Source organism: Petromyzon marinus, chromosome 21 (genome assembly GCF_048934315.1).
Source record: "Petromyzon marinus isolate PM22_M1 ecotype Great Lakes invasive population chromosome 21, UKy_Petmar_22M1.pri1.0, whole genome shotgun sequence".
Classification (NCBI taxonomy): domain Eukaryota; kingdom Metazoa; phylum Chordata; class Hyperoartia; order Petromyzontiformes; family Petromyzontidae; genus Petromyzon; species Petromyzon marinus.
The window spans coordinates 2681439-2753527 of record NC_133687.1 but is presented as its reverse complement, the minus strand read 5'-3'; the positions used below and the strand labels follow the sequence as shown (position 1 = coordinate 2753527).

Genomic DNA, 72089 nt, shown 5'->3' with positions numbered 1-72089 from the left:
GCCTTCATCAGGTGAAGGGACGAGACTGTCTGGTAGGACAGCGCTGGAGTGAAAAAGCCACGTTCAGATCACGACCTTTAAGCTGTGTGAGAAGAAACAAAGCGCCTTGACAAAGAAATTAGCATATAATTTAGCATTGAAATGGATGAGTGATTAGCTTGTGACTGGTCACAGAAATGGCTATGTTAAAAGTTAAAGCATACACATCCGCAGAGGCACCCCTTGACAAAGGAATTAGCATAGAATTTAGCATTGAAATAGCTAAGTTAAAGCATACACATCCGCAGAGGCACCCCTTGACAAAGGAATTAGCATAGAAATTAGCATTGAAATAGCTGAGTGATTAGCTTGTAACTGGTCACAGAAATAGCTATGTTAAAGTCAGAGCATACACATTCACCGAGGCACTTAGTACAAATCAAACAGAAGAATTTAGCATTGAAATAACTAGGCGAATTTAGCATTGAAATAACTGAGTGATTAGCTAGTGACTGGTCACAGAAATGGCTATGTTGAAGTCAAGGCCTACACATCTGAGCTATTCACAGTACAATATAGTGTACACTGTGACCGCCACTTTGTAGGGCATGGTCATGACTGCCACCAGGTCGAACACGGCCAGGGACAAAGCCAGGAAGTTGGTCCACGTCTGAAGCTGACTGAAGAGGGCTATGGAGGGGATGACCAGAAGGTTGCCTGCTATGGCCCATGCGATGGAGGGACATCCCGCTACCAATATGACGAGCTGACTCATTGGGCTAAAGATAGGCGGAGGGCAATGGGAATCTCCGAAGACAATGCACGCTTCACTGGTCTACAATTCATCTTCTTTGGTTCTTTCGGTAAAGTCACGTAGAATGAGAATAAAATAATAAATTGCTAAAATAAAATAACACAATATTTTCACGACGTTTCGGCCACAACACAAGGCTGCTTGTGTTGTGGCCAAAACGTCGTGAGAATATTATTGTGTTATTTTATTTTATCAATTTATTATTTTATTCTCATTCTACGTGACTTTACCGAAAGAACCAAAGAAGATGAATCCTTGCAGTCACGAAAGCTTTAAATCGAAATGGTCTACAATTATTTAGACATCTTCTGTTTCAGAGATGAAATGTGCTGTTCATTATGGATTTGGTGTGCTGAATTCAAATATATAAATTAAAACAACTGATTGGCTGTTCCCAAGATATTTAAGTTTTTACATTTTACGTATATGTATATTGTGTAGATAGTAGAGTTTCACTCATAAATTGTAAACCTAGGTCTTTTCATTGGTTTATGGTTGCTTTACATGATAACATGTCACCTGTCATGTTCATGTAACACTTGAACATCAGCAAAGGGGTTATATAATTAACATTTACAATGAAACAAAAGGCAAAAACTATTATGTATAAGTACATAGTTTAGTCCTTATTTAGTGTCTACTCGGCGCTTCTTGGCTTATCTCTTGCAGTCATTAAATGGAGTTTCTCTCTTGTCACTGTCCAGCAATAGTCTGCAAGCATTGATGGTCTCCATTTGCCCTGATAGCGTTTCTCCATTGTTGCAATGTCCTGGTAAAATCGCTCGCCATGCTCATCGCTCACTGCTCCGCAGTTCGGTGGGAAAAAATCTAGATGAGAGTGCAAAAAAATTATCTTTAGTGACATGTTGCAACCAAGGTTTTTGTATGCCTTGAGGAGGTTTTCCACCAACTCCCTGTAGTTAGTTTAACACGTAGGCTTTCGCGACCAATATTATTCATAATAAAGGTTTTTGGGTTAGATCACGTTTATTTATAAATGTGTTGTAACCCTCCACCACCCGACACGGCCAATCAGCAAAAAAAAGTGTCACGTTGACAAAAGACAAATAATTCACTACTTCAGCCCACCGGTGTGTTGAAGAGTTAATCCACATTTACAGTTTGAGTACGACGTTTCGCTGGTAAATACATCCAGCATCATCGGGCAATTCGCCAGAATGGTAAAGCCCTCGCTTGCTCCCGGTTTTTATATAGAGCAGCAGGGTGACGTCATCACTTAACTCATATCAGGTGCAGTGATTAGAGGCGGAGGGGGGGGGTATTGTAATTATATAATCGATTAGTAATCAGTCATTGGTTATGATTAGTAATGAGTTGTAGATTAGTAATTCTTTAAATGTAATGTGTATTATTTAATAATACGCTTCCAGGCCGCACTAAGCCGGTAGCTGTCAGAGCGATTAAAGTTATTCTTGTTCCTCTCAATTTCAATGGATTCTCTAATTAGTCTTTGCTAGTAATAATTAGTTTTACACACCACTGCAACATTGTCAAAATCAATTGAGTGTCCTTGTTGACAAGCATGTTCTGCCACTGCCGACAGTTGTGTTTGAGATAATTTAATATTTCTCTGATGTTCTTTTAGTCTTACGCTGATGTTACGTCCTGTCTGCCCAATGTAGCAGCTGCCACATGAACAATTACTCCGATATACACCTTCTGTTGATAGTTTAGGTAATGCATCTTTAGTGCAAGATACTAGTTTTTGAATTTTGTGTACTGTACCAAATCTTACTGTAATGTTTTGCTTTTGCAGAACACGGGCTAATTTGTCAGTTACTCCTGAGATATATGGAATTTTTATTGTTTTAACAATCTGGTCGCTTTCAGTAGTATTGCTTGCGATCGTGATTTGGCATTCAGTGCTCTGTTAATTTGAGCATTATTGTAGCCATTCTGTCGTAGTGCGTCTTTAACGTGTTCAATCTCTCTCACTAGACTCTCACCATCTGACACTGTTTTGGCCCGATGTGCGAGCGTCTTGATAAGAGAGGATTTCTGAGCTGGATGATGATGTGATTCTGCATTCAGATAGGCATCAGTGTGCGTTTGCTTTCTGTAAACGCTGTGTGTTATTTTACCGTTTAGGCCATGTCCAAGCAAAATATCTAGGAATGGGAGTGTGTTATTCACCTCCCTTTCCATGGTGAACTGGATGGCCGGGTTTTGTGCATTGAGATGATTTAGAAAATCATTAAGTGTATCTTTACCATGTGACCAGACAACCAAAGTGTCATCCACATACCTAAACCAAAAGGATGGTTTTAATGTGCTCGAGGCAAGTGCTCTTATTTCAAAGTTTTCCATGTACAAATGTGCTATAGCAGGGGATAAAGGAGAACCCATTGCTGCTCCTTCCTTTAGTTTAAAGAAATCCCCTCTCCATAAGAAGTAAGTGTTATTTAAACAATGGCCAGCAAGTTTCGGAATATCTTTTTGTAAACCGGTATTCTTTACTAGTGTATCAAGTAATTTAAGCGATTCGTCCACTGGAACCTTAGTGAATAGAGAAATCACATCAAAACTTACCAGAATATCATCAGGAGTAAGTTTAATATCTTTAATCACATTCACAAGATGTTCTGAATTTTTTATGAATGAAGATGTCTTACCGATGTAGGGCTGTATTTGTTTGGTTATATATTTTGCTAATTGATATGTGGCAGAGCCAATTGTACTGACTATGGGTCGTAATGGAATGCCGATTTTATGAATCTTTGGTAGCCCATAGAGTCTAGGTGGTTTTGAGGCCCTTGGCTTAATTAGGTATTGCTCATTTTTAGGGATTAATGAATTTGCAATTATTGCAGTGGTCTTACGTTCTAAAGTATTAGTTGGATCTCGTTTAATTTTAATGTAGGTACTTTCCTCTAGTAAATTTCTAATTTTATTATCATAATCGGCTCGTGACATCACTACAGTAGTGCGGCCTTTATCAGCTGCTAGGATTTGGATATCCTTATTTACACGCAGCTCTCTTAAGGCTTTTGCCTCGTTAGAGCTAATATTTACTTTTGGAACTTTGCTATTCTCAATTATTTTAGCAACCTCATGTCTAGTCATCTCTGCATCATTATGTGGAAGGAGTCTAACTGCTGATTCTACCTCAGCAATTATCTCATCCACTGGAATTGTGCGTGGGGTAACGGCAAAGTTAAGGCCTTTAGAAAGGATAGAGACCATGTCACCGGTTAATACAGTGTTGGTCAAGTTCAGTACAGTTTTGTTTTTACATTTTTGGTTTTCAGTAGGGATTTGTTTAACCTAACCCAAAAACCTTTATTATGGACTCCCTGTAGTTGTCTGCCCTGTTGTTTCCCAGATAATGTTGCCACTAACTGGAAGGCGTTCCATGCCGTCTTCTCATTGCCACGCAGCGCACTGTTAAATGCATATCCAGAATAACTCCCTCATCAAGACTCTATACCATAGAGCCCAATGCATTTCCGACCAGGAACACATTACCAGTGAACTCAAGCACGTACACCAGGCTCTCAGGGCTAATGGCTACTCCGACTACACAATCCGCAAAGCCATCACTCCAGTCATGAAGAAGGATCCTCTTGTGGAGCCACTCAAAACCATCACCTTAGCCTACATTGCAGGGGTCACTAAAAAGATCTCCAAAATCCTGAACAAACACAAGATCCAGGTCCGATTCAACACAGTACATAAAATCCGTGATTTAGTTCCATCTGTAAAAGATGCTGTTCCAGACATACAGTACCCGGGCGTTTACAAACTAAAGTGCCTCTGTGGAAGTAGCTACATTGGAGAAACCAAAAGACATATCTCGGACCGCATCTGCGAACACAAAGCAGACTTGAAACACGGTAGGACGAACTCCTCTGCCGTGGCAGATCACTGTTATAATTCAGTGGGCTCACATGACATTGACTTCTCCAAGACGGAGGTTCTTTGCAAACCAACCGGCTACCATGAGAGATTCGTTCATGAGGCCATTCACATATACAAGCACAGAGACAATTTCAACCGAGAAGATGGATTCAGGCTTAGTAACCACTGGAAAGATGTTTTAAATCATTTCTGTTCTTAATTAATTGTATTTTTACGATGACCTTCAGACCGCAGCTCTTTCGCCAGCATTGCCTCTTAATACCTCTCACACCACGGTTAATGGTATAGTTTTACAACATGGAGTATACTAGGGCCTCGCAGCTGTCTCTCTCCCCCTCCTCTGTTCCGACCATGGACGAACTCGTCCGTCTGAACGGGGCCCGTAGCTATCCGTGGTGCTGAAATTTGAGGGTAAGAATCCACCCATTTTTTCGCCATATAGCATTGTGATATATAACGACTTATTGTTGGTAGCTTAGCTGATTGGAGAATATAGAGTTTATTGATAACATGAAGGTAATTTATATTTTAGTTTTTATTGGTTCACTATATAGTACTGTGAATAGCTCAGATGTGTAGTCATTTCTGTGACCAGTCACTAGCTAATCACTCAGTTGTTTCAATGCTGGATTCGCCTAGTTATTTCAATGCTAAATTCTCCTGTTTGATTTGTACTAAGGGCCTCGGTGAATGTGTATGCTCTGACTTTAACGTAGCTATTTCTGCAGCAGGTACAAGCTCTATTTCTGCAGCAGGTACAAGCTAATCACTCAGCTATCTCAATGCTAAATTCTATGCTAATTCCATTGTCAAGGGGTGCCTCTGCGGATGTGTATGCTTTAACTTAGCTATTTCAATGCTAAATTCTATGCTAATTCCTTTAACAATGGGTGCCTCTGCGGGTGTGTATGCTTTAACTTTTAACATAGCTATTTCTGTGACCAGTCACAAGCTAATCATTCTGCCATTTCAATGCTAAATTATATGCTAATTCCTTTGTCAAGACGCTTTGTTCCTCTCACACAGCTTAAAGGCCGTGATCTGAACGTGGCTCTCTCACTCCAGCGCTGTCCTACCAGACAGTCTCGCCCCTTCACCTGATGAAGGCCGCTTGTGTTGTGGCCGAAACGTCGTGAGAATATTATTGTGTTATTTTATTTTATCAATTTATTATTTTATTATCATTCTTCGTGACTTTACCGAAAGAACCAAAGAAGATGAATCATTGCAGTCACGAAAGCTTTAAATCGAAAAATTTCGAAGAGGTTTACGAATCTGAGGACCAACAAATACACCTTCCTTTATCTTAGCTTCACCTAACCTTGGACATTTTTCACCGAAGTACTTGAAAGCTGCTTGTGTTTTGTCCATGGCTTTGACAAAGTTCTTCATCAGACCCAGGTTGATGTGTAAAGGTGTTAACAAAATCTTCCTTGATTCAACAAGTGGTGGATGCTGACCACTTTTCCTCCCAGGCTACAATGACTGTCGAAGTGGCCAATCTGCCTTGATGTAGTGGGAATCTCGCGCACGACTATCCCATTCGCAGAGAGAACAGCAGTAATTTGTGTATACAGTCTGCAGACCAAGCAAGAGAGCAACAAACTTCAAATCGCCAAAAAGCTGCCACTGATGTTGGTCATAGTTTATGCACCTCAAAAGTTGTTTTTTCATGTTGTCATATTTTTCCTTCATATGGATTGCATGACCAACTGGAATTGATGGCAAAACAGCTTTAAGACTCATCTTCGATGAATCAATGAACAGTCTCCACTCATCTGGATCATGAACGATGTTGAGGGCTGCCATCACACCATTGATGTTGTTGCAGGCTACAAGATCACCTTCCATGAAGAAGAATTGGACAATATCCTTTTAACGGTCATGGAACATGGAAACCCAACATCACCTGCCTGGAGATTCCACTGCTGCAGTCTGGAGCCCAACAGCTCCGCCTTACTCTTGGGTAGTTCTAATTCCCTGACAAGGGTTTTCAGTTCACCTTGTGTTATGAGGTGTGGTTCAGAGGAGGAGGATGGGAGGAAATCTGGGTCATGTGACCTTGATGGTTCAGGACCTGAAGTTTCATCCTCTTCCTCGTCTGACTCAAGTAAGAATGATTCTGGTGCATCAGGAACCGGCAGTCCTTCTCCATGGGGTACTAGGCGTATAGCTGATGGAATTTTTGGATAATGCAGAGTCCACTTTTTATTTTTTGAGACACCTTTCCCAACTGGAGGTGCAATGCAGAAGTAACAATAGCTGATATTCTAGATTTAAAGCTTTCGTGACTGCTAGGATCCATACTCTTTGGTTCTATTGGGTAAAGTCACGTAGGTGAAAATAAAATAAATGATGAATAAAATAAATGATGAGTACTAGGTGCCTCGGTGAATGTATATGCTCTGACTTTAACATAGCTATTTCTGTGACCAGTTACAAGCTAATCACTCAGCTATTTCAATGCTAAATTATATGCTAATTCCTTTGTCAAGGCGCTTTGTGTTTTTCTTCTCACACAGCTTAAAGGTCGTGATCTAAGCGTGGCTTCTCTCACTCCAGCGCTGTCCTCCAGACAGTCTCATCCCTTCACCTGATGAAGGCTGCTTGTGTTGTGGCCGAAACGTCGTGATTTTTTGTTATTTTATTTTCACCTATGTGACTTTACCCAAAAGAACCAAAGAGTAATTGCTGATATGGTCTGTTGGCTCTCTCCAAATCAGTGGCACTGTAAAAGGCATATATTTTATTTTCCTGTTTAACCACTGGAGAAGGTTTGTTGCACAAGTGCTGCAGCATATGTGTGGGGCGCACATCTTGTCCTGATCTCCAATTTTGCAGCAAAAATAAAGGTGATGGGCTTTCTTACCCATAGTGGTTATACTGTGCTTTTGTGATGCAACCGTCACTTCACCACAAAATAGCAGAAGTTATCTGCTTTGTTCACACAAGTACGAGGCATCTCTGCTTACTTTGGCTAAAGAGAAACGTGTCCCTTTGCAAAATCAAACAGACAAATAAGAGAGCACGACACTGTATGATTTCTACAGCTGATATAGGGCGATTTGTTCAGCAGAGGGATGTAAGCCTAGTTATAATAGCATCATCCATGACTTATAGGAATAACATGACGCAGTCATAGATTTATTCATAGATCCAGTCAAATATGTATTTTAGTAATTTCTGGTTTAAAATTGAGATCCATTCCATTAATAACTCACTTATCCGCTGCCATTCCCAAGTCAAGGGTCATATATACTGACCCGGTAGCCTACCTTGAAAACTAGAGCCAATCAACAATTTTAAGCATCGTTTCCATTCTTAGTGACCAAGGATTAGTAAAATTGGACAACATTCATTTTGGAACAATTTTGGCTGTAGACCAGTGAGCTAGCAGGCCGATGTTGCTTGCATTCTATATTTTTGGGGTTTGTTGAGAGAGCGACCTCTCATCGGAGGTGCCCGCCACAGAAACGAGGAATTATCCACCCCGCTGGCTGAGGACCAATCAACGGGGCTGAGCGCTCCAAGCTCTCGTACAATCAGCTGAGAGACACTTTTTGGGTTGACTCCTATTACTTTAAACACCCGAACACGGTCCTCTGGATGGCGCTCGCAAGGGAAATTCTCGGTCAAATATTTCATTAATAAATATACGCATATAGTTACTGTACGGCGTTATGAGATGCAGTAAGCATGAATGACGCTATATGAAACTGAAATTATAACAATAAAAGTATGACATACTCGGCTACAGATGTAGACAGACCATATTTTTTCATTAATATAAATACATAATCCTTACAACTAATCGGCTGTATTATTATTGTACGCTCAAGCCACCGGTAGTGCAGTACAGGCAGACCTCGATTAGCGCTGCCCCTGAGAACGCCGATTCCATTAGCGCTTACGTCTCCAGTGACGCATCTTGAGCGCTAAGGAGACACGTGGTCACCACATTGGCGAAAAGCACTAACTAACCTACTGATAAATAAACACACAAGTATAAGATCTCATTGAGACGAAAGATCAGACCCGCATTGCAATTGGTAAACCAAACTCCAACTCTGTAAACCAACGCAATGGGCCGACCCCTGCGAGAGTTACAACGCCAGCCGAGAGTCGGGATTTAGCGGCATTGGCGGCATCGCAGACGTTCACCAGGCCCGCAACCCGGGAGCTGACCACCAACCCCGTCATGAGCACCGCATTCAAGCTGCTCACGCATTCCCCCGCTGATAGCAGCAGAGGAAGCGAACTGCGCGGTTCCGCGAGGATCGATGGAGAGGGATACCGTGAATCCTTTGAGCAATCGGCGTGAGACCTAAAGTGATGCAACACTTTTGAATGACCCTGCCCCAATGGTGTCAAATCAATCAATACGTCCTTCGACCGTAATTATGGAGGTCCAACTTGAATATATGCTCTAGTTATAAGCAAGGATACGAGCGGTATCATATTTCATCAGCCTGTGTCACGCATGAGCCTGCTTGCTCTTTTGGGAAAAAAACATGTATTTCAGTGCCTCCGCCATGATCGATATATACACTGTAGATGTACGCGCCTACCACTATGTCGGACGAGTCAACAGTAGTCGTCCCACGGAGAGACCGGCAACTGGCCGTTGAATGGCTCGCACACCACTGGCTCTGGTTCGCTAAGGGGCACAGACTCTGCCCTCCTCCCCACAGTGCCCACGTTCGAGTATGTAGCCAACGGCTCCACGTGCCTTGAAGCTTATCTCGGGCGAGCAGTTGCTCGTCTCTGCGACTACTGCTCGTGATCATGATGATGACGACCGTGCGGGCTGCGTCCTCACCGCATTGAGTCCGGCAGCTCAGGGACTCGGGGAGACGGGGCATTGATGACCGCTGTCTTGTCTTGAGACCCCCCACCCCACCCCCACTGACTAACGATGGACGTCAGGTTCTGGGCACGCTATGTAGGCGAGCGGATGTCTCTGTTGACAACATCGTAACTCCGAAGCGTTGAGACGGCGTCTGGTTGGCATAAGGAGTACAGCATCGCCTCTTACATAACACGTGTAGAGGGCGAACACTTGATCGCTGTTCTACAGTCAATTTCAGGCCTGGGAGGCACTTTTGAAAAAAGGGTTGGTGGATTACGAAGTGATTTATGAGATGCACTGCACAATCGCTGGGCTGCAAGGTTGCCAAGAAGATGGCAATGCATCAATGTGTTCAGCTCATCTGAGATCATGAGCAGGGCAGTGCCCGGTGACACCATGGCGGGAGACTGCCCAGGAGTACAATGTGTTGTCGACATGGGATATGCAGTGGGCAGGAGACGGCTGTACGGTAATGGATCCTTGAATCTATCTGTGAGGACCACGGAGTGCTATCTACACGTATGCATCGCGGGTAAATTTAATTAAACAATGTTTTACTTTCCTAGATAAGGCCCACTGAGCTATATAGCTCTTTTTCAACAGCGACTTTACCACACATTATGGTCCAACGAAGTGGTTTATCATGTGGAAATGTACGGCAGCCGAAAACTCTCAACGCACGTAACTAAATGTGGAGGGAAAAACTGGAGGACCCGGAGAAAACTCCACTCGACCACGGAGACAACATGCAAACTCTAAATATACAGAGTTTCAGAATTAAACCCACGACCTCCTGTATACCATGCGACGGAGTAAACATCATCCGCAATATCAAGCTCCCCCCCCAAAAAAAGTAACCCTTACATATCTAATTTGCATATAAAAAAAGATATATCAAACTTTAACATTATAATAAAAACACAGATGTTTCTATGTATTTCTTTACATCGAATGCATAACGTGTTATCAAGTCTCAAGACCGTGTATATTCACTGCCTGGTCCGCACAGATTGATTCACGGATCCATTCCTGTACTGCCGTCTCCTGGGCACCTCGCAGCCCAGGTCTAAAAACACATTTTTATTTCCCGGCAGTCTCTCGTCCATGTGTAATGGGCTCAGATCGGTGCACGCAACTTCTTGGGAGGCAACACCACTTATTAACGCCAACACGTTACACTTAACATAGGGTGGGTAACCACCGACCTGCTCTCGCTAACACACACCCTCACTCGCTAGCACGGACTCTCGGATACACTAGCGTGACCCAGCCAGGTGGGCTACTGGCGGGTCCGCTGACTGGAGGCTCGACTCTTCTTAGGAGGCGTCTTCACGATGCGTCTTCATTCTTGACACGGGCAGCCTCGAGCTCGGTGAGGAGGCTGCTTATATGGGCCTCGGCGTGTCACGCCTCCCTTCGATAACTCTCTCGAAGCTCCTCGGCTGTCCACGTGGCCCCCCCAAGGTGCCCCCCGGGCCCACGGCCCCCACCTTGATCCGGTCACGTGTCCAGCCGGGTTCCCTCAGAGTGCCACGGCCTTACACAACCTCCGTGGCTTCACCCACGACCTCCAAATCCCTCAACCGGCCTGACGTCATTCCTGTCTCCAGACCGTATGACGTCATGTGTGTGTTTAGACCCGCATGGTAGTGACTTTCCTCTGCATAGTGACGTCACACATATGCGTGTGTACCCAGTAGTGATAGATCCTTTATTGTCATTGTCACCAGTACAACGAAATTTAAAGTGCTCACCAGTCAGTACATCATTCATAAATTTAAATAAATGAAACAAGAAATAAAAATAAAATAAAAGATAATAAATTTTATATATAAAAACTGCCCAAGTATATCCACATACCCACTTAAAGGTACATTTTGTCATTGCACATCCCTATTTTACAGTCAATTGTAAACAGTATTACTTAATAATTAATTAGCAGTATTGAGTGTGGTAATTGCTATAGGATAAAAGCTGTGTTTGAATCTGTTTGTCCTTGTTTTGACTGCTCTGAATCGTCTGCCTGATGGCAACAGCTCAAACAGAGAGTGTCCAGGGTGAGAAGAGTCATTTATAATGTTCTGCGCTTTTTTGATGCAACGGGAGCTGTGTAGTTCTTCCAGTGTGGGGAGAGGGCATCCGGCGATTTTTTGGGCCGTGTTGATGACTCTCTGCAGCGCTTTCCTCTGAGCCACTGTGCAGCTGGTGTACCATACACAGAGGACGCTGCAAGTCACTACAATGTAATAATTGGGCACAGCCTAGCTTAGAATCTTAGATCAGTGGTTCTCAACCTTATTTGGCTACTGTAGTCCCCCCCCCACAACTAGTTGAATTGTTTCAACCAAATGCACCCCCCTGCCTGACGCAGCTTGGTTTTGCGGAATAAATTTCTAAATAATTAGCTAATTGCCATTTTGGGAGGTATCCTCATTAGCTAATAAATGCAAACGAATAAAAACAATTAAACGGAGGCTCTGCATGCACGACGCACTGTGTTCGCGCTCACTGGCTACTCTTGGAGACCGCATTGTGTACGCTCCTTGAGTTCATATCGCTCTTGGTTACCATGTGGATTAAAATGTTATTGGAGTTATTTTATTTTGGCAGAATCACGCGTGATTATTCACCAATGTATTATGTAATTTTCCATGCTTATAAATCACCTCCCTTTCCCCCTCGGACATTACCACGTAGCCCCAGGGGTCCGAGCACCCCCGGTTGAGAACCACTGTCTTTGATGATCCCACTTCATTGATATGCGCTGCCACCTTCTGGCAACCTTTACAGCCCAGCGAGTTTGATATCCACCTCGCAAATCGCCACGTTATTCACCAGCCCTTGCATCCAGAGTGTCACTACCACCGCTCTGAGCTTCACAGCGCTAGCATTTCGTGCTACGCAATGCCGGCTGTCGTGATTGCACAACACAGAGGTCTCCATGCGAGGGAGCTACGAGTCTCTCATCGGAGGTGTTCACTCGGTCGAGCGATATCCAGGGGTCTCGAGGCAATGGGCACCATCGCCCCCGCCCCCCCCGCCCCCCGTCTGCACGAGTCTCTCACCCACTGGACTCAAAGTCTTGAGGATGAGCCATCATTATCATCAGCAACATCACCATAGGCTGTCTGTTGGCATATATATGGTTCGCCACACGCGGTACTATAGCTACACGCCTCCATGTGTGCTTAGCGTCGAATTCGACACCAACACTAAAATCCGATTACTTATAAACCTCTTTTTCAGTTGTCCAGGAAGTGCGGATCAGAAGCTATGCGCATATACACGGTGGACACAAAGACACGGATAGAGTTTTACCCATATCTTCTTCTTCGGCTGTGCATCGCGAACGATAATGATGTTGGGGAGGCTGACCCCCGTCCCCTCGCTCATGTGAGATCCACTGCTCTCCTCTTCCGTGTCGTGGGGAGGGTTACTGCTCACCGACTCCCCCCCCCCCTTCGCTGCGGCCCCTCGGGGCACGATGCGGGCTGGCGCGTAGCCACCAAAATTCGACGCGGCTACCTGCCCGGCGCCGCGCCAGCAGGGCAGGTCTAACCTATCTCCCGGTGGTCTAGGACTCAATCTGTCCCATCTCTCCCTAATCACTCTCCCTAAGGATATTCCCCTTAATCTAACCTCTCTCCTGCGTACTCACGAATCGACTCTGAGGTGTAGGAAGCCGTGGGAAGGCGAGGCTGCACGTAGTCCTTGCTGGGAACGGGGCCTGGCTGCGCTGCGACTCGTCTCACGGACGATCCAGTGGCAGGCACGATGACTTCTCCGATTCTTGACCCCAGAAGAACACGACTGCCTTGCCTCTACCTTCCCTGCCCTTTTCATGGTCCCTATATCAAAGATAACGTGCCGCTAATCCGCTGGCCTCTCGTCCAATCAGGAGCCTCGGATTTCCCGCTCCTCGCTAATCCGACGTCCGCTTTTTACACACGTTGTACACACGTTGTGCAAGGAGAGGGCCCTCTGCCTTCCCGCCGCTCGCTACTCCGCCCCACCCCCTACCTGCCTGCTGACCCGTGTGTGTTTTGGGTGTCTCCTATCCGCGGTGGCTCAGCAGCCCCGTCGTGACCACGTGATTACAACCCAAGTCACGGCGCCGCGGTGCGAGTTAGCCTCGGGGGAGGTCGCCCAATTCCTTGGTCGCAGGAAACCGTGAAGCTTGGTCCCATGAGAGGGCGTCTGGGTGAAAACCTGTCGGCCAGGTAACCTCCCCTCGGGGCTCTATGTGGAGGTGCGTGTGTGTTCATGTGGGGGCTCTATGTGGGTGTGTGTGTGTTCATGTGGTGGCTGGTGAGGGAAGAGCAGCGTCAGCCCCGTCGCTCGTAGGTAGCGGCGTTGCGGCCACGGAGTCGACAGGACGGCTTCGTTGCTGCGGCATCGCAGTGGCAGGCACAGCTCCGACGGAGCGGCTTCGTTGCTGTGGCACCGCAATGACCGCAGAGAACAGCGAGCACCATTTTCCTGCGCGCTGGTGGGATGAGAGGCCAGCCCTTGGGTGAAAGCATCGGCCGCACTGTGTGTCAAGAGATGTTCGTCTGTCGGATGGAATTTGTGTTGTTCTGCCGCTGGTGTTGATGCTGATAGGGTCCCCGCCCTCCCCTCCCCTTGTCTATTATAGTCTTCAACAGACTGTTGGGGCAAGTGCTGTTCGCACGTATCAATCTGCATCTACGCCTAAATGCTTCACCAACGGAAATGTGAGATCTGGGACGGTATATCGGTTCCGGGATGGCATTTGTGATCTAGGATGGGTATATGTGATTTGGAACGGTATATGGGACCTAGGATGAACAAAATGCTTTAAATAACATTGATAACGATGGCAGCAGCAATGAGTTCAGGAGCTAAATGACAATATGGAGACCTTGATGCTCGCCACGACGAGAGGGCTTCAGCAGGGAGAGAGACTTTCTGTAGTTTTGCTGCTCTTCCGTTGAAAGAGAACGGCCTACTATAAGTCTCTATGAGTCTCTACGTATCTATGTGTCTCTATGGGTTTACTGTATGGTCCATCGTGTGGCTTGCCTTTAATATATATGGGTCTCTATGAGTCTATATGGATATGTATATATATTTGAGTGCCTATGTATCTCTATGGGTCTCTGTATATATATAGATCTCTAAATAGCGATATGTGTTTCTATGGGTTAATTATGTGGTTCCTAGTTTAAATTCCACACACACCGAGGACACATCCCAACGTTTTAAACCGCAACATTTCAACTTTATACACATTTAACTTTAACTTTATTGTGCGACTTAGCATTTGGTCAGGGGGTCACTTCGGACCTCGGTTGTCAGTGCCGTGCCTCTGCTGGCCGTGGCTCGGCTCCAGCTCCAGACTGACTCCGGCTCCAGGCTGACTCCGGCTCCCGCTCTAGGCTGATTCTGGCTCCCGTTCTAGGCTGACTCTGGCACCAGGCTCACTGCGGCTCTCGCTCTAGGCTGACTCTGGCTCCGGCTCCAGACTGACTCTAAGAGGCGTGGTAAGGATGTCTGGTAAATTGGTATACAAATAATAAACCATGTATACATGAATCTGCGGTTGACGAGGGATTGCTATTAAGTGTAATAGTCAATTTTTTTATGTTATGGCTCCCTGGAGACAAATATGGGTCCCCTGTATGCCTAAAGTCGAGAAAACCAGATGACGAACCCAAAACAGCACTAGAATGAGAAGCGGGTAAACAGAATACAAGAGACATCGATCAGATTGCGCGTGATGAGAATAACCAGAGCTGAGGAGGGCCTTGAAGCCGTAGTATATTTGCTTCCCAGGAATTTACCTAACTCATGTCGCAAAGGAGGAATAACTCTTGCATGGGCGAGGAGTGACCCAGGGAAATTTCTGAGAGAGAAATGTACGCAAGGGAGGGCCCATGGCAAAAGACCATACACTCTCTGCCCACCCGAGAGCAAAGAGACAGGGATGTCCCTTGCCGTTTCATGCTCTGAATTAACAAACACTGGTGCCTGGAAAGTTTAAACATTCAAATGCCAACCACTGCATTTGAATGTTCTTCAACATCATAATAATAAACGTTAACTTTCGTGATAGGATATATTGCTCCATGACAATACAGCACTTAGTCAGGGGGTTTTGAATACGACTAGTTGCATGTTTTATTAAGATCCGCTTATATATACATGAGTGCCATGAGATCTGGGTTAAGCATGACAACTTGATAACGAACTATGGAAGTTTTGTATTGAAGTATTGAACTAAAGGATAATTCAGAAAATATACATGATACGAATTACGTTAATTCTCCACGACCAAAATAATATGTATTCCAGGGGTATAACCAGAGCCTGCCCGACCGCCTTTGTCTCCCCATTGGCTGTCATTGCATGCTGCTGAAGGAATCAATATTAAGGATAAGTCGACCAAAATAGGGGGGAAGGACGTTTCACAATAAACAAGGCTACAGTCACACACACACACCACACGTAGGGGCAATTAAGTGGGTCTGTGCCGACACAAATGGTGGGATGACCTCCAGAGGGAGGGAGTTTTTAGGGGCGATGACATCAGGTGCCAGGATGTCTGTGGCACCAGAACCAGGGATGAACTCAGGCTGACCCTATATGGATGCACCACGTGTGCAAAGATGGGAGAACATCGGCCCTTAATGTGTCTTCGGTAATCACGTGAGCTAAAAATCTGAAGGAAAAAAAACCCAGCAAGTCAGTTCTGCTCTGGCAGGCTCCGGGACATTTTCCCCGTGACCGGCAATGGAGTTGAGTCTCTGCTAAGGCAGACTCCAAGTGTCGCTCGAAGGTTCCTCCTACGTTTGTGTTCCTTTGTTTTTGGGTTGCTTGCGGAGCCAAGGACTGCACCGGTAGTTTTGGCGATAAGTTACGTGGTAGCAGGAAATTGTTAGAGTGCCCTAGTGGTGAGGTTGTCTTATACAAGGGGCCGTCCATAAATGACGTCACGCAATTTTTGACGATTTTTGACCCCCCCCCCATCGTCACACGGCGTCACAAAACGTCAGATCCCCCCTCAAATATGATGTCACAGAGTTCTGCCCCGCCCCCCCCCAAAAAAAATATATAAAACATGCTATAAAAATCTCTTTAAACTATTGTCATTTTAGTGCATATTTAATGTGGCACTGCACTCTGATGTTTTAGGAGAAAACATTTGTTAAAACATCTATTTAATTAAGTAGAACGTGTTGTCTATATTTATTTAAAGTTGCGCATTTTGATGTGACGTCACATTTCTCAACTCTCCCCCCTCGTCACACATCGTCACAAATGTCTTAACCCCCCCCCCCGCTCGGTGCGACGGCCTCCAACCCTTTTCATGCCATTGTGGTGTGAAGGAATGTTCTCTTTAATACTGTACCCAGCTAAAAGGGTCAGGGAATTGCTGACAAACGCCGTGGTGGCATTAAGTAGCTTCACAAGTAGATGTGGTGCCACCGCAGCAAAGCAGCTCAGCCGGCGCTACCCGCTCCTAGCACCCCCCCCCCCCTACGGACGCACGCATGCCCCACTAAACATGCACCCCCATAGGGTCTCGAGGAGGGATCACGTGGTACGATGGGTTTTCACCCGAGGATCCCACTAGCAGGGACGTTCCACGGTTTCCCCGGACCAGGGAATTGGCTGAGCCCCCCAGACCGGATTACATGGCGCCCCCCCCCCAAAAAAAAGGGGGCATATAGCTTTACAGGCCGGCCGCGATGAAGCATACACAACACGGGGGGGGGGGGGGGGGGGGAGGACCTTCAGCCAGTACCCAGCGGCAGAGTAAACAGTGGGGTGGGAGGGAAAAGCCCCTAGGCCGAGAAGAGTTGACTTAAGTGGGAGGGGGTGAGGGGATTATCGATGAATCACGGGCAAGGAATATAGCTACGGAGACAATGGGAAGGGGGGGGGATGACACGACCCCCCCTCCCCCCCCCCAACGGCCAGAGCGCTCAAAACTGCCGGAAAGAGGATTCGATTGGATGAGCAGGATGACGTCATATGACCCGGGGGTTAAGGGGCTTTGGACACATAAGGGGGGGAGGAGGGAGATTTGGATCAGAGTCCTTCTGGAGCGGCGGGAGAAGCCAGCCGTCCTCAGCGTCCGTCGACGCCTGCAGGGTGGAGCTGAAAGCGATCGGTCAGAAAAAGTCCCCAAGGCGAGCATCTTCCCCAGCCCCATCGGGCAACTGAAGAGGTGAGTGGGCACGGAAAAGGGAGGCCAATTTAGTCAGCTCGAGCTTAGGGGATCGACGCACTCTGCGACGGGCAGGTGAGAGGAGGCAGGGTGCTGGCTGGAGGGGGTCATACACGGGGGTCCCTTCTTCGCTCCGGGAAATAAATATTAGCACAGACTGACATTGTGACGCGTGGTGCGTGCGTGTGAAGAGCGGTGTGTGGATGACTGTAAATCAGTGTGGCTGTGACGCGCACGCATATTAAAGTAACAACGCTTGACCACGCCTGCGAGCGTAGCGCGCCGCGAGATTAATTAATTGATTCCGAGCGCCGCTGGCTTGTTGACACAACGGCTTAGTAGAAATCATTAATTAACTCTAAACAGCCGCGAGCGGCGAGTGGGGGTGGAGGGGTGGGCCGAGCGAGCGCCGATTAATTTATTATTATCCGGACTGCAGCGGGAGCGTTCGCCTTGTTGACACAACGGCTTAGGGGAAATTACTAACTAGCCCCACACAGCGGCGAGTCAAACCATTACGTAACCCACGCGGTTAGGACGCGCGAGTGGGGCTAGGCACGCGCGTAATCCACCCCTAGACGGGCTCGGCTAGCCGCTAGCTATGTCGGTCCGAGAGGAGCCTGGTACGGGGGGGAGGGGGGGCGGTCACCCGCTCGGGGGCGCGGGGGACCCCGACAGACGCCAACGCGGAGGGGACGGGGGGGGGGGAATATCGCACCCCCCCCACCCGGCGCGTGGAGGGGGAGGGGGGCATCAGCCCCCACCAATTAGATGCGGCGCCCCCCCCCCCCAGCTCGTGGTGAGTGAGAGGGAGATCAGCTCACACCTAATGGGGAGTGGGGAGGGGGGCACTAGCCCCCACATAGACACTTGAGGTCCACATCAGTAGTGAGTGTGCACAGAAAACATCCCGAGTGACAGGCTGGAAAATTACGTTGATGGCGGAGCCAGCGACCGCTATTGTATGAGGTGGAGGCTTTGGAGAGTGTTTGAGTGAGCAGAGAAAGGCGTGCAGGCAACTTGCCCAGCGCAAGACCTTTTGTGATGGAGGCACGGCAGGTGCTCACACATCATGGTATTCTCCAGGCTGCTGGTTACAGACTTGCCGTGTTCCGGGGCAAGTGCCGTGACATGCAGCTGCTCTGCTTGACGCAGCCCCAAGCGCACGTCCAGCGTGGCCCGCAGAGCACTCCAGCGGCAGATCGAGCCTGGCGTGCGGACCGAACTGCCAGTGAGTGGCACAGCAGCCAATGGCGAACTGGCAGCGTGCTGACTCTCTGAGTCGCGAGCGCACTCCAGCACCGAATGAAACAGCGAGCCGCGTGTTCGCAGCACACTCCCGCGGCGGATCGAGCCTACGCTCTGGTGGGGACTTGAGATATTTTGGGATACAGAGGAGACAGAAGGCGAACACTGACTCCCACACGCACCCACCACGTGACCACACAGCTTCCAGTTGGTGACGCCACCTCATGCAAGGATTGCACGTGAACGAATGCACATCATGACTGATGGGCCGTATATCATGATTGCCACCCTGATATACAAACACACGGCATGCATATCGGTATCGCGATGAATGCTATCGTTTTGAGATATTAGCTGTTTTCATTTAAATCGCATAATCTTGCTAATTCGATCGTTGGTGTTCTTCTAATCACTTGATAAGTATTTATTTTATGAACCCATCTGCCTGCAAGAATACTATAATTTTCAGATATTAGCCGTTTTTTTTTTAAATCGCATAAGCTTGTAAATCTGTCTTCTTTGGTTCTTTCGGTAAAGTCACGTAGAATGAGAATAAAATAATAAATTGATAAAACAAAATAACAATAATATTCTCACGACGTTTCGGCCACAACACAAGCGGCCTTCATCAGGTGAAGGGAGCGAGACTGTCTGGTAGGACAGCGCTGGAGTGAACGTGGCTCTCTCACTCCAGCGCTGTCCTACCAGACAGTCTCGCTCCCTTCACCTGATGAAGGCCGCTTGTGTTGTGGCCGAAACGTCGTGAGAATATTATTGTGTTATTTTGTTTTATCAATTTATTATTTTATTCTCATTCACGTGACTTTACCGAAAGAACCAAAGAAGATGAATCATTGCAGTCACGAAAGCTTTAAATCGAAACTTGTAAATCTGGTCGTTGATGCTTTCTAAACATTTGACAATGATTTGTTTTTTACACGTACGTTAACATTGATACTGTATATATAAATGTTGTTTTATATATATTTTATTATTTTATTGTTTCCCTTCAACGTGACTTTACCGAAAGAGCTAAGAATATTGATACTGTTGTTGAGGGTTAGCCTGTAAGTATTATTTCATCACGTGATTTGTGAGATCCGATGGTTGATGCTTTTCTAACCATTTGATACGCATTTTATGAGCACGCATTCCGTACGAAAATTGCTATTTTTACGGTCTGCCTATTGTTCTTTTTTTTAAATAACGTGATCGTGATATTAGCAAATACTTTTGTTTTGTTTGAGTACGTTTTTTTGCATGGATACTGTCGTTGCTATCAATTCCTGCTGATAAGAGTTCTGGATATTAGAGTAAGCTGATATTAAAATTGCTTACGTTAAAAACAGGTTTCCGAGTGCTTATTTCCTAACCTCGTGCATCATTGTTGCAATGACGAGCTGTATCCTGCGGTGAGGTGTGAATCCCGATACCTGACAGAATTGCACACGAAATTTTTACAGCGAGAATCATAAATGTTCAAGCGAGAATCATAAATGTTCAAGCGAGAATCATTGATATTATCACGATTTATGGCACATACCCCCAGACAACAAGAGGGCCAATAATCATCGCACCGCATAATAACTTTACACGCAGTAATAATCACACACTCAGAAAAATACATACACACATTAATCTTTTTTTAAACAAATTCTAATGACACACTCACATTTTTTTAAAATGACACTTAATGACATGTAACATATTTTACATTAATGCTCAAAAGTTAATTATTTTACGTAATTAAATTTTTTAATCAATATATGCAACAGCTTCGTGCTCTCATATTAAATCTAGACCGTTATGTTTAGATTCGCGGGTTTTTTTTTGCGACCGTCAAACAACTCGTTTGATAGTTAAGTACAATTCCTCAAGGATCCCACTGTACGCGTTCTCTGCAATGTTTACGTCTCTATCTGCGTTCCTGCTGCTCTGCCTCACGCATCACCACGGATTCTCCCCCGTGTAAAAATGGGTGCTACGGTGGCGAGATGTTAACTACCTCGGCAGGTATACAGGAGGTCGTGGGTTCGATCCGGACTCTGACGCCTGTGTGTTTGGAGTTTGTGTGTTCTCCCCGTGGTCACGTGGATTTCATCCGCCTCCTACCGTTTTAACGTCAACAACCGCAATTCGCAACTAAGTGGCGGTGACGTCTCCAGGCCATGTGCACCTTGAGGCCACGTGAAGTGTCGAACGCCCGCTGGCAGGAGGTCACGGGGCAGACCCAAGTGCCACGGGTCGACTGACGAAGATTACTGAGATGACTGGCTGATGCACCACCTGTGCCACCTACTGTGCCAACCTGCTGTGCTTTAGCCACCCGGCGCTTCGCTCGTTATTGTGAGCATCGCTTCTCCGCCCTCCGCTGTTGTTGGAGGGCGACTGCCTCCAACTGCCCAGTAGCGTCCTTCACGAGCCTCCTCCACAGAGGCCGATTTTGACACCGCTGGTACCAGTCATCGGCAAGTCCACTCAGTTCCACGTTCTCCTGTACCACATCACTCCATCTCTTCTCTAGCCCATGCCACGCCCGTTTAGCTCCCTCGATCCGGCCGAACAAAAGCTGTTTTGGCATGCGGTGGCTGGGCATGCGGGCTACATGACCCAGCCAAGGCAGCCTTGCCTGCCGGAGCTCACCGATGGGACCATGCCCAGATCTTTCAAGGATTTGTGAGCTCCTCACACAATGCAGCCTGGTTAAACCCAGGATGGATCGTAGGCAGGCTAGCCTAAATGTTTCTAACCGGCGAAGATGTTCCATTAGGGGGGTCCACGTTTCGCAAGCATAGAGAAGGAAGGGAATGACCGTGGCCGAGAAGACCTGAAGCTTAGTGCAGAGTGACATACCAGGTAGCTTCCACACAGCGCTATGCAACCGATGAAAAGATATTGCTGCTCGACTGATTCGGAATGAGACCTCTGCTGTTAAACTGGAGCCGGTCATAAGCACACTGCCAGGTATGGGAAACTCTCCACTCTCTCCACAACTGCCCCATCACTGATTGGGAGTTGTGGAGATGGAGTGTCCGATGGTACAAAATACCCAGGCAGGTGCTTAGTTTTGGTGGGGCTGATGGTGAGGCCCCATCTCTTAGTGGCACGCTCCAGTCTCAGCAGCAGCATCTCCAATTCCTTCTCTGAATGAGCAGCTATTACCAAATCATCGGCATACATAACGTGGTTGAGCAATAGGGGAGCCATCCCTTGACCGCACCCAGGCATCGATCAGCCTCCCATTATATCTGTACCAAATGGAGATTTCCCCGGTACAGCTATTGAAGGCTTCACGAACTATGTGGTCAAAATAGATGTTAAATAATGTGGGAGCCAGAGGACATCCCTGTCGCACCCCAAGGTGTACAGGGAATGGCTCTGACTCCAGGCCACGTAGTTTTACCCAGGCCCGCTCACCATCATGAAGGTCCTTAATGATCGTGAGCAGAGGGTCAGGGACTCCAAAAGCACGAAGAACAACCCAGAGCCCAGGCCTACTGATGGTATCATAGGCCTTGACCAGGTCAATAAAGCAGAGATGTAGGTCTTGCTGGAATTCCCTACACCTCTGCTGTAGCAGACGGACAGAAAAAATGGCATCTGCATTGGGGCTCCACAAGCCTCTCCTCAGCGTGCCTGGCAAGGCGATGTTGAATAATCCTTGCCAGGATCTTTTCCGGCACACTGAGGAGTGAGATGCCCCTGTAGTTATTACAGTCTGTGCGGTCCCCCTTCTTAAAGAGGGGGACCACCAGGGCATCCTTCCAATCATGCGGAACCCGCCCAGTGGTACAGACTGTTGTTATGATGTCATATAGGGCAGTCTGTGCACAAACGCCACCCTCCCTCAGCATTTTGCTTGGGAGGTCATCTCTGCCTGGTGCCTTTCCTGGTCTGAGATTCCGAATGGCCTTCAGTACTTCCTCAACAGATGGCACCTCAGCCAGCCATTCAAAGGGGTGACTTCTTTCAATATTTGAGGCACTGCAGCCTCAGCAGGGTCATTCCCACTTTGTGCCACGATGTTTTCGTGGCCGAGGGAATTTCTCCTTCCCCAGGACCTCACAGAAATGCTCAGCAAATCTGCAAACCTGTTCCTGGGGGTCGGAGATTGGATCACCGTTTTTTCCCCGAATGATGGTAATAGGTGTGGCGCTGCAGGTTACTTTTTTGATGGAGTTAAATAGAGATTTGTGATCGCGGGCCACTGAGGCAGACTCCATCTCCTCAGCAACCCGCGACCACCACCCATCCTTGCAGCTCCTCACGGCTCTCCGAACCTCCGAGCGAAGGCTGCGGTTAGCCTCCTCATTCTCTGACGTGGGATTCTGTAGCCGATGACAGTGGGCCTGTCGCTTTTTCTCAACCATCCTGAACACCTCCTCTGTCAGCCAGGGTCTCTGGGGAGGTCTGGACCGCGTACCCAAAGCAGCCATTGCAGCTGCATGAGTCACAGTCCTAAACCTCGCCCATTTACCCTCGACATCAGGAGGAGTGGGGGACGATGCCAACTCCAGCCGCAAGCGATGATTAAATTCTCGCTCGCAACTTTCATCAGATATCTGAGACCAGGCCAATTTAGGTTGGAATGGGGTCCTGGGTGTACACCCACCACCGGAGTGGAAGAATGGCAGGCGCATCTTACAGATGACTAGTCGATGGTCAGAGGGCAGATCAGCTCCATGGTAGGTCCTGGTGTCAAGGACATGGGCTGGTCCATCACTATGTAGTCCAGCAGATGTTCTTGCTTGGACCCGGCATGCATCCATGATGTTGTGTGGATGCGCTGATGCCGGAACAGCGTGTTGGTAATTACAAGCCCATGGGCTGCACAAAAATCTAGCAGCCTCCTACCGTTGTTATTGAGCTGATCTGGCCCATGCCCTCCAATCACTCCAAACCAGGTGCCAGCATCATGACCAACTCGGGCATTAACGTCCACATTTAGAAACATGCATTTATATTATTTGGCCTCTATAAGTTTAAATATAATATCCCACTTCGTTGAGGAATGATTTGTGGTCAGATAACTTCTGCAAAAGAGCGATAGAGTTCAGTGGACCTTACCTGGTAAAATGAAAAAAAAAGCTGGGCAACTGGATAAATGGGACTATCATAATCCGTGTAACAAGTCAAATACACTCAACAATCAAACTCTTCTTGATGAAAGACCCCACCTCTCAAGTAACACCGATTTTGGCTTTGCGCATAATTATTTTATTATTTATTATAAATTACCGATAAGTAACCCACACCAAATAACAATGCCATTCCTGGGCACCCTATTTCCCCTCCCCTTACCCCATGAACGAACCCCGCAATATACTTTCTTGTATAAACCATGTTTTCCCCCAATAAATCCCCGGAGCGCGGGTCCGTGTGAATCATTAGGCTTAATTGGATTGGTCCTCCGAGGCTATTAAGCGATTCGCTAGGGCTCGCCACGGGGCCTATTTATATCGTCGTGCTCCCGGCTTCATAAATATTGAAGCATCGCTCACCGTGGTGTGGCGACTGAGAGAGACGAGGTGTTCAGGTGGGTGGCTGACGATCTGACTGGGGTGCGCTTTGAACACACGAGTTATCATCATCATTAGTCATGGTCAATCCACTGCTGGATGAAGGCCTCGTCGCCACTTCTCACCATCCTGATGCGTTAATCTGCAAAGCACCTGAACACGAGATGATTTCACCGCTCCATCTCACGAGGTGTACGTACTCTCTCCGACGCGTTCAATCCGTTGACCGCCACTCCGTTGTTATTCCTGCCCGTCGCCCATCGTGTCTTCTAGCCATGGCGCATCCCGTCCAAGCCTCACTCACATGTTCTAAAGAGCTTGATTGATGCCGTTAGCCGACACGTCCTCTAATCTACTGTACGTGCTCCTCTGCCTGGCTATCAATGGAATTCAAGGCGCGCACATCTCATTCCTCGAAGTGAATTTCAGTCAAGCATAACTCTCTGGTAAATATGTCATAGCAGGTAATATGCACGTATTAGAAACTTTAATACGTCTAAAATAGGCGCAAGTGGTCACATTTCACGATGGAACTCAGTTATCCAACACCACCATCGCCCACTCATGCTTGCCTCGATCTCATCAGTTTAACCATGTATGTTTATAAACATATATACTCTGATGTGTTGTGCAGTTTTGTCCCTGCAAACAAAACGTATATATCTTCGTTATTTTTGTCTTGCTGTTGCGACTTAAGTGAACGGCAATGTAGATTGGCGCTCACGTCTACATTGACATTGCACCTGTCAGCGTGACAACGAGAAAACCCGAACTGAAATCCAAACATGAGTCAAAGAAGTGTCCATTGCGTGTAATTATTCGCGCGGAGACACAGAGAGATTGAGATGGGGACACACAAATCAAAGGATGAGACACGATCTCGTGAAATAGGCTCAGTCATCACAGCGATTTCAAATAATGGGGTATCTATGCGCAGGGATTGAATCTTATCTGTGCAGAGCTTCGACTGATAGCTCCTCGAATGCGTGGCGGGGGAATGGGGGGGGGGGGTTCTCCAGGTACTGCATCATCCCACAGAAGGATAACACTTCCTTAAAATTGGAAATTGACCAAAAAACATTTCGACGTGGCAAGACCCTCTTGAGAGAGCCTTGAGTGTCGGGATTTTTTTTTATTATCATCATCATGATCCTCATTTATATCAGAATTACAATCTGTATTTAGACTGGAGGAATCCAAATATGTCAACTCCTTATCAGTGCCTACCTTATTATAGACCAATTCAGACCGTATTGGTCACCCCGTGCCCCTTATAAATCTCAACTTTCACCCTACAAAGTCCCATCGCAAGAGAGAAACACAAACAAATGAAGCAACCAGCCTGTGTACTGCCATTGGGCATAGGTCGGGCTGTCCCACTCTTTCAAATGTCTGCGTGTCGGCGTCGCTAATTTCGCCTTCTTCGCCACAGGAGGTAACGCTGTCAGTGTCGCTGTGCTGTGGTGTGGCTTGTGTTTGGAAAACAATGTGGAGTGTAGCTTTTGCGCATGATCTGTACCAAGAGCGTATTAATTCCGGATCAAATTTGTCGGCTGCCAGAGTAAAAAAATAAAGCTGTGCCATGACTTTTTTTTATTTGGCCGCATTGAAACGGCTGTACACCATATGGACCTGGAACTTCAATTTCCCTGTACAAGATTACGGGTAAACCGTATGGTTTGACAGGCATGGGAATTAGATGAGCTATAAATCTTTTTTTAACAAATGTCCAATAGGGGCGGGTCAGCAATCCAGTATAGGGTGGCTCAAAAGTCAGGACACATGGCAATTTTTTTTTTAACTTGAACGCTAAGACATTAAAACAATTTGTTAATTCTTTAAGTTAATGTCTAAACTATTTACTTAAACTATGTTGATTTACCAGGTCAGGCCGACTGAGCTATGTAGCCCTTTTTCAGAAGCGACCTGGCCACCAACGATAGCTCAAAGGCAAATACTCTAAAGCATGTTAATTCTAAATGTGGAGGGGAAAAACCAGAGAACCCGGAGAAAAATCCACGTGACCACGTGGAGAGAGACATGCAAACTCCAAATATAAAGGTCAGGGTCGGGATCGGGATCGAACCCACGTCCTCCTGTATACCAGGCGACGTAGTTAACATCTCCTAGCCACCGTGGCGCCAAAGATATCAACATTTTCTTCTTATTTCTGTGGGGTCGACTAAAATCCGTCGTTTACAAAGTTCGATCAGGAACCCTGAATGAATTGAGACAAAATACAATTGATGAATGTTATCTCATATATATTTTAAAAAAAAGTTGTAAGTTAATTGCAAAAGCTAATGCATGCATTCGTGTTAATGGCAGTCAGTTTGAAAAGGTGTTAAAATAAACTTAACCAATACGAATAGGTTTTTCCCCTTTTTTCTGGCAACAAAACTGATATTTTAAAGGGTTTTTTTAAGGTTTCAGTTTTGTTGCCAGAAAAAAGGGGAAAAACCTATTCTTATATTTTGGTACTGGCAAAGGAGGTCTCATGATGTAGAAGCTTAACCAATGTTGGTGTTGTTGCTCCAGGTTGAGTTATAATTAATGGTTCATATGTTAGCGAGCTCGTATTAAGGTCCCTATATATTAATAGATACATGCATTTTCAATTACATTGTCAGGTCAAGCAATGTTAACAATAATTTGTTAAAGTATACCTATGTACACAGGCTTTGAAAGGCATACACACAATCAACAGAATTAGAGCAATGCAATCTTGGACCAAGTGACGTGAGTACATATGAAGGTACACAAGACAAATAGAAAGATCCCCCTTATAGCCTTTAACAGGCTGTTTAAGCAAGTGCCGTTAGCGGGCACCCATGAAGGCTGGCACGGCACGCATACATATGTAGTGACATAAAATGGGTGACGACGGTGCATAGCACTGGTCACTGGTAGAGAGCGGGATCGTGGGTGTAACAGCCCGGTCTACCAGCGGGGCAGGTGAAATGTGCCACTGGAGCGCGTAGTGCCGGTTGCTGGCAGAGAAGGGGCATTTGAGGATACAGCAGCCAAGTCTGCCAGTAGGGCACATGATAGGCCGGGGTAATGGACGTCGGGTAAAAGTGACAGAGGGGACACATGGCACAGAGCCCATAACCTTCTGGTGGGTCCAAGAGGGGACGTGGCCAAGGGCAGAGCCGGGCCACGCTGGGGAGGATAAAAGGGAGGCCCCATTGCTGGGTCGGGGATGCTGCGGTTTGGGAATGGAGCCCGTCGTCTACGAAATCTTCGTTTTCCTCGTCGGTGTTGGGTCAGGCAGCGTGCCGGCTGTCCTGACCCGTATATAGTTACCCCCTGTACTGTGGAAAGTGTAGAATAAACGTGTATGCCTCCTACGACTAGTGTGTCTCTAACGTAACCCACTACAAAGATCCCCCGTATAGCCTTAACAGACTGTAGGGGCAAGTGCTGTTAGCGAGCACCCATGAAGGCCGGAACGGTACACGAGGGGGTGGGTGGCCAGCACCACGCTCGACCGCCTTTGTCTCCATAGTGACGATGTTTACACACCGCACCAGGTACTCATTTGAGGCTGAGTCGACCTAGGGGAGGCCCGGGACTGGTTCAGATAATAGTCACTGGTGTTGGCCGTGAGTGGGAATCGAACCCGGGTCACCAGGTTCATAGCGCAGCACGCTAACCGCTACACTATCGCTCACCACTACACATACATACATACCCACTACACATACATACATACAAACATACATGCAGCTTTTACAATTCTATACTGCCAGGATGAGTGAGGTTCGCGAGTAGCTATTAAGGCATATATGTAGACATACATTGGGCGACATTTTTATGCATATAGTACATAGAGTTATCATTGCAGTGGATCTCATATACTGCAACATCGAGAACGGTACTGTAAGCGAACACCTTGCAAAACAGATACTGTATACAATCGTCCCCAGGGGAGAGCGAATGGGGCGCTTCATGCCACGGCATCAAATGCAATACCTCCAGTTTAGTTTAAAGGAATCCCGGCGGCTCACACGGTGGATTTGAATATGTAAAATATATACATTTTACACACAAATTCAAACTGAAATTTGTAGACCATCGGGAAAGGCTCTGTTGAGGAATACCTGTTGACAAAGCCTTAACAGACTGTTGGGGCAAATGCTATTAGCGAACACCTATGAAGTCTGGAACGGCACACCAGGGGTTGGGTGGCCAGCACCAAGTCCGGCAGACTTTGTTTCTGAAGTGGCGATGGTTAAACACCGCACCAGGTACTCATTTTAGGTTGAGTCGACCTAAGGAAGGCCCAAATATGATTCAGATAATTGTCACTGGTGTTGGTGGCTGTAAGCGGGAATTGAACTCGGGTCGCCGGGTTCGTAGTGCAGCACGCTAATCACTACACTACCACTCCCCACAATTGATGAATAACTGCCATTCACCACTAAGTGGTGCCATGCTAGGGGCACTTAGAGGCCACGTGAAGTATCGAAGGCCCGCTGGCAGGAGGTCATGGAACAGATCGAGGTGCCATGGGTTGACTGAGATGACTGGCAGATGGACATCCTGTGCCTCCGACTATGCCTGTTTTCTTCATTTTATCAACTTGGCGCTCCACTCATTGTCAGTGTCGATCCTCTATCCTCTGTTATTGCTGGAGGGCGACTGCCTCCAATTTCCCAGTAGGAACTTCATTAACCTTCTCCAGAGGCTGATCTTGACATTGCTGGTACCATTCATCGGCAAGTCCAATCAGCTCTACAGCCTTCTGTATCATATCAGTCCATCCCTTATTCTTTGTTCTTTCGGTAAAGTCACATAGAAGGGAAACAATAAAATAATAAAAATATAAAACAATACAATTCTCACGACGTTTCGACTGCAACACAAGCAATCATCATCAGGTGTGAAAACCAAAACAAGAACATTTGAAAAAAAAGTGTTTTTTTAACGTTAGCACCACGGATAGCGATTTGACAGATTGTTCAGATGGACGAGTCCATCTATGTTCAGAAAAAAGGAGGGGGGAGACGAAAAATAATGGATGCGGTCTGAAAGCCACCTTAAGCGTGATCAATCAATTAAGACCTGAAATGGTTTATCAAAGCCTTCCAATGATTGCTAAGCCAGAATCCATCTTCTCGGTTGAAATTGTCTCTGTGTTTGTATATGTGGATAGCCTCATGAACGAATCTCTCATGGTAGCCAGATGGCTTGCAAAGAACCTCTGTCTTGGAGAAGTCAATGTCATGTGATCCTACTGAATTATAACAGTGATCTGCCACGGTCGAGGTGTTGGTCCTACCGTGTTTCAGGTCTGCTTTGAGTTCACGAATGCGGTCCGAGACATGTCGTTTGGTTTCTCCAATGTAACTACTACCACAGAGTCAACTTAGTTTGTAGACGCCAGGGTACTGTATGTCCGAAATCACATCTTTTACAGACGGAAACAGATCACGGATTTTATGTAATGTGTTGAATCGGACCTGGATCTTGTGTTCATTCAAGATTTTGGAGATCTTTTTTGTGATCCCCGCAATGTAGGGTAAAGTGATGGTTTTAAAAGGATACTGAAGAGGGTCCTTCTCCATGGTTGGAGTGATAGCTTTGCGGATTGTGTAGTCGGAATAACCATTAGCCTTAAGAGCTTGGTGTATGTGCTTGATTTCACTGGCTATGTATTCCTGGTCGGATATGCATTGGGCTCAATGGTGCAGAGTCTTGATTAGGGAATTCTTCTGGGATGGATGGTGGTGGGAATCCGGTTTCAGGTAAGCATCCATATGGGTAGCTTTCCTGAAAACAGAGTGGCTCATTGAACCCAGGTCTCTTTTTTATTCAGATATCCAAAAAATGTAGCTTGCCATCTTTTTCGACTTCCATGGTAAATCTGATGGCTAGGTGTATGGAATTGATGTGGTCGAAAAATTGGTCTAGAGCAGGCCGGCCATGTGGCCAGATGACAAAAGTGTCATCCACGTACCTCTTCCATAAGGTTGGGCACAGAGTGGCAGTCTGGATGGCGTCAGTCTCATGAAAATGTTGGCTACAACCGGAGATATGGGGGAGCCTATTGGGGTGCCCTCAGTTTGTTTGTAGAAAATTCCATTGCAAGTGAAGTATGTATTTTTAAAGCAGTGTCTTACCAGGGGGGGTACCTCAGTGTTTAGTCCTTGATGAACCAAGTCTTCAACGACATGTCTCGGACCGCATTCGTGAACACAAAGCAGACCTGAAACACGATAGGACCAACACCTCGACCGTAGCAGATCACTGTTATAGTTCAGTAGGTTCACATGACATTGACTTCTCCAAGACAGAGGTTCTTTGAAGCCATCTGGCTACCATGAAAGATTCGTTCATGAGGCATATACAAACACAGAGACAATTTCAACCGAGAAGATGGATTCTGGCTTAGCAATCATTGGAAGGATTTGATAAACCATTTCGAGTCTTGATTGACCACGCTTAAGGTGGTTTTCAGACCGCATCCATTATTTTTCGTCTCCCCCCTCCTCTTTTCCGAACATAGAAGGACTCGTCCATCTGAACAAACTGTCAAATCGCTATCCGTGGTGCTAACGTTAATAAACCGCCACTTTTTCAAATGTTCTTGTTGTGGTTTTCACAACTGATGATGATTGCTTGTGTTGCAGTCGAAACGCCATGATAATTTTATTGTTTTATATATTTTTTTCTTATTATTTTATTGTTTCCCTTCTACATGACTTTACCGAAAGAACCAAGAATATGAATCCCTGCAGTCACGAAAGCTTTAAATCAAAAGTCCATCCCTTGTCTAGCCCATGCCACGCCCATTTAAACCCATCTATCCAGCCAAACAAAAGCTCCTTGGGCATGTGGTGGCTGGGCATGCGGGCTACCTGATCCAGCCAATGGAACCTCGCTTGCCAGAGGAGCTCACTGATGGGACTGCGTCCAGATCTTTCAAGGATTTGTGAGCTCCTCAAACAATCCAGTCAGGTTAAACCCAGAATAAATCATAGGCAGATGAGCCAAAACAATGGCAGAGCCAGTATTTTCAGGGAGGGGGGGCAACCCCTCCAGCAATGAAAAATGATAGGAGTTGTTAGTAAGTAAGGACTTGTCCCTTGCTTTTTATTCAATGTGTGTGCGGCGATGGCGCAGCCATTGATCGCGTGTCTAATTCGAACCGTGGGTGATCGGCATCGCGCTCGCTGAAGGTGAATGCCTTCAGGGAAGTTGTGAACTGTTTACACAACTGCGCACAATTCTGTGAGTCACTTTTAACTGCTTTGCCGCTAGTTATTGACAATTATGGACTCAGACTATTGTCCGATCATCTCATAGAGTCCCTGGCACATAATAATATGCTACAAAGTGGCAGTGGGCGTCGCAAAATTCCGATGTATTAGTAATAAACCCCAATGATCCGATCGAAATGAGGGATTTCGATCGGATAATTGGGGAGCACGTTCCACCCCCCCCCCCCCCCCAACTGGCTCTGCCGGTGAGCCTGGCGAAGATGTTTATTTAGATGGCTCCACTTCTAGCAAGTATAGGGAATGGAGGGTATGACTGTGGCTGAGAAGATCTCGAGCTTTGTATGGAGTGACAGGCAGGTAGTTTCCCACACAGCATTACGCAGCTTATGAAAAGTTGCCGCTCAGCTGATTCGGAGTGAGACCTCAACTGCCAAACCAGAGCTGGTGCTATATTTTTTTGGGGCTGATGTTAAGCTACCATCTCTGAGCAGCACGCTCCTGGTTCAGCAGTAGCATCTCCAACTCCTTTTCAGAGTGGGCAGCAATCACTAGAATGTTTAACACTTAGGCTTTCGCGACCAATATTATTCATAATAAAGGTTTTTGTGTTAGATCGCGTTATTTTGAGTACGACGTTTCGCAGGTAATTACATCCAGCATCATCAGGCAATTCGCCAGAATGGTAAAGCCCTCGCTTGCTCCCGGTTTTAAATAGAGCAGCAGGGTGACATCAGTGAATTATTTGTCTTTTGTCAACGTGATACTTTTTTTGCTGATTGGCCGTGTGGGGTGGTGGAGGGTTACGACACATTTATAAATAACGCGATCTAACCCAAAAACCTTTATTGTGAATCACTAGAATATCTGCATATATAATATGATTGATCTTGACGACACCAGGCATCGATCAGTCTACCATTGTATGTAAATTCCAACGGTACATCCATGGAAAGCTTCTCGAACTACGTGGTCAAAGATCCTAAATAGTGTAGGGGCCGGAGGACATCCCTGTTGCACCCCGAGATAAACAGAAGATGGCTCTGATATCCCACCACGCAACTTTACCCAGCCTGCCCACCATTATGAAGGTCCTTTATAACTCTGACCAGACGGCCTGGCACTCTGTAAGCACGAAGAAATTCTCTACACCTCTCTTGTATGCAAACAAAAACATACTCTGATAATATGGTACTGGCAAAAGAGGTCGAATGATGTAGATGCTCACCCTGAGCTCTCATTACTCTGATAGTGCATTGTCTTTGAGCTGTACACCTTTTGGCGTCCTCCGGTATAACACCGTTTGAGACGAGGCTCAAAAAAATCTGTCTCTGGTGTGGACCAATCAGTTTCAAAGACAATGCATATATTATCAGAATATGCGTTTTATTAGCATTTTGACCACAAGTATTGTGGTTAATGCAGACATGATTCCTTGTAAAAGGTTTCAGTTTGGTGTTTGAACAACTTAACACCATTTTTTTTGCCAGATAAAAGAGGAAAAACCTATTCTCAGGAATCAGAGTCTCTGATTACCCACTTGGGCACTGAATATCAGCATCCTCTACCTCCCCATGCATTGCGACAGATAACACGAGCATGAATCAACACAACTTACACAAGGCATACCGACCAAGCATGCATTGATCTTCTGCCATGTACCACACAGTCTTACACAGCCCAACGCCGTGTTCCCACTCCAGCTCGCTGGACGATGGACAACTCCACAACGGGATCACCATGTTCCCTGCACTACGAGTACTACAACTGTACCGGGCCCAGCCTGTCTGAAGAGGACCGCACCCTCACCCTGGCCATCATCATCTTCTTCATCATAGCCACCATTCTCGGCAACCTCCTCATCATCGTAGCCATCGGCTTCTTCAGGCAGCTGCAGACGCACGCAAACATCCTGGCGCTGTCGCTTGCCGTGTCTGACCTCCTCATCGGCTTGCTCATCATGCCCTTCAGCATGATGCACGCCGTCTACGAGTGTTGGTTCTATGCCTCCTTCTTCTGCCACCTGCACTACTTCCTCGACTACACGCTCACCACCTCCTCCACCATCCACCTGGGCTGCATCGCCTACGACCGCTACGTGGCCATCTGCGATCCACTGCGCTACCCGACGCGGGTCACGGACCGCACCGTGGCCGTGATGCTGGCGCTCTGCTGGCTCGGCGCTGCGATCTTAACCACCCCGACGCTGTTCAGCCTGAGCCCCACGCTGTCTCGGGGCACAATCGAGCGAGGAGGCTGTCCAGACAGCTGCATGTTCACCGTAGACGTGGGGCTGCACTTCGCCTACGGCATGTGCCCCTATTTCCTCGCAATGTTCATCATCCTGCTGATCTACGCCAGGATATACCGCGTGGCTAGGAGGCAAGCACGGAGGGTCACAGCTGGCATGCCCATACATTCGCAGAGGGGCGAGGTGGCCAACGGTGGTAGTTCTGGTGGTAGTGATGGCGATGAAGCGGCCAGGCGCTGGAAATTAACAATGAAACGAGAGCACAACGCTGCCAAGACACTGGGCAGCATCATTGCCTGCTTCATGCTTTCGTGGCTACCCTATGACATCATGGTGATGGTGTTTCCTTTCTACAAGAACACGTCTGCTGTCTACGAGGTCATGTCCTGGATTGGCTACATTAGCTCCACCATCAACCCCATCCTCTACGCGTCCATCAATCGGCCGTTCCGAATAGCGTTCGGTCGGATCTTGTACCTGGATGTGTTCTCCTCGGAGGCCAGGCACCTGGAGCTGTTCCAGCATTAGTCGGTTGGAAGATTCACAGCAGTATGAAAGTTTGCCCTTTGTTTTGTGTGTGTGCAAAGATGTAATTACCTTCTGACACGAACACAGGAAGCAGCAGTGGAATCTATATTCAGAAAGGGCAGCAGACAGGAAGGAAGGGATTGGGGACGATAGTGGGGGACAAGATGCCCAGACTGAAGTCCTTGAAAAAGACAAATATGGCATGGAATAGAGGATTAGGAGCGCCAAGTGGGAAGGGGAGGAGGGGGGGGGGCGGATGAAGGACCGGGCCAAAAATTCGGGAATGATGAGAGGGTGATGATTATAATGAGAAGGTATCGATGAGAGAGAGGAGAAGGAGCGAGCAACAGTGAGCTGCATAGAGGAGGATCAGCATCTCGTTTCACGGGGGGGATGGCCACACAAAAGCCACGTGGTGTACAGAAGGGTTGAGCTGATTGAGGTGTATAGAAGTGATGACGTGCTGCTGTTTCATTGTGTGTTTGCGTCTATCCCCGCGTCTGACTTTGTCTCTCTCGAAGTCCTGTTTGTCGCACAGGGCACCTCGCTCTGCTCAGAAACCTCCCGCGGTAGTTCAGATCGATTTAGAAACACAGAGGTGTGCAAGCAGCACTGCTTTATACACATCAATTTAATGTGAAAATATTAAACTATTTCATTAATATGACACGAAATGGGTCACTATGGAATGTCTTGGTGACAAGATGCACAGTCAAATTATATTTTACATGGAAGACTTTTCAGTAAGCACTCTAGCTTCAAGGACACGAAAACCCTCTGTTTGGTTGTGATATGTGGATGACACATTGGTGGTCTGGCCAGACGGTAAAGATACACAATTATTTTTTCAATCATATCAACTCGCAAAACCTTTCTATCCTTTCTATCCAGTTCACCATGTAAGTTGAAGTTTATAAGACTCCCATTTCTGGATATTCTTCTCGGGCACGGCCGAAATGGTAAAATAACACAGCGTTTACCTAATTAAAACGCACACTGATGACTATCTGAATGCAGTCACGCCATCACCCCACGCAGAAATAATCTCTCATCAAGATGCTCATACATCGAGCTAAACAAGTGTCAGATGGTGAAAGTCTGAGGAGTGAGATTAAACATGCCAATGAACTGCAATTGAAGGGTTACAATTATGCAAAAATCAACAGTGCACTGAATGGCAAAACCAAAATTAAATAGCACCAGTGTTGAATTTGATTAAGCAATTACAACTATTAAAATACCGTACATTGTGGGAATAACTGATGAACTAGCCAGATTTTTGGAGAAAAACAATAAACATCTGAGTGAGATTTGGCACGGTACATAAAATACAAAAACAAATATCTAGTACTGAATAAGTATTACCAAACCAATAAGTAGAGAAAATATTGAAAATGAAAGAAGTAAAAATGGATATAACTATATTCTTAGCTCTTTCGGTAAAGTCACGTTGAAGGGAAACAATAAAATAATAAAATATATATAAAATTTTTTAAAATTATCATGACGTTTCGACCATAACAGAAACAGTCATCATCAGGTGTGAAAACCAACGGTAAGAAATATTTGAAAGAAGTGGCGGTCCGTATTTATTTATTTATTTTTTAACGGTGTTTGTATTAAAAAAAAACGTTAGCACCACGGGCAGCGATTTGGCAGTTTGTTTAGAAGGACGAGTCCATCTATCTTCTGAAAAGAGGAGGGGGGAGACGAAAAATGAATGTATGCTGTCTGAAAGCCACCGTAAGCATGAACAATCAATTAAATTAAAACCTGAAATGGTTGATCAAATCTTCCAATGATTGCTAAGCCAGAATCCATCTTCTCGGTTGAAATTGTCTCTGTGCTTGCATATGTGGATAGCCTCATGAACGAATCTCTCATGGTAGCCAGATGGCTTACAAAGAACCTCTGTCTTGGAGAAGTCAATGTCATGTCAGCCTACTGAATTATAACAATGATCTGCCATGGCCGAGGTGTTGGTCCTACCGTGTTTCAGGTCTGCTTTGTGTTCACGAATGCGGTCCGAGACATGGCGTTTGGTTTCTCCAATGTAAATACTACCACAGAGGCAACTTAGTTTGTAGACACCAGGGTACTGTATGTCCGGAATCACATCTTTTACAGACGGAACCAGATCACGGATTTTATGTAATGTGTTGAAACGGACCTGGATCTTGTGTTTATTCAAGATTTTGTAGATCTTTTTTGTGATCCCCGCAATGTAGGGTAATGTGAAGGTTTTGAAAGGCTCCTCAAGAGGGTCCTTCTTCATGGTTTGAGTGATAGCTTTGCGGATGGTATAGTTGGAGTAACCATTAGCCTTAAGAGCTTGGTGTTCGTGCTTGAGTTCACTGCCTATGTGCCCCTGGTCGGATATGCATTGGGCTCTATGCTACAGAGTCTTGATGAGAGAATTCTTCTGTGATGGATGGTGGTGGGAATACGGTTTCAGATAAGCATCCGTATGGGTAGCTTTCCTGTAGACAGAGTGGCTCATTGAACCATCAGGTCTTTTTTTTATTAGGACATCCAAAAAAGATAGCTTGCCATCTTTTTCGACTTCCATGGTAAATCTGATGGCTGGGTGTATGGAATTTATGTGGTTGAAGAATTGGTCTAGAGCAGGCCGGCCATGTGGCCAGATGACAAAAGTGTCATCCACGTACCTCTTCCATAAGGTTGGGCGCAGAGTGGCAGTCTGGATGGCGTCAGTCTCAAATTTCTCCATGAAAATGTTAGCTATAACCGGAGATAGGGGGGAACCCATTGGGGTGCCCTCAGTTTGTTTGTAGAAAGTTCCATTTCAAATGAAGTATGTATTGGTTAAGCAGTGTCTCACCAGGGGGGTACCTCAGTGTTTAGTCCTTGATGAACCAAGTCTTCAAAGATAGCGATGGTGTCAGGTACAGAAACTTTGGTGAATAAGGAAACTACATCAAAACTGACAAGCAGGTCGTCTGGGGACAGGGAAATACCCTTGATTGTCGATACCAGGTGAGTCGAATTTTGTACCACTGAGGTGTTTTTTCCAGTGAAAGGACGCAGGATTTCAGCCAAAAAACGAGCCTTTATAAGACCTCCTTTGCCAGTAACAAGATATAGGAATAGGTTTTACCCTTTTAACTGGCACAAAAACTGACACCTTTATTCAAGGCATCATGTTTGCAATAACCACAACACAAACATTCAAAATGCAAACAAAAAAGACAACTCTGATAATAATATGCACTGTCCTTGAATTTGATTGGTCCACACCCGAGACGGATTTTTTTAGAGCCTAGTCTCCATTGGTGGAGACTAATGGAGACTAGGCTCTAACAAAAGCCGTCTCGGGTGTGGACCAATCAAATTCAAGGACAGTGCATATCATTATCAGAGTTGTCTTTTTTGTTTGCATGTTGAATGCTTGTGTTGTGGTTATTGCAAACATGATGCCTTGAATAAAGGTGTCAGTTTTTGTACCAATTAAAAGGGTTAAACCTATTCCTATAAAAACGAGCCAGTTTGTAGGTGGGGGAGTTGATAGTAGAGACGATGGGACGAAGGGGTGTATCTACTTTATGTATTTTTGTTAAGCCGTATAATCTTGGTGGCCTGGCAGCAGAAGGTTTCAACGAAAACTGTTTAGATTGATCAATTAATGCGGTTGAATCAGAAATTATTTTGTTGGTTTGTGTGACGAGGCTGTTGGTGGGATCTCTTTTTATTTTTGTTTAGCTACCATCATCGAGTAATTCTTTAATTTTGTTGTTACATTCTATTTTATCCATGATGACAGTAGCATTGCCCTTGTCAGCTGAGAGGACTACAATGTCATCCCTCTTTTTTAATTTATATAATCCAAAACGCTCATCTTTGCTGAGGTTGCTAGCTGGCATCTTAGCGTTTTTGAGGGTTGCAGCGATTTCAGATCTTGCTACGTCTGCAGCGATGTGACCCAGGCCCCTGAGAGCAACGTCTACTTGGGCAATTATATCATTAACTGGTATGTGTTTAGGTGTGACTCCAAAGTTTAGACCTTTAGCTAAAACGGATTACAGACCATCAGAAATAGAACTGTTACTGCGATTAATTACAACTTTGTTAACGTCTAGCTTTTTGGTGTGTGGGTCCGGTCTTTTGTTGAAGAGGAGGTTAAATTTGGAAATCAGGTTGTCCTTACATTTGGTCGACATAGTAGCAGCTGAAGAGGCAGTCATATTGTCTACATGTTCCCAATACGATGTGGACATTGTTGCCGTCAATGATAAGTGTGATTTGTAGAGTGTCTTGTCTAACTGATCTAGTTCGGTGCATATAAGTCTGATTTTCTCTGAGATAAGAGCTAAGCTAGTTTTGAAAAGAATTCGTTTCGCATTAGAAGAAGTTACAGCAGCAGAGGTCAGTGTAAATGTGATTGGTATTACCCCAGAGTCGCGGCATCTCTTCAGAAAGGTGAGAGACTCGATCAGCTGAGCCTTCTTATCCCGGAGTTTGTTGAAGGATCTTAAAGTTATGTGGAAACCCTCCCCGTAGAGGCGGTTAAATTTTGATTTAAAGCTGTCATGACTGCAGTAATTCATATTCTTAGCTCTTTCGGTAAAGTCACGTTGAAGGGAAACAATAAAATAAATAAATATATAAAACAATAAAAATTATCACGACGTTTCGACCATAACACAAACGGTCATCATCAGGTGTGAAAACCAGCGGCAAGAAACATTTGAAAGAAGTGTCGGTTTGTGTTTATTTATTTATTTTAAAACGGTGTTTGCATTTATTTATTTTAAAAAAACGTTAGCACCACGGGCAGCGATTTGGCAGTTTGTTTAGAAGTACGAGTCCATCTATGTTCTGAAAAGAGGAGGGGGGAGACGAAAAATGAATGTATGCTGTCTGAAAGCCGCCGTAAGCGTGAACAATCAATTAAGACCTGAAATGGTTTATCAAATCCTTCCAATGATTGCTAAGCCAGAATCCATCTTCTCGGTTGAAATTGTCTCTGTGCTTGTATATGTGGATAGCCTCATGAACGAATCTCTCATGGTAGCCAGATGGCTTACAAAGAACCTCTGTCTCGGAGAAGTCAATGTCATGTGAGCCTACTGAATAACAACAATGATCTGCCACGGCCGAGGTGTTGGTCCTACCGTGTTTCAGGTCTGCTTTGTGTTCACGAATGCGGTCCGAGACATGGCGTTTGGTTTCTCCAATGTAAATACTACCACAGAGGCAACTTAGTTTGTAGACACCAGGGTACTGTATGTCCGGAATCACATCTTTTACAGACGGAACCAGATCACAAATTTTATGTAATGTGTTGAAACAGACCTGGATCTTGTGTTTATTCAAGATTTTGGAGATTTTTTTTGTGATCGCCGCAATGTAGGGTAAAGTGAAGGTTTTGAAAGGCTCCTCAAGAGGGTCCTTCTTCATGGTTTGAGTGATAGCTTTGCGGATTGTATAGTCGAAGTAACCATTATCCTTAAGAGCTTGGTGTACGTGCTTGAGTTCACAGCCTATGTGTTCCTGGTCGGATATGCATTGGGCTCTATGCTACAGAGTCTTGATGAGAGAATTCTTCTGTGATGGATGGTGGTGGGAATACGGTTTCAGATAAGCATCCGTATGGGTAGCTTTCCTGTAGACAGAGTGGCTCATTGAACCATCAGGTCTCTTTTTTATTATGGATGTAACTGTTCTGATAGCTACAGGCTTAGTGCTGCTTGTAAGCGTATTGTCAATACACTGTTTAACTGGATGCTTACACAGGTCCCCACACTTTGATGGTGACTAACTATGAGAGCAGCCAATTACAGGTATTGCCATTTTTGTTACCCAGACACGGCAGGATGTACATACGTAATCTATGTTGATTAACTATGAATAACCAAACCAATAACAGATATCCCCGCCCCCCCTCTAGTCCTTGCACCTCATTGGCTCACATATGACATCACATCTATTTCTCCTCTGAAGACCGAAACAGGAAGAGGATTTCTCCACAACTCTGGCTGTCACATGATGAGGCTGGTTCTTATTCACGGCCAAACGTCATACTAGAATTGTAAATGTTGTGGGTTAACTCTCCAACACACAAGTGTGCTGAAGTAGTAAAGTATTGGCATGTTTCGTTTACGTGACAAACCTTACTAATTGGCTGTGTCTGGTGGGTTTAACGACGCATTTATATTTATGCAATGTAACCCAAAAAAATACTTTTCTAATATGGAAAAACGGTATTGTTCAAGAAAAAATTAAGTTGAGGCAGGAATGGAACATCACAACTTAAAAGGGAATGAGAGGGAATGTGAGGCCACATGGGCCCCGTTATAGCGGAACCTGGCATGAATACCCAGAAAAAGGGGTGTTAGGGCGAAGGGATGGACTCTGGATACTATACCACTGTCGTCACCACATGGTAACCACTGATCCTGGAAGAAATCAAGAATGACAAACTTGGACATTGCGTTCATGTGATTTTATTTTTGAGTCTGTTTGCTTAGATGATTCCTGCCACCTTTCCTTTTCTTCGATAAACTTCCCATCCCCGTTAAACATCCCCCCCCCCACTGGCTCCGCCCACTGGCAGAGCCAGTAGGCAGCAATCGAAATCCCTAATTTCGATCGAATCATTGAGGTTTATTAGTAATAAATCGGCATTTTGCGACCCCCACTGCCACTGTGTAGCATATTATTACGTGCCAGGGACTCTATGAGATGATAGGACAATAGTCTGAGTATGAATAGCCAGACAAATGGGGGCTTGGGAGAAGGGATGTCTTTACATTATGCGACCTCCTTTGCCAGTAACAAGATATAGTAATAGGTTTTACCCTTTTTACTGGCACAAAAACTGACACCTTTATTCAAGGCATCATGATTGCAATAACCACAACACAAGCAGTCAAAATGCAAACAAAAGAGACAACTCTGATAATAATATGCACTGTCCTTGAATTTGATTGGTCCACACCCGAGATGGCTTTTCTTAGAGCCTAGTCTCGACTGGTGATGGACCAGATGACGCCAAAAGACGTACAGCTCAAAGACAATGCACTATCAAAGTAATGAGGGCTCAGGGTGAGCATCTACATCATTAGACCTCCTTTGCCAGTATGGCTCCCGAAACATTTTGTTGAAAGACGAAAAAAAAGGCTTTTCATTGACAAGTTGCTGACCCCTTTATATGGGTCTCTGTATCCATCTTTGAATCTATAACTGTGAGCCTCTATGTATCTCTGTGGATCTCTATGTATATCTATGGGTCTCTATGTATTTCTATGGGTTACTGCGCGGACTGTTATTAAAATGCTGCACGCAATGAGGATATCTCAAAGCCTTGTAACATTTCGATTCTGTACGCATTTTAGTTTCACTTTATTTCGCCACCTAGCATTGGGGGTCAGGGGGTACGTCTGACCTCGGTTGGCAGTGCCGTGCCTCTGCTGGACATGGCTCGGCTCCGGCTCCAGGATGACTCCGGCTCCAGGCTCACTCTGGCTCCAGGCTCACTCCGGCTCTAGGCTCACTCCGGCTCCAGGCTCACTCCGGCTCCAGGCTAACACCGGCTCCAGGCTGACTCCGGCTCCAGGCTGACACCGGCGCCAGGCTGACCCTGGCTCCAGGCTGACACCGGCTCTGGGCTGACACCGGCTCCGAGCTGACTCCGACTCCAGGCTGATTTGAGCTCAAAGCTTCCTCTGGTTCCGGCTCCAGACTGACTCCAGGCCCAGGCTGACTCTGGCTCCAGACTGACTGCGCCTCCAAGCTGACTCTGACTCCGGCTCCAGGAATATTGCGGCTCCAAGCTGACTCCGGCTCCAGGCTGACTCCAGCTCCGAGCTGACTCTCACTCTGGCTCCAGGAAGATTCCGACTCCAAGCTGACTCCGGCTCCAGGCTGTCTCCGATTCAGCTCCAGGCTGACTACGGCTCCAGGCTGACTCCATCTTCAGGCTGACTCCGGCACCAGGCTGACTCCAGCTCGAGACTGACCCCTGCTCTATTTCTGGAGCTGCTCCAGAAGAGCTTCACACTGCGGTTAAGTTAACCCAGCTCCAACTCCGGAGCCACACAAAACCTACAAAATAGTTGCGTATTTATTGACAGTAATGTCATCATTCTATTTAAGCATTTTTAAATGTACAAATATTTAATCATATCAATATATTGTGGAATATCTGCACCAATAAACATTACAAAATCCAAGCCTATATTTTATCCAGTACATCTCAATGCAGTCAATATTGGTTGGAGTACATGGTGTTGCCAGGATACTTTTCAAACAACTGGGGAACAAAGGGGACAAGTTCAGGGAGTAGGAGGAGGGGGCAGGTGTTTAGTCACATCACAACGAGCCCTGTGCTATGTGACATCACAGCCTGACATGTTGCATCATATATCCGTTCTGTGCTTTGTGACATCATTGTTCTTCATGTGATGTGACATCGCGGTTGCGTAGACGTGTGGACTACTTATTACCATTTGAAACAATCTTCTACCAGACTTTTTGCTGGACAAAAGAACAAAGGCCTGCTGCACAACGTTGGGTGACAAAAACAACCACACAGGAATCTATGCCAAGCACATGTACCCGACGCGTCCCGGTTCATTGGGAGGGGGGGGGGAGACAGACAATCTGGGGTGGGGGAGGAATAAATTGTCTCATTTAGATGGAAAATGCATGCTGGTAGTGTATGAGAAAGCAAAAGGGAAAAGGGGAGGGGTATGTGTTTAACATACGGGTGGAGTCCTCGGATTGTATGGCAGAGGAAGTGAGGGTGGAAGAGAAGTAGAGGGTAGGCCGAGGGTTGCCCGAAAATCAGAAAACACAAATGCGGCCGGTGCTCGATGACACTTCCCCGACAATAGGCCGAGTATCACTCCTATCGGGGCCCGGAGGGGTCTGATATCTCCTTCCAGTGGTCCTCGTCCACTGGCCTTCTCATCTGGTTCACTCATTGCAAGCCCTGCATCAGGCGAGCCCATGTGGCATCAAATGCCTCCTTCCGCTTGAGCTTGCGCTCCATGCTCACATGTACCAGGAGCATGTTGTACCACCGTTTCCAGGTGGGAGGTTCAATATCTCTCTAGTTCAGGAGAATGGTATTTTTGGTTATGTGAAAAATCGGGAGCAGTGCACCCTGACGATTTGATACCTTTTCAGGCATCAGATGCCACAGTGGCTCCTCTATCGATGTGGAAAGGTTTGTGTCGCACAATTTGCTGAAAGAATCGTGACATCACGGTAATGTTTCTGAATGTCTGGGCAAGACCAGAAAGCAAGGGAATAGGTTTGTGTTGTGCTGGGTGGGGGGGGGGCATCTACGGCAGTCCGGTGAGACCTTCATAAATGTCGCCCTGTTTTTATTAGCCAAGTATGCTCCAAGTATACATTTAAACTGGATGAGCTGAAGTGAGAGCTGCTATTGGACCGTATTTAGGGGCTCGCCAGATTCATGCCCAGGTATGCTAAGCGATGCCCTGCTGCACAAACCTATTCCAGAGTTTCCTGGTTACCGGTCTGGTGCTAAAACCCCCTCTCACTGGAGCCGGTAGGCTTCTAACAGTCTGTAATTGTCCCTGGGTGCCTCCAGCCAATCAATTATGGGGTGAGGAGGCGCCCCTAGGTTTTTGTCAGGTTCCTTTGATATGGCATCTCTAATCTGGAGGTAGCTGAAGAATTCGGAGTGGGGGATCTTATGCCGATAAGAGATCGTTAACTCTATTCAGACGAGCCGCCTTCAAGATTCTCCATCTAATGACCTCACCCCCTCCACATTTAGCAATGTGGAGGGGGTGCTCCCCATGTTTACAACATGCCAGCGTTGGTGTGACTGTCCACAGCGGTTGTAGTCCGCGTGGCCTATTCTTGCTTGTGGTTATTACGAACCCCTCAATGGAACATATCTTGTCTGATTCTTCCTCCCAGCTCTTGGCAATCCCCTATTTGATTGGGTGGAGTGAGCCTTTAACGTTATACCTTAAGTTTATTCAGGAAGGAGAGGGTACATTGCCTTTTGATTGGGTAGTTTAAGCCATTAATGTTGAGGGAGACTATGTTCAGCCTGACTACGAAGGGGGGTTCAGACACGGCATCCTGAGGCCAGTTGAGAGGGACCGACGGTATGGTGCTAAGCATAACCCTCAAGGGCGGATTTCTGAACATTAGGGGGGAGCTGGGATTCGGTTGACGAACATTACCGCAGGGAAAGGGTGGGGACTTGGTAGGGGTAAAGAAACAAAAAGCAACAAACATGGGGTCCCTCCCAAAGTAAAATATAACCCCATGGGCTCATCACAGAGCCCTGATCCGAAAATGGGCTACGACTTCCCATGTGGCCATGCTTAGGACCGGACCTCATTTATTAACAGAATACTGTTGAGCCATAAATTTGACACTGCAGTTGATGTCCGATGTAGGCAGGGCCGGCACCCCAAAGGGAGTGGGGAGGGACCAGCGGTGGCCTGGTAATTTAGATGCATATGACGGGGGCTAAGGGTCGTGTGTTAGTGACGGGGTAATAATGTTCACATTGCTTGTATGTCGCTCTATACCTCTCTCTCTCTTCCTCTCTTAACGTTAGCACCGCCCACCCCCTTATGCCTCGGACAGAGGTTTTTCATCCCTATCACTCCAAGCTGGAGGCCTAATGTCCGAGGTTCAATATGGTAATTAGGGGCAGTCCCGGTGAGAGCTATGAATGTTACCGTGCCCTGGGCTGTGGGGGTGGTTGCTTCCGCCTGGAGAAATTCAAAAGGTGATTGGCAGTAAACGGACGTGTAGGTAGGCGGGGAGGAGTGAGCGGGAGAGTCAGGGTCAATTCATGGCCTTGGTGATCCCGTACGACCTCTCCCCCGTCAGCCAATCAGGGGACTAGGGCCCATAGGGATGGGAAGCAGGAAGGGGATGGGGGAGGCAGAGCTTGACTGAGGCTGGAAGAGAGCAGGCGGTCGCGGTTCCACTGGAACCCGGTCCCACGATCTCCGTGCGCCGTACGAGCCAGGCCCGGCTTCTCCTGAGCAGCCGATCCCGCCAAATCTGACCCGAGGTATGCAATAAAAAAAGTGAAACCATTCTCGGCGTCTCGGCTGTATATTGTGGTGAGTGCGTGGTGGGGCGATCACGTGGTGGGGCGATAACGTGGCGGTTACGCTACAGCAGCTGCTACAGCAACTTTTACAGCAGCAGCTACAAGTATATATATTTTTTTCTTTTCCGCTTGTGTGTTAATCTGTGTTTACCCCGGATTTTTTAGAGATGGCAATTATCTTGATGTGTATCCTACTGCTGTCCCTCCCGGCCATATCTAGTGCCACACTCAACTCTACAAACAGCTACCCTCGTTACTTTGCGTCCATACTTGTTGCTCGATTTGCCACTACACCTGGAAATGAAACAGCTCATAGACACTTCTACACTCCATCTTTGTATTCTTTTAAACCCTATCTTTGTCCCATTACTTCACCAGCACTCCTTCCAAACTTCATTCTGCTCTTAAAAATAACACCATCTGCGAGCTGCTGCTATTCGTCCAAGGTTCGCCGCTCTTCATCCTTTCACAGAAAATACTTGTGCAAACTATTAATTCTACTTTTCTTATTTCTGGGTGTATTGAGCTTCATCCTGGCCCAAATGTAAAGAACTCGTATAATTCTGCAGATTTTTCTGGCAGAAAAGGTGTTGGTGTTCTACATGTAAACATCAGAGGGCTTGTGACTAAATTAAGTCAACTAAAACTAGAAGTGGCAAATCTTGACCCGGACATTTTTGGCCCAACAGAAACATTTCTCATTCCTGCCGTCAATGACTTGCAGATTACGATTGACAACTACAACCTTTTTCGGCTTGACCGAGGATCTAAAGGAGGTGGAATTGCCATCTATGTTCGTAATACTATTGCATGTTCACCAGCTCACTCCTTGTTAAAAAAATGTTGCTTTGAAGGTTTAGCTCTCAGAATAACTCTCCCAAATAATCAACAGATATTGGTAGTGTGCTGCTGTAGACCGCTTAGTGGGAAGGATGTTGAAGCTGCATCTGCACTGAGAGAGCTTTTTGGGGGCCGCCCAAAAGGTGAAATAGTTTTAGTGGGTGATCTAAATTGGAATTGGCTAAACCCGCCGGCGGTGGCCACAAATTTTACAGATAAATCTAACCTGTTTCAATGAATAAATGTCCCCACAAGACCAAACCTAAAAAATCCGGGACAGTCAACTCTGCTTGACGTCCTATTGACAAATGCCCCTTCCAATTTCGCACTGACTGCTGTTCCTGGAAATAACCTTAGTGATCACTCCTTCATTTTTGGGGTGAGATCATAAGCCAGACCCAAATCCCCCTCTAAAATTGTTGAGAAGCACTCTTTGAGGCACTTCAACACTCAGGCATTTACTAATGATGTGCTTCACTCGGATATTGACAAGGTCTGTGATATCCCCAACCTGACTACGGCTTGGGAGACTTTCAGGTATACGTTTCTCCAAATTCTTAACAAACATGCTCCGTTGGTTAGATTTAAAACTAAAGGCAACCGCCCACCATGGTATGATCCTTTGATTACAAAGCTCATGAAAACTAGGGACAAGGCTTGGGCATGTGCTCAGAAAAGCAATTTGGTCAATGACTGGCTAGAGTACAGGATTTTAAGGAATAGATGCTTAAAAAAATACGGCATGCAAAAAATGCCTACTTTTCCTCCATTCTCCTGGAATCACATGGAAATGCCAGGATTTTCTGGAAAACAATCTAATGTATCGAAAAGGCATCCAAAACAGACAATCTGCCCGTTGAGCTAAACCGAAATGGGGAATATTTTTCAGATTCCAAAAAAATGGTTGACAACTTTAACCTTCATTTTTCTGAAGCTGGAAATATTTTTGATAATGTATTGGGAGTCACCCCTGCTCATGCAAATTCCTACACCCCTGTCCAAACATTTAACGAATTTAGTTTCCAGCCAATCCACGAAAGTAACGTTCTGAAACAGCTGTCCTACCTCAAAGGGTCCTCCTCTACTGGAGCAGATAGTTTTCCCGTCTTTGCTCTACTAACTGTTGGTCACCTAATATACAAACCTATAGCCCATATTTTCAACCTGTCCATCAAAGAAGCATCAGTTCCTCTAGAATGGAAACATTCATATGTCCGTCCACTTCACAAAGGGGGCCCTAAAGATGATCCCAATAACTATCGACCTATCTCAATTTTGTCCCAATTGATGAAAATGTTTGAAAAAATTTGGAACTACCAAATTACCAGTTTTCTGTCCACCAACAATCTACTTCATCTAAAACAATCTGGGTTCCGAATAAAATACAGCACCACATCTGCTCCATTAGACTCTCTTAATCAAATTTACAGTAGCTTGATAATAAGCAGGTACTGTGCCTGTCTTTTTCTTGACCTGTCCAAAGCTTTTGATACAGTAGACCACAACACCCTGCTTGGTAAACTAAGTTGCCTCGGTTTTTCCAAAAACACAACAAAATGGTTAAAAAATTACCTCTTTTCTTGCACCCAAACTGTATTCACAGATGGTTGGAGGTCAAACAGTGTTAAGATAACCAAAGGGGTTCCACAGGGTTCCATCCTCGGCCCCCTTTTGTTCTCTCTTTATGTCAATGACTTGGGCACTGACCTGGACATTCCAGGGTAAATCTTTTTGCAGATGACGTGATACTGATTACTGCTGACCGCTCTCTGGATGATTGCTAATCTCCAGGGTGATTTTAACAAACTACAACATCAGCTAGTTGCTCTTAAACTAGTCCTAAATACCTCCAAAACCAAGGTGCTATGCTTCTCACCGGGACTAATATATTTGTCTGAGCCCGAGTCTGAGGGAGCAGGGAGAGAAGGGGTAGATACCGGGGGTGGGTGCGGGGAAAAAGGCGAAGCAGGCATAGAGTGGGGATTATGGCCTCTCATATATAAGGAAATATTGCACCAACGTATGTTATCCGAGCGCGCGTGTGGAGGGGATTCCAGGGAGTGGACCGGGTAGGGTAGGGTGTCCAGAGGGGGTGAGGTCCACTGTAAAAAGTATAGGTAAAGTGGCTAGCGCCAGGGGAGGTCAAGGGGACCACCCTCACCAGCTACACTGTACATTGGGGGGGGGGTGGGGGCGACGGCCCCCCATCCTCCCTCGCCGATCACCTCCCCCCACACATCGCCACATGCAGCTCGTCGTGACATCGTGGCGCTCAGGAGAGCAGGTGCGGAAAATGGCGAGAGGAAGAGAGAGTGGAGAGTGAGAGACGGGGAGCGAGGGCTGGTGTGGGAAGGGACCCTCCCCGCCTAGCATCCCCTCCGATCCGCGCCGTAGCCGGCCGACCCGACGCATCGCCATCCCTATCCCGCGCCTCCCCGCAAGTCATTCATACCGCAGGTAACATCTTCCGTCTGGCCAAGGAGATGTCGCGGCATTCCCACAATTGCGCCACGTGCTCCACCACGTGGAGACTCCGCCTTGGTGTGCGGGGTGGGGGGGGCGCTCGTCCCGACACGGGATCGCTGCTGGGTTTCTGCTCATTCGGGGCCTGGCGTCGGCTGCCCATCCAATGAGTGCAAGGGAGGTGGGACATGAGGGGGCGTGGGGGCGGAGCCGTGTGGGGGGAGGGGGGCAAGTTGTTCAGGAACGCGTCAAACATATTCCTCTACCTAGGTATTGTTTTAAGCGGGATTTAACTGATCGGTGTATACAAGTGTGGACCTCTATTTGAGTCCACTTGTAGGGGAGCGGGGCTATGTCCGTGGTTAGCACGACAAATAGGGAGAAGGGACCAGTGGGAGGGTGGGAATGCGGTGTTTGGGCAGCAGCAACTGGGCCTAAATAACTTCCCTGCCTCCCGTCTGACTCGCGTTGAACAGGCACGGAGGTAATCGTGCCGTGGGTAGCCAGCAGGAACTGCTCTCCACTGTGCCTAGAGTCGGGTCTCCTCTCCTTTCGGACCCTACAGAATTCCATGTATCTCCTCACACTCCATCGCCTCTCTCCAGGGGGTAGCGGGCAACAATCAACGAAGCGGCTTAAGCACGAAGCGGCTTAAGCACGTGGATATCTATTGCAGCCGAAACTTTTTGAATGCGTGATATTGATTCTACACGTGGAGGGAAAGACCGCGGGACAGCCGAGAAAAATTTACACGACCACGGCGAGAGAGACACGCAAGCTCCAAACGACGTCCATGATAAATTACCAACAAAAAACCTACACCAAACAACAACAAGCACATTCCAGGGCACCCTATCTCTCCTCCCAAACATCAACAAATCCCGTAATGTAATAATAAGGTTTTTCCCCTTTTTTTCTGGCAACAAAACTGAAACCTTTTTACGAGGATTCATGTCTGCATTAACCACAATACCTGCAGTCAAAATGCAAACAAAAAACATACTATGATAATATATGCATTGTCCTTGAAACTGGTCCACACCAAGGGACGGCTTTCTTTTGAGCCACGACCCAATTTTATTGTTTTATATATTTTATTATCTTATTGTTTTCCTTCAACGTGACTTTACCGAAAGAGCTAAGATTAAGTATTTTTGTGTTTGAATTTTGACTGCAGGTATTCTGGTTAATGCAGACATGAATCCTTGTAAAAAAAGGTTTCAGTTTTGTTGCCAGAAAAAAAGGGGAAAAACCCTATTATTATTATATTTTGGTACTGGAAAAGGAGGTCCAATGATGTAGATGCTCACCCCGAGCCCTCATTACTTTGATAGTACATTGTCTTTGAGCTGCACGCCTTTTGGCGTCATCTGGTCGAGCCCCAATTAGGTCGAGGCTCAAAAGAAAGCCGTCCCTTGGTGTGGACCAATCAGTTTCAAGGACAATGCATATATTATCATAGTATGTTTTTTGTTTGAATTTTGACTGTAGGTATTGTGGTTAATGCAGACATGAATCTTTGTAAAAAGGTTTCAGTTTTGTTGCCAGAAAAAAAGGGGAAAAACCCTATTATTACATTTTGGTAATGACGAAGGAGGTCTAAATCCCGTAATATCTAGTTTAATTTTAACAAACCGAGTTTTCCCTCAATATATCCCCGAGACGCTGGTCCGTGTGAATCAGTTGGCTTAATTGGATTGGTCCTCCGAGACTATTAAGCGATTCGCTAGGGCTTGCCATGGGTCCTATTTATATCGCCGTGTTTCAGGCTTTATAAATATTGAAGCATCGCTCATCGCGGAGTGGCGACTGAGCGAGATGTTCAGGTGGGTGGCTGGCTCTCTGGGTGGCATGCGTTTTGAACACACGAGTTATCATCTTCATTAGCCATGGTTAATCCACTGCTGGATGACGGCCTCATCGCCACCTCTCAATAATTTTGAGATGAGTTAATCCGTCCAGCACCTGCACTTGAGGTGATTTTATCGCTCCATCTCTCGAGGTGGACGTGAATTTCTCTCTTGCGCGTTCTCTCCATTGGCTGCCACTCCGTTATTATGACCAGGTCGCTTCTGAAAATAAGCTATATAGCTCGGTGGGCCTTACATGCCTTCTAGCCATGACGCATCCTGCCCAAGGCTCACTCACTGGTCTTAATAGTTTGATTGATGGCGTTAACCTGCAGGGGGTCATCTCATCCACGTTCTCCTCTCTCTCGCTCTCAGTGTAATTTTAAAACGTATTAGAAACGTAAATATATACATGAATCGGCACAATCGGTCACTTTTCAGTATGGAACTCAGTTATTCAACAGCACTCAAACGCATTGTCACTTTCCTCGATGTCATCAGTGTATCCCTGTACAGCAGGGGTCACCAAACTTTTTTCACAGTGGGCCGGATAACTGAAAGAATGACGAGCGCGGGCTGCATAATCATTCTGTTCCATACTTGCAAGCCAGAACGAAAGCTCGGGGAAAAAAGAAGGGTGAAGAAAACGGGATCTGAAAATGAAAAAGACATTGAATTGTTTCCTATTGAAACACAAGAAAAGCTGACGATTCAGGGGTCACTGGTGAAGCTACGGCTCACCAAAGGTACATACGAAGTTTATAGGTACCTTTGGTAATAGTACATATCACATAATAAGGTTTACAAAATATATAAATAGGGCGGGCCTAAATAAACAGCCTAGAGACCAGCTCGATTAACACCTTGAGCGGGGAATTTTTCTGAGCTGGGGATAATATTTTCGTAATGACACGAGGCTTCTATGGCATTGTTATTCTATGTTTGTTACTTTATGACCTCTAATCACACTTGTAGTTCACTTATCTATCACTGTCAAACAAATAAATCCTTGTTACATACCTATAAAACGGATGACAGGCAAAAAGAAGTAAATATTTCTGGACCGTCGGACCTGTGTTGACAGCCGGAAAATCTGGGGGCGGGAAAGATGCGTGTTTGTGTGTGTTGCCATGGAAACCATGGTAACGTGTTGCCATGGTTTCCATGGTTTCCATGGCAACGTCTGAGCATAGGCGGAGCTACCACGAGCCGGGGAAGGACTTGGGATGGCGCGAAATAAGCAAACATTACAATAAACAAGAAAATCTAGATACAATAATTGAAAATTGAAAATAGTAAATTTAAGGCACATAGCAGTCAGGAGGTCTGCACACGCGTGAAGATCTCCTGGTATTCTAAACATAATATTTAAATTTGAATTGTATCACAACGTCTCGTGTTCCATACGTTTTATCAACCAAATTCAAGTACCGACGGCGGGCCTGATGGACTGACGTCGCGGGCCGGATCCGGCCCGTGGCCGTAGTTTGGTGACCCCTGCTGTACAGTAATACCCCGGTTTACATCAGGGATGCGTTCCAGAAACGTACAATGAACATCGAGACCACATAAATCAAAGCGATATACAGGGTAGGTGGAGGCGAAGCCAGAGGCGACGGATACTAGAAAGGACGGATGATGCTGTCAGCGATGTAAGTGTGGGTTGGGGCGACGCAAATCAAGTTGTGGTATTAATAAAGTGACGACGTATTTGCGAAATGATGTATAAGGGTGGGACTTAAATCAGGGCATTACTATATATACTCCGATGTGTTTTCCAGTTGCTTATGCGCCTACACTGAACGAGAATGTAGATTTGCTGACATTGACTTGGCACCTGTTAGTGTGGCAACGAAAATCTCAACTAAAATCCCAACAATAGGCAAAGATGCATGCATTGCATGCAGCGAATTACACTGAGAGACACACAGACAGAAACACCGACATTTCAAAATGCGTAAAAACAATCTTTCGTTGCATATTCATGTTTCACAAATGTTACATCCTAACAAATGGTTTAAAATCTATTTCGCGAGCTCCTATTTAGGTACCTATATATGCATAGGGACATGCATTTGCAATTACATACTCTTCGGGATGTTAGTGAGCATGGATTAAGGTATACCTATGTACACAGGCATACACATAACCAAAAGATATAGAGCCATACAATATTGCACCAAGTGCTGTGAGTATCTATTAAGGCACACAAAGACAAAGACCCCCATGTAGCCATAACAGACTTCTGGGGCAAATGCCGTTCGCGAGCACCTATAATAATAATTATGACATTTATGACGCGCCAGATTGTGCAGACAAGTCAACAACTCAGGTAAGGAGCCAAGCACAGGGCTGCTCGAAAGCCTGACCAAACAGATGTTATTTTTTTTAAGTTAGAGTGCATTTGATGTTGCGCATGTACATAGGGACAGAGTCCCACACCGAAAAGGTGATAGTAGAGAACTGACGTGAGGCTGTGACAATACGAGATCTTGATGTCCGAAGTAGATTTTGAGTGAGACTTTGGTAGGGTTCTATCATGTGCTTCATTGCAAGGCCAGAGTAATGAGGCGATATATGGTGGGGTGAAAGCGACGACAAAGACAGGCAATGTATCATGTGTCCAGCTGGCGTAGGGGAACCAATGAAGAGTACGGAGAGTGATGGCTGAGTCGAGTCGAGTCGTAGACGATGGACACCGAGGACGACACGAGCAAAGTTCTGTAGCCGTTGCAATTTTATGATGACTTGGAGAGAATGGCGTTACAGTAGTCGAGGCATGGGCGAGACCCTGGCTATACTGCAGGCGAGCGTGTTGGCAATATCGAGGGTAATGAGTGTACGTTGGTGACGAAGAGCCTCGAGATGATGGTTGCAAGTTTTGATGATGTAATTGACGTGAATTTCCAGAGACAAGGTGGAAGAATCTAGAGTGACACCAAGGAATTCGAAGTGGTCAGTAAAAGGGAATGGTGGTACCGGCAATCGTGATGTTACGGGGAAGAGAGGGTGGCAGCCGTTGTCGTGTGCCAATGAGTATGGCTTCAGATTTTGCCTAATTTAAAGAAAGATCACGCGACCAGAACCAGTGCTGCTAGACTGTTGTGCACTCAGTGAGATTTTCAATTCCTTGAGCATTAGTGGGGATTACTGATGTGTATCATAGAATGGCATCAGCATAAGAGTGGTATTTAATTCCGAAGCTATTAATAAGTCGGCCGATGGGGGATGTATTTACAGCAAAAAATTAATGGTCCAAGCACGGAGCTCTGGGGGACCCCGCATAAGTGATTGACAATAGTGGAGTCGCCTATTTTAACAGAGGAGGCCCTCCCAGCCAAAGAGGATGAGACCCATTCGAGGACTAATCATCTGATTCCAAAGTCGGACTCTGGAAGATGAGTAAGCTGTAGGTGATTAACAGTATAAAAAGCTGACCTAAGTGTCCAGACCAATGAGAGCCGTGATTGCACTGGAGTCGACGATTGAAAGAATGTCGTCGAAGACTCCGGTAATTGCAGTCTCCATGGAGTAAGTCTGACGGCAGGCAGATTGATAGGAACAAATGTTTGGGTGAAGAGGTCATTTGAGTCTTGAGTTGAGAAAGAGCAAGACGCTCAAGGAGTTTAGAAATGGTGGAGAGATTACTACTCGTAGATTTGAAGCTTTCGTGACTGCAAGGATTCATACTCTTTGGTTTTATTCGGTAAAGTCACGTAGGTAAAATAAAATAAAACAATTAAATCACGGCTTTTCGGAGGCAACACAAGCTTTCGTCTTCGGGTGACTATTCCACCTGAAAACGGAAGCTTGTGTTGCCTCCGAAACGTCGTGATATAATTGTTTTCTTTTATTTTATTTTACCTACGTGACTTTACCGAATAAAACCAAAGAGTAAGATTACTAATCGGCCGGTAACCAGCTGAGTCTAGTCCGGATTTCTTAAGACGTGGTGAAACTTGTCTTATTTTAAAAGATGGTGGGAAACACCCACCTGAAAATGAATCATTGGCGATGTGCACAATCGCAGTAGCGAGTTCAGTGGGGCATTTTTTTTTAAAAGAGGCACCCAGGAAGGATGTTAAGAGGAGAAGTCCTAATGTGTGGTGATTGAATTGAAACAAGAATATCATTCCGTGATACAGCAGAAAATGTAGATAAGCAGGGCGAGCATGAGAAATAGGTGCTGGAAAGCAAGGGAATTAGAGGAGGAATTTAAACAGACAGTGATGGAGCTCGAAAATAGAGGCGAAGTGATGAGCACGACGCCCGGCCGCCTTTATCTCCCTCGTGGCGATATTTACGCACCACACCAGGTATGGCACTTATTTGGGGCTAAGTCGACCTAGGGTAGGCCTAGTAACGGTTCAGATAATCGTCACTGGTGTTGGTCGCCGTGAGCGGGATTCCACCTGGGGTCGCCGGGTTTGTAGCACAGCGCGCTAACCTCTACACTACCGCTCCTGATATATGGCAAACACACAGACGCACACGAGTTGAATACCACACACTGTGCGGGGGCATCTTCTTGAACCTATGACGCACGGAGAGAAATAGTGGGAAATCACCTTACACACGCATCTTCTGTATGGCCAATGAAAAGCAACGATTAGAGATTCACGAGAGATTTAGACGTTCACTTGCTTTGTCTGAGAATTGGTGACTTGCAGATACACCCAAACGCTCACCCATCCACCCACTCACTCATTCTCCCATTCACCTACTCACCCACCCACCTGTTAATTCACTCACCTATTCACTCATCCACCCATTTGCCAATCCCATAGCCCACTCACGCACTCATCCTCCTATTCCTCCATCAAGCACGCACTCACCCAATCTTTCACTCACCTATTTACCCACCAAATTTACTCATTCCTTCACCCAGCCACTCACTCACGAACTCACTCACCCATCCATTCACCCACTCACCCTCCCACTACAGGAAGTTTAAAGTTCGGGCAAGGCGAGGTTCTATGTTCTGTGGTTTGGTCTTCCTAGCGCTGGATAACTCCACAACAATGGACAACTCCACTACGGGCTCGCTATGCTCCCTCCACTACGAGAACTACAACTGCACGGGGCCCAGTCTGTCCGAGGAGGACCGCATCCTCACGCTGGCCATCATCATCTTCTTCATCATAGCCACCATCCTTGGCAACCTCCTCATCATCGTAGCCATCGCCTTCTTCAGGCAGCTGCAGACGCACGCGAACACCCTGGCGCTGTCGCTCGCTGTGTCCGACTTCTTCATCGGCTTGCTCATCATGCCCTTCCGCATGATGCACGCCGTCTACCAGTGCTGGTTCTACGCCTCCTTCTTCTGCCATCTGCACTACTTCCTCGACTACACGCTCACCACCTCCTCCATCATCCACCTGAGCTGCATCGCCTACGACCGCTACGTGGCCATCTGCGATCCACTCCGCTACCCGACGCGGGTCACGGACCGCACCGTGGCCGTGATGCTGGCGCTCTGCTGGATCGGCGCGGCGATCTTCACCACCCCGGCGCTGCTCAGTCTGAGCCCCACGCTGTCTCGGGGCACGATCGAGCGAGGAGGCTGTCCGGACAACTGCATGTTCATCGTGAACCTGGGGCTGCACTTCGCCTACGGCATGTGCCCCTATTTCCTCTCAATGTTCATCATCCTGCTGATCTACTCCAAGATATACCGCGTGGCCAGGAGGCAAGCTCGGAGGGTCACAGCTGGCGTGCCCATGGAAGCACAAAGGACTGAGGTAGCGAATGGAGGTAGTTCTGGAGGCAGTGGTGGTGGTGATGAAGCGGCCAAGCGGTGGAAATCAAGGATGAAACGAGAGCACAATGCCGCCAAGACCCTGGGCAGCATCATCGGGTGCTTCATGCTGTCGTGGCTGCCCTACGACATCCTGGTGATCATATTTCCTTTCTACAAAAACACGTCGGTTGCCTACGAGGTCGTGTGCTGGATCGGCTACATCAGCTCTACCGTCAACCCGATCCTCTACGCGTCCATCAACCGCCCGTTCCGAACGGCGTTCGGTCGGATCTTGCGCCTGGACTTCTTCTCTGCAGAGGCCAGGCACCTGGAGCTGTCCAAGCACTAGGCGGCCGGGAGATTCACGGTCACTGGTGCCCAGTGTGAAAGCTCGTTCTTTCCTTTGTGTGTGCGAAAACATGTATATCAGCCCGTGGCCCGAACATGCGAAGGGGCAGTGGAGTCCGTACCTAGAAAGGACATCAGACAGGAAGGAAGGAAAAGGGGTGGGGGGGGGGGAGTGTAAGATGAGCGAAAGAATGCCCGAACTGAATTCTCTGAGAAAGACAAAGATGGCACAGAAGAGAGGATGAAGGAGCGCTGGGTAGGTAGGCGAGTAGGATGGGGGTGAATGAATGACTGGGCCGAGATGTCGGGAATAATGAGCGGGTAATGATGACAATGAGAAGGGAGGGAAGAGAGCGAGAGAATAGAGAAGAAAGGAGCATGCAACAGAGAGCTGCATGGAGAAGGAGCAGCGTCTGTTTTTGCGGGGAGCGTGGCTACACAAGCCACGTGGTTACTGGAGGGTTGAGCTGCTTGAGGTGTAGAGAAGTGATGACGTGCTGATGTTTCTGTGTGTTAGTCTCTCTCTCTCTGCGTCTCTCTCTTTCTTTGCGTCTGACCTCGCTCTTTCTCTCGATGTCATGTGACACAGGGCTCCTCACTCTGCTCAGACACTTCTCGCGATAGTTCAGAGCGATTTAGCAACACACGGCGGTATGCAGCAGCACTGCTTTATACAAACCAATCTTCAACATAATTTAACCTAAAAACAATAATAATAATCAATGTATTAAACATGAAACGTAATGGGTCACCATAGAATGTCTTTGTGACGAAAAAACGTACAGCGCCACGGTGGCGAGATGTTAACTACCTCGCCTGGTAATTGCAGGAGGTTATTAGAAAGCGGTGGTTAGAAAGGGGAGATTGGGGGGTCGTGTGATGAGCCAGGGAAAATAAGGGAGTTTTGAGGGATGAGCGGAAACTAGTTAGCGAAGATGACACAATCAGAATATATATTGATGTTTACTGGAGGAATCCGATGAGCTATGAAGCTTGGCACTGGCTCGCCGGCGGTGTAAGTGACGAACGTGGAAATAATGCTTATTATTTACACCCTAATTCTAGTTAGGGTTGAAGTGCCTTGTTTTATTTGCAAGCTTTGTTGATCACAAAACTAAACCTCATCACATTCATCAATAACACTATGGATAGACTGTGCCGTGAAAAGTCATAATCTTTATTAATCCTGGAAAAACCCAATGAGCTATGAAGCTCTTTTTTCACAGATATCCAGTAGGGGTGGGTCAGGAAGTGACAACAACAAACAGTACGAAACACTCTAGGAGTTCTGCAGGCCACCGGACGCCACGATGGCTAGATGTTAACTTCCTCACCTGGTATACAGGAGGTCGTGGGTTCGATCTCGACCCTGACACCTGCTGTATATTTGGAATTTGTATGTTCTCCCCGTGGTCACATGGATTTTCCTCCGGGACTTCGTTTTTTCCCTCCACATTTGGAACCATGCGTTTAGAGTATTTGGCTGCTATACAATTCCACGTGATAAGCCAATTCGTTGAGTTATTATTAGTGGCCAGGTCGCTTCTCCAAAGAGAGCGATATAGCTCAGTTGTCCATAAATGGTAAAATAAAAACAGTTTCGTAGTTTTAGTTTGTATTGTTAAGGAATACCTAAGGAGAGGCGGGAATTGAGCATCATGTCTTAAAAGGGAAGGAGAGGGAGTGCGAGGCGATATAGGCCCCGCTCTTGTGGAACCTGGCATGAATACCCGGAAAAAGGAGGGCTGGGGAGAAGGGATGGACTCTGGATACTACACCACTGTCGTCAACACATGGTAACCACTGATCCTGGGAGAAATCAAGAATGACAAACTTGGACATTGCGTTCATGTGATTTTATTTTTTGGGTCTGTTTGCTTACACGATTCCTGCCACCTTTCCTTTTCTTCGATTAACTTCCCATCCCCGTTAAACACATCCCTCATTTCGATCGGATCATTGGGGTTTATTAGTAATAAATCGGCATTTCGCGACCCCCACTGCCTCTATGCAGCATATTATCATTACGTGCCAGGGACTCTATGCGATGATAGCACAATAGTCTGAGTCTTTAATTGGCAATAAGCAACGGCAATGCAGTTATACGTGACTCACAGAATTGTGCGCAGTTGCGTATACAGCGTCCACGACTTCCCTGAAGGCATTCACCTTCTGCGAGCGCGATGCCGATCACACAACGCGGTTCGAATTCGACCCTCGATTGATGGCTGCGCCGTCGCCGCACACGCGTCGAATCAAAAGCAAGGGACAAGTCCTTACTTACTAACAACTCCTCTATTATTTTTAATTGCTGGAGGGGTTGCCCCCTCCCTTCCCCCCAACCTGAAAATCCTGGCTCCAACATTGCTGCTGCCTGTCAGTACCCCTATCGCGGTAGGGCAGAGACCTGGACGCCCTCATACGATCCTTAATTTTAAAGGTGGATTACATCGAGCTTGTTACACGTGTTTTGCCAGTTTTTTCTCCACCTCTTTTTGAAACCCACTTGCATTCTGGGCGCTTAGGACGAGGAGGACGGCCGTAGATTATTCACAATCCCTGATAATCCACGGACCTGTATGCCAAAAAACACCACTATAGGTATAACTTATGTTTGAGTTTCTATGACATGGCACAATTTCGTAAATTAAAGCTCACGAAAATAAATGATCGGATAAATCACTCAAAATGAAGCACAGCTGACGATTTGTATTGCTTCTCTTTCGATTTGGAACAAATACTAACGATCGATGCGCGTGGTCAGTGATAACACTTGCCTCGTCCCGCGCAGATGAGTTCGCCCACTAAGTGGACAGCAGCAGAGCCACGCCAATCAACATCAATCAAACTCCGCCCACTGTCGTAAAAATATGCACGTACTGTGCTGTAGAAGCGATCACGTGGATTTCGGATTAACCGGAGCAACATATTTGTTCGTTTTAAGCACGTGACTAGTAAAACACATTTCCAAGAATAACAATGTGTAACTGTTTTCAGATTATTAATGTGGGGTTGAGGGAAAAGCCATGAATTATTAATTTATGCGAAATCTCAGGTGCGCGGTCAGATAAGCCGCACGCGGATAATCAAAAGTCTACTGAAATATAAAAATAACAACTTAGGTGAATTAAAACGATACCTGCGATGTATGTGAACAAGTATCTCTGCGTGCGATGTCGCTCTGAAATATATTGGTGAAAGACAAAATAAAATGGCCCTTCTTTTAAAAGTTTCCAACCCCTTTCTATGGGTCTTTGTATGCATCTCTGAGTCGGCATGTATATCTACAAGTCTCTATGTATATCTATGTGTCCCCATGTATTTCTATGGGTTACTGCATGGTCTGTAGTTAAAATGCTGCACGCACATCTCAAAGCTTGAAACCGTAACATTTCAACTATGTACGCATTTTAGTTCAAGTTTAGTTCGCTTCCTAGCATTGGGGGTCAGGGGGTCACTTCGGACCTCGGTTGGCAATGCCGTGCCTCTGCTGGACATGGCTCGGCTCCGTCTTCAGGCTGACTTCGACTCCAAGCTGACTCTGGCTCCAGGCAGATTCCGGCTCCAAGCTGACTCCGGCTCCAGGCTGTCTCCGCTCCGGCTCCAGGCTGGTTCTGACTCCAGCTCCAGGCTGACTCCAGCTCCAGATTGACCTCTGCTCTATTTCTGGAGCCGCTCCAGAAGAGCTTCAAACTGTGGCTACGTAAACCTAGCTCCGACTCTGGAGCCACACAACCTACAAATGAGTTGTGCATTTTATTGACAGTAACTCCACTATTCTACTTAAGCATTGTTTAAATGTAAAACATCTAATTATATAATCAATAGATCGTGGTGCATTTTAGCCAATAAACATTGCAAAATTCAAGAATATTTGTTTTCTCTCGTACATCTCAATGCAGTGAATACTGGCGGAGTACTTTGTGTTGCCTGTGCACTTTTCATACACACAACTGGAGGAGCAATGGGGACACGTTCGGGGGGTATGAGGAGAGGGTAGGGGTTTTTTTGTGACATCGCAACGAGCTCTGTGCTCTGTGACATTACAGCATGCTATGTTACATCATAAATCTTCGTGATATAATAGTTCTATGTGCACTGTGACATCACAGCTGCATAGACATGTGGACTACTTATTACCAAGTAAAAAATGCCAACTACTTAAACGTATATACAGTGGTACCTTGGTATACGTCGTTCATTCGTTCCAGAAGGTAGGACTTATACCGGAAGTGACGTCTACCAAACGAATTTTTCCCATAAGATATAAAGGGAAGGGAAATACTCCGTTCCAGAGTATAAGAAATTATATTTTATATGGCATATTATACATTAATGTGCTTGTATACAATAATTTAGACACTACTTATTACTAAAATGCATTCATACATTAAAATAAATGCATAACATTTTTTAAATAAATTGAAATGAAAACAGAATGTAACATCACTTTTTACATCGTTATTCTCACTGACCTTCTTAGGACCCATCTTGAATGAATTCGCAAAAAATTCACGTTAAAATGACAAAAAACACCACGTGAAAATTCACACGGAGTCATAGCAAGGGTCGTGCACTGAACGAGATCTACAGGCAGACTGAGGAGCGGCGCTTTGTCTAAGTCGTGAACGGGGTCTACGCGGGGAAGCGGTGACTCATCCCGACCCAGACAAGTTCTAGCAAGCGCGTCGTATCACAAGCAAGACGTCCTATCCCAAGACGTCGTATCCCATGCAAGACGTCGTATCGCAAGACATTTTTTTCTCGTCAAAACAAGACGTATACCAAAATTCGACATATTCCAAAGCGGTCGTATACCGAGGTATGACTATATATGTTTACGTTATACAAGTATACGTACTATATAAAACACACCGGCGGCAGGCAAATAACCAAGCTGCACCAGAGCCCCAGCTCCGACTCTAAGCTCCATAGCGTAGGGGTGACCCCAAACCAACCAGGTCCGCTCCGTAGAATATTGGGGAATTTAACACGGAGGCTTCGTGCCCAATGTTACGATACATAATTCATGTTTGTGTCTTAAAGGCCCCACGTTATTTACGTCCCTATTCGAGGAAAATACATGCCTTACGTGCACCTGCACCTTTTAAAATTAAATAGCTAGACAACTGGCTAAATGTGACCATTTCCATCCGTGTAGCAAATCAAATGAATTCAACATTTAAACTCATCTCTATTAAAGGCCACACCTTTCAAGTGACACCGGTTTATGCATCCCTAAAATACCGTGTGCATTATTTTTAAAAATATAATTTCCAAAACTAAACTTCTTGTTTTACAATGAAAGGCCCACTGACAAAGAAATGATCAGTCTATAATTTTAATGGTAGGTTTATTGAACAGTGATAGACAGAATAACTACAACAAAATCCAGATAAACGCATGTCAAAAATGTTATAAATTGATTGGCATTTTAATGAGGGCAATAAGTATTTGACCCCCTCTCAATCAGAAAAATTTCTGGCTCCCAGGTGTCTTTTATACAGGTAACGAGCTGAGATTAGGAGCACACTATTAAAGGGAGTGCTCCTAATCTCAGCTTGTTACTTATATAAAAGACACCTGTCCACAGACGCAATCAATCAATCAGATTCCAAACTCTCCACCATGGCCAATACCAAAGAGCTCTCCAAGGATGTCAGGGACTAGATTGTAGACCTACACAAGGCTGAAATGGGTTACAAGACCATTGCCAAGCAGCTTGGTGAGAAGGTGACAACAGTTGGTGCGATTTTTCGCAAATGGAAGAAACACAAAATAACTGTCAATCGCCCTCGGCCTGGGGCCCCATGCAAAATCTCACCTCGTGGAATTGCAATGATCATGATAACGGTGAGGAATCAGCCCAGAACTACACGGGAGGATCTTGTCAATGATCTCAAGGCAGCTGGGACCATAGTCACCAAGAAAACAATTGGTAACACACTACGCCGTGAAGCACTGAAATCCTGCAGCGCCCGCAAGGTCCCCCTGCTCAAGAAAGCACATATACATGCCCGTCTGAAGTTTGCCAATGAACATCTGAATGATTCAGAGGACAACTGGGTGAAAGTGTTGCGGTCAGATGAGACCAAAATTGAGCTCTTGGCATCAACTCAACTCGCCGTGTTTGGAGGAGGAGGAATGCTGGCTATGACCCCAAGAAGACCATCCCCACCGTCAAACATGGAGGTGAAAACATTGTGCCTTGGGGGTGTTTCTCTACTAAGGGGACAGGATAACTTCACCGCATCAAAGGGCCGATGGACGGGGCCATGTAACGTCAAATCTTGGGTGAGAATCTCCTTCCCTCAGCCAGGGCATTGAAAATGAGTCGTGGATGGGTATTCCAGCTTGACAATGACCCAAAACACACGGCCACGGCAACAAAGGAGTGGCTCAAGAAGAAGCACATTAAGATCCTGGAGTGGCCTAGCCAGTCTCCAAACCTTAATCCCATAGAAAATATGTGGAGGGAGCTAAAGGTTCGAGTTGCCAAACGTCAGCCTCGAAACCTTAATGACTTGGAGAAGATCTGCAAAGAAGAGTGGGACAAAATCCCTCCTGAGATGTGTGCAAACCTGGTGGCCAACTACAAGAAACGTCTGACCTCTGTGATTGCCAACAAGGGTTTTGCCACCAAGTACTAAGTAATATTTTGCAGAGGGGTCAAATACTTTTTTCCCTCATTAAAATGCAAATCAATTTATAACATTTTTGACATGCGTTTTTCCGGATTTTGTTGTTGTTATTCTGTCTATCACTGTTCAAATAAACCTACCATTAAAATTATAGAAAATCATTTCTTTGTCAGTGGGCATACGCACAAAATCAGCAGGGGATCAAATACTTTTTTTCCCTCACTGTATATAGCTCTTTTTTTCAGAAGCGACTTGGCCACAAGTAATAGCTCAACGAAGTGGCTTATCAATCACGTGCATATTTACTGCAGCCAATTTTTTTTAAAGGCATGTTAATTTAAATGTGGAGGGGAAAACAGGAAGATCCGAAGGAAAATCCACGCGACCACGGAGAGAGAAAACTCCAAAAATGCCGGCGTCATGGTCGGGACCGAACCCACGACGTCCTGTATACCAGCCAAGGTAGTTAACATCTCGCCACTGCGATGCCCATTACAAATTACCAACAAATAACGCACACCAAACAACAACGATATTCTAGGGCACTGTCTCAAGGGCCCTCCCCTCCCCCATGAACGAATCCCGTAATTTTTTTTTTTTATAAACCGAGTTTTCCCCCAATAAATCCCCGACGCGCTGGTTTGTGTGAATCATTAGGCTTAATTGGATTGGTCCTCCGAGGCTATTAAGCGATTCGCTAGGGCTCGCCATGGGGCCTATTTATATCGTCGTGTTCCAGGCTTCATAAATATTGAAGCATCGCTCACCGCGGAGTGGCGACTGAGAGAGACGAGGTGTTCAGGTGGGTGGCTGACGATCTGACTGGGGTGCGCTTTGAACACACGCGTTATCATCATCATTAGTCATGGTCAATCCACTGCTGGATGAAGGCCTCGTCGCCACATCTCACCATCATGATGCGTTCATCCGCCCAGCACCTGAACACGAGATGATTTCACCGCTCCATCTCACGAGGTGTACGTACTCTCTCCGACGCGTTCAATCCGTTGACTGCCACTCCGTTGTTATCCCTGTCCGTCGCCCATCGTGTCTTCTAGCCATGACGCATTCTGCCCAAGCCTCACTCACTGTTCTTAAGAGCTTGACTGATGGCGTTAACTTGCGTGTGTCATCTAATCCACGTTCTCCTCTGCCTGGCTATCAATGTAATTAAAAACGCGCATATCTTCATTCCTCGAAACGAATTTCATTCAAACATAACTCTCCGATAAATGTGACAGCAGCTAATATACATTATTAGAAACGTAAATATATTCATTAATCGGCACAATTGGTCACTTTTCACTATGGAACTCGGTTATCCAACAGCACTCGATCGCATTGTCACTTGCCTCTATCTCGTCAGTGCATCCTTCTACATTAATACCCCCGTTTACATCGGCGATACGTTCGTGAAATGTGCGACAAACATCGAAACGACGTAAATCAAAGCGATATACAGGGTAGGTGGAGGAGATTACGAGAAAGGACGGACGATGCTGTCAGCGACCTAAGTGTGGGTTGTGGCGACGCAAAGCAGGTTGTGGTATGAATAAAGCGTCAACGTATTTGCGAAACGATGTAAAAGAGGAGGGACTTAAATCGAGGTATTACTAAATAAATATCTATTAAAAAATATATACATATAATGGATATATAACATCATAGCACGGATGAGGCTCATGCTGGAACAGACAATGAGAATAGCAGAAGATAGAAGTCAGTGACGAAGGAATACCCGTGGTCCGGTCAACTCTCGGATAGAGGATGGCTGAAGACAAGACAATACATCAGTTTAACACGGAAAACAAATTATTTAAGGAACGGAACAGGAGGATTTCTCCACACATATGCCTGTCACCTGAAAAAGCTAGTAGTAATTATTGGCGAAACGTCGTGCTCAGATTGTAAATACTCTTTGGTTGTTGCGGTAAAGTCATGTAGGTATAAAATGAATTAAATCACGACGTTTCGGGCGCAACGCAAGCGTCCGTCATCAGGTGGGACAACCACAGCAAGAAACAACTGCTGACTTTACCTAAAGAACCAAAGAGTATGGATCCCTGCAGTCACGAAAACTTCAAATTTATATTCAGATTGCAAATGTTGTGGCTTGGCTCTCTCACACACCACACCGGTGTGCTGTACTATTAACGAATTATCAGGCTCTGTTTACGTGACAACCCTTACTAATTGGCTGTATCGGGTGGTGGCGGGCTTAACACCACATATATATTTACGTGATCTAACCCAAAAAAACTACTATCATGGAAGACAATATATACTTCGATGTGTTTTCCAGTTCTGTCTCTGCACGTAAAAATATATGTCTTCGTTATTTGTTGTTGCTGTTGCGACGACACTCAACGAGAATGTGAATTGGTGCTCAAGTCCATATTGACCCGGCACCTGTCAACGTGACAACGAAAAAACCGTAACTAAAGTCCGAACATTGGTCAAAAAGGCGTCCAGTGCTTTTGAAAATGAATAAAATCAATATTTAAGTGAATATTACATTTCGATTTAAAGCTTTCGTGACTGCAATGATTCATCTTCTTTGGTTATTTAGGTAAATTCACGTAGAATGAGAATAAAATAATAAATTGATAAAATAAAATAACATAACACAATAATATTCTCACGACGTTTCGGCCACAACACAAGCGGCCTTCATCAGGTGAAGGGACGAGACTGTCTGGTAGGACAGCGCTGGAGTGAAAGAGCCACTTAAAGGTCGTGATCTGAACGTGGCTCTTTCACTCCAGCGCTGTCCTACCAGACAGTCTCGTCCCTTCACCTGATGAAGGCCGCTTGTGTTGTGACCGAAACGTCGTTAGAATATTATTGTGTTATTTTATTTTATCAATTTATTATTTTATTCTCATTCTACGTGACTTTACCGAAAGAACCAAAGAAGATGAATATTTCATGTATAGGTACATGCATTTGCAAATGCATATTGTTCGGGATGCTAGCGAGCATGCATTATGTACAAAGGCATACACACAATCAACAGATTCAGAACGGTACAATATTGCACCAAGTGCTGTGAGTAGCTATGAAGGCATGCAAAGACAAAGTTCCCCCATATAGCCTGAACAGACTTTTGGGGCAAGAGCGGTTAGCGAGCAGCACCTATGAAGACCGTTACAGCATACGAGTGGGTGGGTGACCAGCACGACGCCCAGCCGCCTTTGTCTCTCTAGTGGCGATGTTTACGTACCGCACCAGGCATTTATTTGAGGCTGAGTCGACCTAGGAGAGGCCCAAGACTGGTTAAGATAATCGACACTGGGGTCATTGGGTTCGTAGCGCAGTGCGATAACCGCTACACCATCGCTCCCCACAATTAGTCCTCATGGCGGTACCCCGTCGTACCAAATAATGCAAAATGGCCGAGGCAATTAAATACTTTATTTCTGGGACACTATTTTTTTCCAGGGGTGTACTTCACTCCGCGACTGGGGTACCAATCAACCCGAAATCGGTGCTTCTCCGCGATGTCGAAACGCAGCGAGGACGGTTGCGCTGAAACCTTGAACGTTCGTACGCACCATAGTGCGTCGTGTACAGCTCGTCGAGATGAGTCCATTGACGCATCGCCGACCATCAACAGACTAAAAATGACTGCATCACGGACATTATGCGAGAGCCGGGGTACTATGGTACCCCGGGGTACTGCCATAACGTTCAATTGGCAAACATACACACGCACACACGTGTTGCATACCCACCCACTCATTTTATCCACCTATTTACCCATTCCATAACCCACTCACTCATTCTCCCATTCACCTATCCATGCACTCACAAATTTACCCACCAATTTCCCCATTTTGTCACCCACCTACCCATCCACTCTCCCACTCACTCACCTATCCATTCACCCGGTCACCCACCCACACACCACAGCACGTTTAGAGTTCAGGCAGGGCGATGTTCCATGCTCCGTCGTTTGGAATTCGTAACGCGAGTCGCGCACAGACATGAGAGCGAGAATCTCTGATTGCCCACTTGCGCACTGGGTGTCCAGATCTTCTAATATCACATGCATTGCGACAAAAACGCGAGCGCGTATCAACACAACTTACACGTAACGCATACCACACCAGCACATGTTTTGATCTACTGCCATACGTACCGTACAGTCTCACACAGCCCAACGCCGTGTTCCCACGGCTGCTCGCTGGACGATGGACAACTCCACAACGGGCTCACCATGCTCCCTGCACTACGAGTACTACAACTGTACCGGGCCCAGTCTGTCCGAGGAGGACCGCGCCCTCACGCTGGCCATCATCATCTTCTTCATCATAGCCACAATCCTCGGCAACCTCCTCATCATCGTAGCCATCGCCTTCTTCAGGCAGCTGCAGACGCACGCGAACACCCTGGCGCTGTCGCTTGCTGTGTCCGACCTCCTCATCGGCTTGCTCATCATGCCCTTCAGCATGATGCACGCTATCTACGAGTGCTGGTTCTACGCCTCCTTCTTCTGCCACCTGCACTACTTCCTCGACTACACGCTCACCACCTCCTCCATCATTCACCTGGGCTGCATCGCCTACGACCGCTACGTGGCCATCTGCGACCCGCTCCGCTACCCGACGCGGGTCACGGACCGCACCGTGGCCGTGATGCTGGTGCTCTGCTGGATCGGCGCGGCGATCTTCACCACCCCGACGTTGCTCAGCCTGAGCCCCACGCTGTCTCGGGGCACGATCGAGCGAGGGGGTTGTCCGGACAGCTGCATGTTCACCGTAGACCTGGGGCTGCATTTCGCCTACGGCATGTGCCCCTATTTCCTCTCAATGTTCATCATCCTCTTGATCTACTCCAAGATATACCGCGTGGCCAGGAGGCAAGCACGGCGGGTCACAGCTGGCGTGCCCATACATGCGCAGAGGGTTGAGGTGGCCAACGGTGCTAGTTCTGGTGGTGGCCGTGATGGTGACGAAGCGGCGAAGCGCTGGAAATCAACGATGAAACGAGAGCACAACGCAGCCAAGACCCTGGGCAGCATCATCGGGTGCTTCATGCTGTCGTGGCTACCATACTACATCCTGGTGATCGTGTTTCCCTTCTACAAGAACACGTCCACCGCCTACGAGGTCGTGTGCTGGATCGGCTACATCAGCTCTACCGTCAACCCGATCCTCTACGCGTCCATCAATCGGCCGTTCCGAACGGCGTTCGGTCGGATCTTGCGCCTGGACTTCTTCTCTGCAGAGGCCAGGCACCTGGAGCTGTCCAAGCACTAGGCTGCCAGGAGATTCACGGTCACCGGCGCCCAGTGTGAAAGTTCATAATTTGTTTAGTGTGCACGCAAATATGTTATAAGCACGTGGCACGAACATGGGAAGGGGCACACGAACATGGGAAGGGGCAGTGGAGTGCGTACCGAGAAAAGGCTGCAGATAGGAAGGGAATGGAATGGGGGAGGGGGTGTGGGGGAGCAATATTCCCGGACTGAACTCCTTGAGAAGGACAACGTTTGCATGGAGGAACGGAGAAGGAGCTCTGGGTAGAAAGGGGAAGAGGACATCTGTGAAAAGAAGCTTCATAGATCATCGGATTCCTCCAGTATAAATACATTTTCTGATTCTTATTCTGAGGAGGGTAGAAAAGGAATTACCGGACCAAGATGTCGGGGACAATGAGAGGGTGACGATGATGATGCGAGGAGACGGAATTTAGAAGGAAGGAGCGAGCAACAGTGAGTTGCACGGAGGAGGAGCAACGTCTATTTTCACAGGGGGCGTGGCCATAAGGAGTCACGTGGTTAACAGGAGGCTTGAGCTGATTGAGGTATAGAGAAACGATGACGTGCTGATGTTGCTCTGTGTCTCTCTATGCGTCTGACCTCGTTGTCTCTCTCTTGACGTGCTGTCCGTCACACACGACGCCTCACTCTGCTCAGACGCCTCTCGCGGAAGTTTAACGCGATTTAACAACACACAGCGTTGCGCAGCAGCACTGCATGTACAACATCTCTCAGTCTTATCCAGACAACCAGCTCAAAAGAACTGAATGTGCGGCCGTTTGTGCCGTTAAGAGCACCGATACGTAGTTCCAATGTGTCACGTGTGAAATGCAACCTAACGTGGCTCCACGTTCTTGGTAAAAATGTTCTTAGCGGGACAATAATGGTGAGTTATGTGGTGACAACTACAAACGAGTCCGCCACACACATACACTTCTCTGTAGATCAGCGTATCACGTCCCTCTAGCAAAAGCAATGTTTATCAGAATTGACTGTCTTACGGTAATCAATAAAGTGAAAATGTATATGCATGTGTATGCAGGTACGCGCCTGTGTATATGCATGTGCTATGAATCCGGTGGCCTGAGTTCGATCCCCACTTACAGCCAACACCGGTACTGGACCTCCCCTAGGTCGACTCAGCCTCACATGGGAAGCTCATGCGGTGTGTAAACATCGCCACTTGGGAGGCAAAAGCGGACGGGCGTGTTGCTGGCCACCCACCACCTCGTATGTCATGCCGACTTTAATAGGTGCTCGCTAACAGCACTTTCCCCTAACAGTCTGTTAAGTTCATTCGGGGATGTATCATGAGCAGAGGGTAAGGCCAACCTATAGCCCCAGTCTTTTTTGGGTACCGTCAGTCGTTACATATTAGGGTGCAAGTTCTTGTTGGAACTGAAATGTGTTCAACTGAGTTGCAGACGTAGACTTGGAGGCAACGCATTTTTTCAGTTCCAACACACGGGGAAACTTTCCCCTTACCAGAGTTAAAATCTATGGTGGTGACCACCACGCGAGCTACACTAGTTACTACACTAGTTACAACGTGACTGGTGTAGTTAGCCAGGTGGTGACCACCAGGCTAACTACACTAGTTACAACGTAACTGCTACTACGGACCGGGACCAAGAGCTTCGCCCCGGGTCCATGTGTTGGAGACTCGTTGAGGATAACGCAGACGAAGTATTCTTCCAGGATGAACAACAACAACCCCGGTCCTTCTCAGGACCCGGCTTATAGTCTCTGTGGCTTGGCCGGCTCCACAATTGGCCACGTCCACCTTCCAGATTCCTCGGGAAGGATCTGGGTCCCAATCACGTGACCACCCCAGCCCCATCTTGGGGCCCCTTTGTAGACTTAACTAGTCAAGTGTCCTCCCGTGGCAACCAGAGTGCCATGGCCTCGAATAACCTCATCCTTCGGCCGGCCAGCACCCACAAACTCTGTCCTGTAGGGTCGGCACTGCATGCAAAGCATGGTGCCATCTAGCGCTATCAGTCAGCAGTCACCGGGCCCCCTTAGGACCGGTACTACACCCAAACAACCGTGGTATCCGCAATGTCGCTACATCGCACGCCGTGCCCCTCTAGGGCCGGGACTGCACCCAGCATGTTGACATCCAGCGATATTACTACAGAACCACCAACACCAATACTACACTCACCACACAGCTCACTAGTACTAAAAACTCACCACACAGCTCACTAGCACCAATCTTAAAATCACCACACAACTCACTAGTACCGGACCTAAACTCCCCACGCAATTCACAAAATCACCATTTGGTAAACTCAATAGTAAACTCAACAAACAGCTTACAGTACAAGCAACACCAAAACTAACTCACCACACAGCAAACCAGCACCACCAATAGTAAACTAACCACACAGATCACCATCACCAGGAATAGTAAATTCACCACACAGCTCACCATAAAAAAACAGTAAATTCACCACACAGCTCACCATCACCAGTAATAGTAAATTCACCACACAGCTCACCATCACCACCAATAGCAAACTCACCACACAGCTCACCAGCACCACCAATAGCAAACTCACCACACCGTTCACCAGCACCACCAAGAGTAAACTCACCACACAGCTCACCACCACCACTAATGGTAAACTCACCACACAGCTCACCATCACCACAAATACTAAACTCACCACGCAACTCACTAGCACCACCAATAGTAAACTCATCCACGCAGCTCACCAGCACCACCAATAGTAAACTCACTACACAGCTCACCAGCACCACCAATAGTCAACTCACTACGGATCCTCCCAGTACCAGCAAAGGAAAACTCACCACACATCTCAATAGCACTAACAATAGTAAACTCACCATGCAGCTCACCAGCACCACAAAGAGTAAACTCACTATGCAGCTCACGAGCACCGCCAATAGTAACTCACCACACAGCTCACCATCACCACAAATAGTAAAGTCACCACACAGCTCACCAGTACAACCAATAGTAAACTCACCAGGCAGCCTACCAGTACCACCAATTGAAAACTCAACACAAAGCTCACCAGTACCACCAATATTAAACTGACCAGGCAACTAACCAGCACCACGAATAGTAAATTCAGCAAACAGCTCACAAAAACCACCAAAACTAAACTCACCACACAGCTCACAAGCAACACAAATAGTAAACTCACCACACAGCTCACCAGCACCACCAACATTAACCTCACCACGCAGCTCACCAGCACCACCAATAGTGAACTCACCACACAGTTCATCATAAAATAACAATAGTGTACTCATCAAACAGCTCACCAACACAACCCAAAGTAAATTCACCACATAGCTCACCAGCACCACAAATAGTAAACTCAAAATACTGCTCACCAGCACCACCAATA

At 46.5% G+C, this 72089-nt stretch overlaps 3 protein-coding genes across 3 annotated transcripts; all 3 read left to right on the top strand.

Moving 5' to 3' along the window:
• The first annotated feature begins 33419 nt into the window (after positions 1 to 33419).
• Positions 33420 to 34484, top strand: LOC116944524 (trace amine-associated receptor 365). Its single transcript, XM_032958179.2, has one exon. It carries the CDS (start codon positions 33420 to 33422, stop codon positions 34482 to 34484), a length of 1065 nt encoding a protein of 354 aa, XP_032814070.2.
• Positions 34485 to 54841: 20357 nt separating this feature from the next.
• Positions 54842 to 56934, top strand: LOC116944526 (trace amine-associated receptor 365). The gene is made up of 2 exons (XM_076068369.1): positions 54842 to 56455; positions 56510 to 56934. The coding sequence occupies exons 1-2, from the start codon at positions 55691 to 55693 to the stop codon at positions 56801 to 56803; spliced, it is 1059 nt and encodes a 352-aa protein (XP_075924484.1). The 5' UTR covers positions 54842 to 55690; the 3' UTR covers positions 56804 to 56934.
• A 10578-nt stretch (positions 56935 to 67512) lies between these two features.
• On the top strand, positions 67513 to 69705 carry LOC116944527 (trace amine-associated receptor 365-like). The gene has a single exon (XM_032958181.2). It carries the CDS (start codon positions 67637 to 67639, stop codon positions 68702 to 68704), a length of 1068 nt encoding a protein of 355 aa, XP_032814072.2. The 5' UTR covers positions 67513 to 67636; the 3' UTR covers positions 68705 to 69705.
• Positions 69706 to 72089: the final 2384 nt, after the last annotated feature.

What these genes read in the sequence shown, in the direction of transcription:
- LOC116944524 (XM_032958179.2), top strand. Translation starts at nt 33,420, where the DNA reads ATGGACAACTCCACAACGGGATCACCATGTTCCCTGCACTACGAGTAC.
- LOC116944526 (XM_076068369.1), top strand. Translation starts at nt 55,691, where the DNA reads ATGTTCTGTGGTTTGGTCTTCCTAGCGCTGGATAACTCCACAACAATG. An exon ending in TGGAAGCACAAAGGACTGAG is followed by an intron (nt 56,456 to 56,509) that starts GTAGCGAATGGA and finishes GAAGCGGCCAAG; the next exon opens with CGGTGGAAATCAAGGATGAA.
- LOC116944527 (XM_032958181.2), top strand. Translation starts at nt 67,637, where the DNA reads ATGGACAACTCCACAACGGGCTCACCATGCTCCCTGCACTACGAGTAC.